The sequence below is a fragment of the Magnolia sinica genome, chromosome 3, assembly GCF_029962835.1.
Source record: "Magnolia sinica isolate HGM2019 chromosome 3, MsV1, whole genome shotgun sequence".
Lineage (NCBI taxonomy): Eukaryota > Viridiplantae > Streptophyta > Magnoliopsida > Magnoliales > Magnoliaceae > Magnolia > Magnolia sinica.
The window spans coordinates 122,935,151-123,007,239 of record NC_080575.1 but is presented as its reverse complement, the minus strand read 5'-3'; the positions used below and the strand labels follow the sequence as shown (position 1 = coordinate 123,007,239).

At 39.9% G+C, this 72,089-nt stretch overlaps 2 protein-coding genes and 1 long non-coding RNA gene across 3 annotated transcripts; 1 reads left to right on the top strand and 2 right to left on the bottom strand.

Moving 5' to 3' along the window:
• Positions 1 to 22,229: 22,229 nt before the first annotated feature.
• LOC131239146 (DNA-directed RNA polymerase V subunit 1-like) lies at positions 22,230 to 23,878 on the top strand (the record flags this gene model as incomplete). The annotated part of the gene is given in 5 exon segments (XM_058236704.1): positions 22,230 to 22,423; positions 22,425 to 22,606; positions 22,609 to 23,234; positions 23,313 to 23,730; positions 23,733 to 23,878. Coding segments are annotated over 5 exon segments (1,566 nt in total), but the record flags the coding sequence as incomplete, so codon positions are not given.
• Positions 23,879 to 29,285: 5,407 nt separating this feature from the next.
• LOC131241085 (uncharacterized) lies at positions 29,286 to 30,273 on the bottom strand. Its single transcript, XR_009168949.1, has 3 exons — positions 30,121 to 30,273; positions 29,955 to 30,026; positions 29,286 to 29,441 (listed from the first exon to the last, which is right to left on the bottom strand). It is a non-coding gene; the product is annotated as an uncharacterized LOC131241085 (long non-coding RNA).
• A 17,555-nt stretch (positions 30,274 to 47,828) lies between these two features.
• On the bottom strand, positions 47,829 to 52,381 carry LOC131241083 (glutamate receptor 2.7-like). Its single transcript, XM_058239723.1, has 4 exons — positions 52,056 to 52,381; positions 50,907 to 51,213; positions 49,524 to 49,918; positions 47,829 to 48,250 (listed from the first exon to the last, which is right to left on the bottom strand). Exons 1-4 carry the CDS (start codon positions 52,341 to 52,343, stop codon positions 47,858 to 47,860), a joined length of 1,383 nt encoding a protein of 460 aa, XP_058095706.1. The 5' UTR covers positions 52,344 to 52,381; the 3' UTR covers positions 47,829 to 47,857.
• Positions 52,382 to 72,089: the final 19,708 nt, after the last annotated feature.

Below are 72,089 nucleotides of genomic sequence, written 5' to 3'. Positions count from 1 at the left end.
TTTATCGCCACATGCTATTTCTTCAGTGGTTTGTTCATGTTCATCAAAGCCATGGTCTTCTTCTGCGGCCTCATCTTTAGTGCCCCCTTATAGTCAAGTGTGCTGCGGGACGTTGAGGACAAGTGTTTAATAAGTGGCCTGGTTGGCCACAACGGTAATAATTATTTGACCTTAGCCGAGCATAAAGATTTGGAATCCTACTTGGACCCGCTGTTGTGGGTGCTGCACGTTGAGGTTTGAATGAGCCCCTCCCCGTATTACGGTTTGCGGTTGTAGGAGGTTGAAGACGTTCTCCTACTGGATCTGTTCATTGTGCCAGCACTGGATCCTGCATGGGACCCGTCATGGGGGGTCGAGTTGAAGGATATGGACGAGCAGGAGCTCTTACAAGTTGTGTTTCTGCCCTACCCACCAATTGAACTGCTTCATCCACGGTCCCGACTAGGTATATCTGAACTCGGTCCTGAATTGTCGGTCATAACCCACCTATAAATCGTGCCACCTTCTATGACTTAGAGTCTGATAGATCGTTTCGTGTAGCCAACCGTTGAAATTCTTCAGTATAATCTATGACGGTTCAATTTCTTTGTCTGTAATTTTGATATTGCTGGAATAATATCTGCTCATAATCACTGGGGAGAAATCGTGATCGAAGAAGACGTCTCATCTGTGACCATGATGAGATGAGTGCCTTGTTCTGGTGGGCTCTTGAGAGTTGTAATTGTTCCCACCATACAGAAGTACCAGATTTTAATTTAAACGCTACCAATTTTACCTTTTTATGATCTGACACGTCCATATAATCAAAATATCTCTCTACTTCAGCTAGCCAATCGAGAAAATCTTCTATACATAATAAACCGTTAAAAGTAGGAAGTTCAGCCTTACCTCGATAGTCTCTTTCAGCACGATCTAGATGATCACTTCCATGGATTGGTTATCGAGCAAAACCCTCATTAAGGTCTTCGTCGTTAGAACTTGAATCATCTGGTGTAACGCTACGGTTTGCCACTGGTAGTGCTTTACGAAAATCAGGGTTGTGTCATACAGCAACCATGGGTGGTGGAGCAACCAAAGGTGGTGGAGCACCGCTTAGGGCTCGGGGCAGAAGTAGCGCATCTGCAAGATGGTCGAGAGTTGCCTGCAGCCCTTGCATGGTCAACTGACTCTCCCGATGGAAAGCTTCCATTCTTTTTGAAAGATAACAAATCCCTGGATCACCGTCGAAAGGATTTTGATTCATACATTCGTTGTTTGTCATCGGCCCAAGAGGAATCCTCGCTTTGATACCAATTGACGTAGGGATGAACGTGATGAGGATAACTACTCCGAATCCACGGAGCTTCTCTAGACTCTTCACAGAGACTTCTCGAATCCATGAGAAAAGAAAGCAGAAAATAGAAATAAATTTGAAGAAATTCGAAATTGATTAATTGATGATCAAAAACGAGTTCACGACCCTTTAAATAGGGGTACCAAGCAATGGAAAAGAAATCAGAATCAAACTACAACTAAAACTCCTAGAATCCGCGACTTACTATAAATAGTAAACTTACTATTTATAGACGGTCGTGATGTCTACTAGTGCGCAAGGTTTTCGGTCAAAAATAGTAAGTGTCCTATTTGGCTTCACCAAACTGTTCCCCTAATTATTCTAAGCTCTTTTCACGTTGGACGCAACTCCTAAAGCCCGACGGATGAAGAGTTATAATCAAATTAAAACTTACTATTTATAGTAAAAATGAAATTAAAGCAGAGAAATGACCGTCGATCTAGGGGTTTTTCGCAATTCCGGGCTGCATAACCTGGCTTAACGGAATTGGTTGGCTAAAGTAGCTCGTTCTACCCCAAAATCATATATTTTACGTCAGGTAACTCATTCCGGATTGCGAGATACGCCTGATCTAAGGTCCGACGGTCCGGATCACTTCTGTCGTCCACCGGGCCTTTTCTAATCCATCTTGGCCATGAAATTGTTTGCAACCCGCTCTACATCATCAACCGAGTGGTTGAGCAGAATGTGATCGAGTCAACAAATAAGCCTAAAGTGGTTACTGGGACAGATGATAAGAAAGTTTCCTGAAGATATTAGTGCTAAGCGGTTACAAGACAAATGGCAAATGAAGAAACAAATGAAGTCAAGTATTGGTGCTAAGCAGTTACATTAATTGTTAAAATATCAGAAGCATCCAAAAGTTAGTATTATTGAATGGTTATAATAACTGTCAGAACATGAAAAGAATACAAAATGCCTGAATCAAAGTTATAAATAAAGAAGTACAACAAAAAAAAAAAAAATCGCCTTATACCAACCCAACCAAATTAAATTTATCTTTCAATTATCTCATTGATTTATATTTCATAGTGAAATTTTTTACTTTCCTTATTAAGCAATTTATATTCCATAATGCAAACTTTACATTCCAAGCTTGCCATTTTATATTACGTAGTGTAATCCGTAACAATAACCACGTAACTGATAATCTCTAGCTATAATTTGAGTTTAAGCTCTCGCGTTGGACTCAGTTCATCTATCGGAAATGTGTTTTTCAGTTGTTCTTTAAGACTGACTGTAAGGATCTCTTTCCCATTTCATCTTGTTTGTATTGAAAAGTCATTTTATACGGAATGCAAAAGTGTAACCCATCATTAGATGACGAACCCCACCATCTGAATATCGCCTGATACGATTTTACACATTGAGCGAGTGACTGAATATGTGACCGATCTCTATGAATTTAAGTCATACACTACATCTCTAATACCTATCTTGGCGCTTAAGGTCATTGTTGTTCGGTTTGAATTAAAGTTGCAATTGCGATTCTGGCACACTTATGCACCTAATGCAGAAAACAACACCAAGAGTGTGTATCTCACCACAAAGTGGTCAGACCCGATCCGGTATGGCATCATTGACCACCTAAACAATTCAACTCAACTCGGATGAGTCCCGATTCGACTTGAGAGAAACAAGTCCGTCGACTCGCCTAGACTTTTTACGGTGGCCAGTAATCCAAATCTATGATCTGATGATGGGTACCACTGTTGATGGGGGTGCACCAAAAATCTCCAAACTTAGATGATCCTAACCCTTCCATCCGTGTCCTTGGAATAAATGGCCGAGAGCGAATACAACAATCCTCCGGGAAAAGGCTAGCTATTAGATGGCTAGAAACTTTTTATTGGCAAGGTTTATGCATTCGCTGTAATCGTGGGGCCCAACATGTGAATAGTCTAGATTGGCTGTGTCCTACTCGTTCGTACCAAGGGGGCCATCAAGATTACTCATCATCATGACCCTACAATATGCCTTTATGCTCTACTTAACGGATATAGATTTGTAACCGAGGTTTGCTGATTCCACACACGTGTGAGACCCGTACACATCCACACATGGGCGATGTGTCATCATGTGACATGTTTACGAGATTTTAGCTTTCCATCAGGTGAACTACACTGTCTAAATGTTATGGGATTCAATAAGGTCATTTCACACCTCAGGCCGTCTTAAACGAGACAAAGCTAAGGAACAGCTAGAAACGAATTTTAACCGTATGATGTGGCCCACCAGACGAGTGAAATTGTCTGAGCTTTAAGCAGAAGAACTAATCACTATTTTCAACCGTACGGATTAAAGCTCAGATCTCAAACACGTATGTGTAGGTATATATGTACGTGTGGAATTAGCAAACATGTTTGTAACCTTGGGAAATGACCTAGTGGACCCTCGGCATTGGCATCTCCTATCTAGACTGTCCATTGGGTGCAGTCCACTCTTCATAAGTCTGGCTTAGAAAAATCATACATATAGATGATCCAGACCATCCATTTAGTGGCATGCAAACAATGGATGGACCCGGAAACAATAGGTCGAGTCACGCATGTTAGTTAACTTTTCTAGAGGTGTTCTAAGTTCATATGCGAGTATTAGGTAATTCATGTACATGCTACCGCACTTCGGAATGGCAGACAGGGATGAGATTCATCCAAGTCGTCCACCACATGGGCCAAGCGTATAGATCTTCTGCCTAGATGATCAGAACTCAGACAGGCCTACTTTTCAGGTGAGACACCATATTAGAAATAGGCCGACAACTTGGAAACACTTGTTCAATGATTTTTCATCTGTCAATTTCTTTTGTAAATTGTGGCCTACTAAACAATCCAACCTGCTTGATTCTTGGGCGTGGATTGGCTACTACAAACTGTACCAATTTCTCTGTTGGGGCCCATTAGCAGCACCTATTGGTGCTGTCCATGGTGCTGCATGTGGACCCTCTAATTTCCGTGGTATCACCAAACGGCTGATATGGGCCTAAGAGCACTGTCAAAAACACCGAGGCCCAAAAGACTCAACCACGTGGCCAAAACCAAAACACCTGAAAATGTTCCCTCCCATTGCAGCTTGAAACAAATGATAAAATAGGTGACCATCGAGACCATGGCCAAGCTTGTGCCAATCATGAATTGGAATACTTGCCTTTTTAGTCTTCATCATTTTTATTTTTATTTTAATGTATCAATTATAGTTAATTAATGTTTATATAGGGTCTGAATATGATTGAAATGGATTTGGTTAGAAGAGTGCTTCACTGAGATTTAGCACAAGTTTAATATAAAATACATATTAAGGCCTAAATTTTCAAAATCTTCATAGGCTTATAATAATGTCATGGCTGGTGGATATATAAGTTAAGATGTCTTAATCCATAGATTACCATGCATAGTGTAACTTTGGATGTATGGTCTCTTTTTTGATACAATGTCCCAACACATGTATAGGTGTGTACATGTGCATATAATGACTCCTCACATATGCATATGTGTAAGTGCAGACATGCTTACACATTGATTGGATCTATAAAGTAAAGTAAAATTTCACTATCTAATATGAGTTACATTTCTCATGCTTGTTAAGCATATTGACAAACTTGAGAGAAATTTAGTTGAGACTACCAATAAATATGTACAAGTCATTAGAAATTTTGGTCGTATAAGAGAGAGAGAGAGAGAGAGAGAGAGAGAGAGAGAGAGAGAGTTACACAAAAGAATATACATTAAAGGGAGAAAATCCAACGGTCAGGCGGGTGGGTATGTGTAAAAAAGGATGAACCTTAGGGCGTGTTTGGGCGATTGCTTTAGGGTTGAATACGAGAGGGGTAGTATTGTAAAATCTGCCTCGATTCCATCCCATGTACGTTTGGAAAACTCTTCATCCCTCCCATCTTTCACTTCTGAAATCGTCTGTCAGAGGAGAGGGATTCACGCGGGATTCGGGCGATCCCGCGTTGGGAAACGGACGGTCTTCGAACAACTTCTCGAGCCCATCCCGCAGTGATAGCGCATCCAGAGTACGGCCACAGTAGGATGTGAAGTTTCCGCCAAATGAAAATGAAAATAGAGGCGGGTAGTGGCGGAAATGGCGGGAATCCTGATTGATTTATACCCCTACAGCCAATGGTTGGATGTGGATAGGGAGAAGTGGGCTCCTTGTTTTGAAATGAGGATCAGTGAGAAAATAGGTAAGCCCCTTCATGAGGACCACTGATTTGGGGTTTCTTTCAGAAAAACTCTTCCTCTAATTCTCTGTTACGAATTGGATTTGGCCAGAAGTTCGTCATTGTTCGCTCCTTTATTGCAGGCGGGCTACATCTCCGCCTACTTGGAGCTCTTTGCCTAGAGCGAAGGATATTGTGTTGTATTTTGTTTTAAAATAATATTAAAATTTAATCTTTCAAATTTTCGGTGGTTTCCATCCACATTTAAATTTTGGTGTTTTTGAGGTGTGGGTTTTGTCCCACATTAGATTTGACAAAGAAAATTCTCTTGTTTATAAGATAGGCTTTTTACCTTGGGCTTGAGCCCCATTCAGGGGGCATGTGAATTTGGTCCTGTGGGGGGGTTATGTCAATAGCTCTAATATATGCCATTAACCACATACACGCACACGCGCTGAGCCTTGCTGAGCCGAGCTGAGCGGAGTTCGTGTGTGTGTGCATGAGCGTGTGCGCATGCGCATGCGCGACGCGACGCGACGGGCTGGGTTGGGATGGGTTAGGCGTGGGCGCGGGTGCGGTGTGAGGGTACTCACATGGGTGTGTGTGTGTGTGTATGGGTACTTGCGAGACTTTATTTGAGAGAGTGTACTCGCACTTATGTCTTTTCGTTTTAAACTAGAGAGGTGTGTCCATTCTGGTTGATCGTATCTGTTGTGATTAAACCCAACGGACCTAACCCTTTATAAAAGGTACTTATGCACCACTTCGGAGTTTATATAAAGACTTTTAATTTATGTTTACAAATACGAAAAACTCTTCTCTTTTATAAAACTCTCTCTGATATTTTAGTTTAAGAATTTTACTGAGTTTATCGCTGAGTCAACTTAGCACTTTCGGGTTAAACTGCCAGTGGTTCGAGCCCGCGTACAGTAAATGCACCGCTGAGACCGGGTCATAGTCGTTGTATCCTGGAGGTTGATTGCTCTAAAAACTTGTTGCACTTGGGACACTGTCCAAGAGGAGCAAATTCAATTTCAAGCCGAGTAACTCAGTCACGCCTTAACTCAATTTAATAAGTCCTCTTTTTCAAAAATTTTATTTTATTTTTTGGTTCTTGATTTTAATAGTTTATTTAATTCAATCAAATATTCCAACAATCTTGAAATCAAATTGTTGAATTACATGACTATGGCTATAGTAACAGTAAATGCTTCTGCTGAGTTAACCAAAATCGAACTGTTCGCTAGACAATGCTTTAAACGATGAAAACAGAAACTGATGTTCGCATTGACCACCCTTAAAGTTTCATACATACTATCTGAATCATTTACTATAGATCCAGCAAATCAAATCGAAGTAGTAGATGAAAATAATTGTAAAAACTATATTTTAAACTCTTTGTCCAATGAACTATATGACGTGTATGCTTCTTATGAATTTGCTAAAGACATATGGACTGCTTTAGAAAGGAAGTACATATTGGAAGATGCAGGTGCTAAGAAATATCAATTGCTAATTTTTTTCATTATGAAATGACAGACGATAAACCCGTCACAAATTAGATTCACGATTTTCAAAGTCTAGCTCACGAACTATCAATAAAGGGAATTAAGTTGGATGAAGTGTCTCTGTCAGGAGCGCTAATAGAAAAGCTATCGCCCTCCTGAAAATTAAGAATATAAGAATATAATGAAATATAAAAAGAACGGTGTTTCTTTGAAAACCACTATCGTACATATACAAATAGAAAGGGCCAATAGAATTAGACACCAAAAAGAAAATGGAAATGAGATAGATTCAAAGGCGAATCTTGTGGAATCAAGTTGGGTAAATAATAAGAAAAAGGGTAACTGTCATAACTGTGACAAACTTAGACATTACCCAAATGAATGTAGGCTCAAAAAGAAGAATGTAAACAATCAATTTAAGAAAAAGAGAAATTGCTATAACTGTGGAAAGCCAGAACATCACATTAAAACCTGTCGGCTTAAGAAAAACAAAGATAAGCCGCAGGCTAATCTTACAGAAACAGGCAATAAGTCTGACATGATAGTAGATGTGGTGTCAAAAGTTTTTCTTGTAAATAACTTGGAGTGGGTACTAGAAACTGGTGTAACTAGGAGCGTGTGCAAGGATCGTAGCATGTTTACCTCCTATCAAGTACCAGGAGATGATGAACAGGTGTTCATGGGTAATGCTAGAACATCTCCAGATGTAGGGAAAGGGAAAGTACTTCTAAAACTCACTTCTGGAAAGACTCTGTTGTTAAATAATGTCCTACATGTGCCTGACATTAGAAGAAACTTGGTCTCTGGTTCGCTCCTTAATAAGACTGGTGTTAAGTTAGTATTTGATTCAGATAAGCTTGTAATGACTATGAATGAAACTTTTATTGGTAAGGGATACTGTAGTGATGGTTTATTTATTGTAAACGTATTTAATGATAATAACAAGAAGACATTCAGTTTTGTTTATATCGTTAAACCTTTTTATCTATGGCATAGTAAATTAGGTCATGTGAATGTAGTATTTTTGAAGAAAACGAAAAGATTAGGTTTATTACCTAATATATCTAATGAAAAATTCGATAAATATGAAACATGTGTAAAATCAAAATTCATTAGAAAACCCTTTAAACGAATAGAAAGATCATCTATTCTATTAGAATTAATATATAGTGACTTAAGTGATTTTACAGATCACATGTCTAGAGGTGGAAAAAGATATTACATAACTTTTGTAGATGATTACTCTACATTCACTAGAGTCTATCTGTTAAGAAACAAAGATGAAGCTTTAGATGCTTTTTCTAAATACAAAATTGAAATTGAAAATCAGTTAAATATAAAAATTAAAAGACTTAGAACAGATAGAAGATGTGAATATAAATCTTCACAATTTAGAGAATTATGTGAAAAAAGTGGAGTAGTTCACGAAATTACAACTCCTTATACACCAGAACAGAATAGAATTGCAGAGCATAAGAATAGAACTCTAAAAGAGATGATGAATGCCATGTTAAACAGTTTAGGCTTACCCTTAAATATGTGGGGAGAGGCAATTCTATCTGCTTGTTATATCATAAATAGAATTCCTTCTAAATCTTCTGAACAAACACCTTATGAACTTTGGAAGAATTATATTCCTAGTTATAAATATATTAAAGTGTGGGGGTGTTTTGTTAAAGTAAGATTACCTGAAACTAAGAAAAGAAAATTAGGTCCTAAAACGACCAACTGTGTATTTATAGGTTACGCACAAAACAGTGCAGCCTACAGGTTTATAGTTTTAAAAACTAAGGATAATATTTTAGATTATAATACAATTATAGAAGTCAGGGATGCATAGTTCTTTGAGAACGTATTTCCTATGAAATCTAAATCTATAGGAATAGAGGAAGTCAATAAATCAGATATCGTGTCTACTAGTAAAAATACTTACGAGAAAGTAATAGAATAAATACAACCAAGAAAAAATACCAGGATTAGAAGAGAAACTAACATAGGAGATGGTCTTTTCTCCTTCTTAGTAGAAGACGATCCTACAACTTATACAGAAGCAATTAACTCTCAGAATGTAACCATTTGGAAGGAAGGAATAAATGATAAGTTGAAATCTATTATATCTAATAACACTTGGGAACTTGTACACCAACCACCTGGAAACAAACCAATAGGCTGTAAATGGGTATTTAGAAAGAAACTAAAATCAGATAAAACTATTGATAAGTTTAGGCTAGATTGGTAACGAAAAGCTTTAAACAAAAGGAAGAAATAAATTACTTTGATATATATTCCACTGTAACTAGGATTACAACTATTAGGGTCTTAATAGCGATAACCTCCATATATAAACTGGTGGTACACCAGATGGACATTAAGACGACTTTCCTAAATAAAGACTTAGAAAAAGAAATATATATGAAGTAATCTAAGGGTTATAAGATATCAAGTAAAGAAAATAAAGTATGTAGAGTAATTAAATCATTATATGGTTTAAAACAGGCTCCTAAACAATGGCATGAAAATTTTGATAGTGTTTTAAAATCAAATAGTTATCATATAAATGATGTAGATAAATGTGTATATGGTAAAATTTCTGGAAATGATTATATTATTATATGCCTTTATATTGATGATATGCTTATTTTTGAAACTAATATTAATTAAATTAGTTAATGCAACTAAGAAATTCTTATCATCTAAGTTTGACATGAAAGACTTATGAGAGACTAGTATAATCTTAGGTATTGAAGTAATAAGGAAAGATGGTGTTATTATATTATCACAATTTCATTACATTGAGAAAATATTGAGAAAGTTTAACCATTTTGACTGTTTATCTGTCGGTACTCCTTATGATTATAGTGTGACTCTCATGAAGAATACAGAAAATAATGTGTCTTAATTGGAGTATTTCAGAATAATTGATAGCCTCATGTATCTAACAACTGCAGTAGACTAGACATAACTTTTGCAGTAGGAAGGCTAAGTAGATATACACATAACCCCATAAAAGAACATTGGAATGACCTATGGTTTACATTATAATAGTTATCCTGCTGTATTAGAAGGATATAATGATGCTAACTGGATCAGTGATTCAGATGAGACAAAATCTACTAGTGAATATGTCTTCACTTTGGATAGAGGAGTAGTCTCTTAGAAGTCTACCAAACAGACATGTATCGCTTGGTCGACTATGGAATCTGAGTTTATTGCATTAGAAAAGGCTGGATCAGAAGCCGAGTGACTTAGAAATCTCTTAACTGATATACCATTATGGCTAAAGCCTGTATCGGCCGTATCTATTCATTGTGACTGTCAAGTAGCTATAGCGAAAGCAAAGAGTAAAATATATAATGAAAAGAGGAAACATATTAGACTCAGACGCAACATAGTGAAACACATGTTGCGTGATGAAGTCATATTTATCGACTTTGTGAGGTCAAAAAAGAATCTAGCAGATCCTCTGACCAAAGGACTATCTAAAAGGTTAGTCAGTGATACTTCGAAGAGAATGGGGCTGAGCCTAATATATGAGCTGCCAGTGTCGGCAACCCAACCTATACAAGTAGAGATCCCATGAGATAGGTTCAATGGATAAACAATAAGATACGAGGTAGACGATTGCACTGAGTTATATGAACCCCTTCTATGGTGTACAGTGTGAGCAGCAACGTAGAATGATGAGTTTTTAGAACTCTTAATGAATCCATATCCATATATTTGGTGGTGTATATAGTTGCTGCATACACTTGATGGAATTCACCTATGTGGGTGTAGAGGTGGAGGCCGTTTTCTACGAGAATGTAGGCAAATTCTCTAGAGTACTTATGAAATCCAGGTAATGGTGTATGGCTGAAACGCACCGAACCGCAGAATCACTTGTAGAGGAAGAGTTGTGTGAGTGACATGTACTTGCAATCTACATTAAAAGGATTCAGGTTCAAGACTATGGTGTCACCTGATTCTTGTAGACCTGTCTTGCTTACTCTAATGTAGGTTCAAGTTGATGGTGAAACTGGCACCATTGCACAACTATTACGCTTTAATCCAAAAGAATTTTATTTTGAAACATGTGAGGGATTGTTGTATTTTGTTTTAAAATAATATTAAATTTTGATTTTTCAAATTTTCGGTGGATTCCCTCCACATTTAAATTTTGGTGTTTTTGAGGTGTGGGTTTTGTCCCACATCAGATTTGACAAAGAAAATTCTCTTGTTTATAAGATAGGCTTTTTGTCTTGGGCTTGAGCCCCATTTAGGGAGCATGTGAATTTGGTCCTGGGGGGGTCTATATCAAAACTCTAATTTATGCCATTGACCACACACACCGAGTCTGTATGTGTGTGTGCGTGTGCATGTGCGACGCGACGCGATGCAACGGGTTGGGCTGGGCTAGGATGGGCATGGGCGCGGGTGCGGTGTGTGTGTGTGTGTGGGTACTTGCGTGACTTTATTTACGAGAGTGTACTCGTACTTGCGCCTTTTCGTTTTAAACCAGAGAGTTGTGTCCGTTCCGGATGGTTGCATCTGTTGGGTTTAAACCCAACGGACCTAACCCTTTATAAAGGGTGCTTATGCACCACTTCGGAGTCTATATAAAGACTTCCGATTTATGTTTGCAAAAACGAAAAACCCTTCTCTTTTATAAAATTCTCTCTGATATTCTGGTTTAAGAATTTTACTGAGTTCATCGTCTAGTCACCTCAGCACTTTCGGGTTAAACTGCAAGTGGTTCGAGCCCGTGTAAAGTGAGTGCAACACTGGGACCGGGTCATAGTCATTGTATCCTAGAGGTTGATTGCTCTGGAAACCTGTTGCACTTGGGACGATGTCCAAGGGGAGCAAATTCGATTTCAAGCCAAGTGACTCAATCACGCCTCGACTCAATTCAATAAGTCCTCTTTCTCAAAAATTTTATTTTATTTTATTGTTCTTAATTTTAATAGTCTATTTAATTCAACCAAATATTCCAACATATTGATCGTCCCATGTTAAAACAGATTTCCCGTAAGTTTATGAAAAATGGGGCTTTTCATGTTTTATTTTTTATTTTATTTATGTTTTTTTACAATAGATTGGATGGACCTTATTCTGAAACGGGGTGGAAAGAAGAGGTAACCATGTTGCATAGGACACCTGATTGGGAGATTTTTCATGAAATTTATTTCTCATTGTCTCTTTTATTATATGGATTTGGGTTGGAGATAGAAAGGTAATTTCTTTCAAGATTTAGGGGTCTTTTTTCATGTCTTTTCTGCTGTATTGTGTTTGTTGAAATGCATCCTAGATGTTTGAATCTGCCAATGATTGAAGGCAAGTGTAAGCTCCTACCGAGTAAGGCATCACTCTGTGATGCACCACTATTGATCATAACAAGATTAGATATTTATTTAGTTACAAATAAAAGTGATGGAATTTCAAAAATAAGATGATGTTCAGAAAAAATCAGACATGGAAAAAAGAATTACTGTGATCAAGATTTCTTTATGAAATCCTTTGGGATGTCTCCCAAAAAATAAAAATAAAAATATCCATTAGGACGAACTGTCTGTCATTTATGAATTTATGTCACTTGGGCTGTGTTTGGTTGGTTAATTGAATTGAATTAGCGATCATTCAGCTACCTGGAGTCTTAAAAGGTGGAGAGAAAGTGTCTCCAGGAAACATATTCTAGGAGAGAGAGATTATGTCTATTCCATTCTAAGGAATTTAGAAAGAGAGAGAGTCAATACCCTCTAGAAAAGTTCCATTTTCTACAGGAATCTGATTGCCAGCTTTTGAGAATGAATCATAACATGATTCTTTACATGAAACCAATTCCTGAAGGAATCTATTTGCAACTGTTTCCCAGCACCCAAACATGAAAAATAGGCCTTACTCAATTATTTCCATTTCCATCGGGCTACCTTTCAGGTAGCCCAAGGACCTGTTGTGAATAGATTACAACGACGTTTCTCTAATATACATAATGAGGAAGCACCACGCTCAATTTGTCATGCCTTTCTTTCTAGTCTAACTTGAGATGTAATTGCAATTTGGAGATCTAATCTCTCCATTCTTATGATTATCAACCCAATATATTGTAAGTGATTGTTTTGGAATACTTCTTGGTCAGCAATCTTAACTAAGATCCCGTTCCACTCCCATCTTTACTGAAATTTCACTACATATACATTGTTTTACTCTGACCAATTTTAAATCCTAGGAGGTTGGTGTTTCTCAACATGATGTATAGCATGGAAAATCATTTGGTACAAGATAGGGCCGTTGATTGAGTGAAAAGGAGAAGATCCTCTAGTCACAGCTCAACAGCACATGCTCTCCAATGAAGTATTAGGGATGGGAAAGGTACCCAAACCTGGTGAGTGAAATTGGGAGAAGGAAGAACTAGGGAGAACCCCGACTTCCTCAATCAAATTCACAACCTTTTTGGCTAATATATAGGTGCTCCATTGATCGCAGTATCTCTGGTGCAACCACAAAAAGACATCCAGAGTAGCCCATTAAAGGCGTAGATTATAAAACACCCCTCCATAAATCTAGCTTTGTGTTTATGCCCTTCCTCGTCTTGTCAATCAAAACTATGTCACTAGCAACAAGATACACCATGGGATCTCCCATAAGTACATGTTGATGAAATTATACTTATACCATTTCCACTTTTTTAAACTTCAAATCAATGGTGCATCCAAACATACCTTGCGAAAAGAAAGAAAGAAAAATCATAATTGATTCTTCCTTCCATCAATAAAAGAAAAAAAAAAAAACAATTTTTCTTATTTAATTCTTCCTGTTCTACAGATTTCCATTTGTTTCTCTCCGTGGCCTTATTGTGGTACTTGTTCACTAAAAGTTTGATAAAAATCAGTGGTTAATACCTGCAAAGAATAAGCCCTTGACTTTGCCCCATACTTTGTTTTTACTGGTTCCTTTTTCTTCCAATCTGCTACAAATCTTAGCCATTATTCATAAGATTTTTTTCTTTCTTTTTTGTGGTATTTATTCTTGCTGAAATTGTTTATTGGAAATCATTGTGTACAACGATTACCACGGGTCCACCATATTGTTTTAAAAGAGAACTGATCACGTACAATCGAAAGTATGCTAGCTATCATACAACCATATATTATATCTTTCCTACCAATAAATATATCACCATGACCGGTAGATCTATATCATTTTATTTATTATTATTATTATTTTTTTTTTTTGCAGACTTCTTTCCAAGATGCAAGAAAATGAGATAATAATTCGACATTCATTTCGTACTGCTTTTGCAGACAGCATTTCATTTTCCTGGTTCAAGATCCGTGAGGTGGCTTCATCAATCTGATTTATCACCATGACATAAACATTATGGTCATCTGGTAAGGGAGAGTGACACAATGTGAAAGAAGTTCAGGAATTTTCTTTGAAATATTCAGGAGTTGATATGATTTGAGCATGTAACTAATTCCTTAAGTCTAGCATAAGTATCGGTGGTAGCATCAATGCCTTTTGTGGTAATATATCAACTGATGTTAGACAGATATTAACTTCTGTTTCTAGGGTGTGATCCACTCAATGTAGCTAATGGCCGATGGTCGGTGCTCTGTAGACCCCACCTAATGTTGGTCGTTCATCCATGCCATCCATCACCTTTTTGTGCATCATTTCTTGGTATGAGACCACAATTTATATGTATCAAAATCTCAAGTGGACCACGTTACAAGAAATAGTTTTGAATATCTGTCGGCCATTAAAAATCGATTGGGGGCCATAATAGAGGATTGTCATAAGATTTTATTTTTTCCCTTCTTAGAGGGCCTTTTTGACATGTTGATTAGCCACCTCACTACTGTTCTGGGCCTCGCAACAATGTATGTGTTTTATCCATGCCAGCCATCCATTTTGGATCATTATTCTAGGACGTGATCCTAGAAATGAGGTAGATATAAATATCAGGTGGATCACACCATAAGAAAATAGTCTTTACTGAATGCCCACTGTTAAAAACTTTCTAGAGCTCACTTTTATGTTTATTTGTCATCCAATCTGTTAATCATGTCACAAAGACCTGGATGAAGGGAAAACACAAATATCAACTTTATCTAAAAAAGTAACTGTGACCCCAAGAAGTTTTTAATGGTGTGTGTTCAATCACCACAGTTTCCAGTGGTGTAGTCCACTTGAGATTTTTGATCTGCCTCATTTTTTGCTTAGGTCCTAAGATGTGCTACAAAATAGATGGACAGTGTGGATAAAACTCATACATCATGGTGGGCCCATAGACTAGGCAATCCCGCAGTGTCCCACTCATTAGCCACCTTTCTAAATCGTCTGTTAATGACCAAAGGTCCACTTCGAGCATACTTTTGTAGTCCACCTGATGAGCGGATCGGGCTGTCATTTGGCCCAATCACATACATGGTGCATGTATCCAAGGCGGACATCAGGTAGGCCCCACCTTGGATGTGACTATGTCCAAAAACCAAGCCCATCCAACAATCCCCGATGATGTATTTGAGTACTGACTATGGATAGTTGATCAAGCTATTTTTAGTTTTACCATATGTTATATCCCATGGGCAATCCAAACAACCCCACTCCGTGATATCCCATGGGATGAAAGGAATCCCATGAAATCCAAACATAACGAGGACCTGGGATAGAGGTGAATACTTCTATCCCAAGACAATCCATTGTCTGTCATAAATGTTGTTGTTGGCGTAATTCCATCCCATGTAATCCACCCTAACGCAAATGCCCAAACAAGCCCTTATGAAATGGACTATGTTGTCGTTGCAACCTAAGTAGGTATATACAAGGAGGAACATCGTGAAATGCAGACGCACATCTGCAAACACCAGATAGCTAGAAGCAGCCCAATGTGCGAAGTTTGCTCACATGTAGAAATGATGTCATCCCTTGCCGTCCGGGGATCCACACTAGTATTTTGAACGTGGGTTGTTCGTTATCCATTTTTATCTGTTCTTCTTTTTTATTTTTATTTTCACTTATGTGGCCATCTTGTAAGTGATTGGCCTTATATTAGATGAATGGCTCAAATCTTTCACATCTGTACCACATTTTCACTGACGGGATGCTTCTATTTGGAAGTTGCATATGCATGCCTGCAAGTAGCATTCCTCGAGTACAGTTGAAACAAAACAGTAGGTGAAGAAGAAATAAAGAGAGAGAGAGAGAAAGAGAGAGAGAGAGAGAGAGAGAGAGAGAGAAATTGTCATAGAAATTCTGTATTTCAATGTGTATTGTATTGGAGGAAGAACACCCTCTTTATAGTATGACTACAACCTATTGATAGTAAATATGCATAGTTATAAGAAAGATCCTAGGTGCTAAATATAGGATATTACATAGCTCGAGAGAATATTACATAGCTGGAGATTTACAATCTAATATAACAAGATCACACAAAGTATGGTAACAAGATCACACAATATTCTAACATCCCCCCTCAAACTCGAGATGATGAAGTCAACTTGAGTTTGGAAACAAGATCACGAAGTCGACCAGGAGGATAAGACTTCGTGAAAATATCAGCAAGTTGATCCTCGGAGGAGATGGATCGAAGATGTAGTGTACCCTGCTGGATGTGGTGCCGAATAAAGTGACAATTAATCTCGATATGCTTGGTCCGCTCATGAAAAACATCATTGTGAGCAATGTGAATGGCGCTCCGATTATCACAATAAAAAGGGGAACTAGTCGACTGAGAAATACCCATGTCTGTCAAAAGCCATCGTAACCACAAAAGTTCAGCTATAGTATCAGCAAGTGCACGGTATTTAGCCTCAGTACTGGATCAAGCAACAACAGTCTGTTTCTTGCTACACCAAGAAATGAGAGAAGTACCAAGTAAGAAACAATAACTCGTAGTGGAGCAATGATCGGTAGGATTACCGGCCTAGTCAGCATCAGAATAAGAGTAGAGCTCCAGAGATGAGTGTGATGAAAAGTGAAGACCATGAAACAAAGTCCCCTTGACATAGCGCAAGATACAAAAAATGACAACATAGTGAGTAGAGCGTGGTGCACTCATAAACTGGCTAACCAAGTGAACAGCGTAGGAAATGTCTGGGCGAGTAACTGTGAGGTAGATGAGACTACCGACCAATTGCCTATATAGAGTAGCATCTGGAAGAGATTCACCGTTACTAGTGAGAAACTTAACATTATATTCAAGAGGAGAAGTGCACGTTTTGCTGTCAGTCAAGCCTGGTTTGGAAAGTAAGTCAGAAGCATACGTAGCCTGAGATAGATAATAACCATTTGAACTGGAAGTCACCTCAAGACCAAGGAAGTAGTTAAGTTGCCCTAAGTCCTTCATCTCAAAATTCTAACTCAGAAAGTGTTGAAGATCTCGAATATCAGAGAGATCATTCCTTGTAATGATCATGTCATCAACGTAAAGAAGGATAATAATAGTACCAACACCAGTAATCCGTAGAAACAGTGCAGAGTCATATGCACTAGGGACAAAGTCCTGTTGAGCAACAACAAAACTAAATTTGGCAAACCGGGCTCGAGGGGCCTGTTTGAGACCATAAAGAGCACGACGAAGATGACAGACTTTATGAGGAGGATGATCATGGCCAGGTGGAGGATGCATATAGACTTCCTCAATAAGATCGTCATTCATGAAGGCATTTTTGACATCCATCTGAAAAAGTTTCCAATGACGCACAGCAGCTACTGCAAGTAAAGATTTAATAGAGGTAAGTCAAGCAACAGGAGCAAAAGTCTCCTCATAGTCAATACCATACTCCTGAGAGAAACCCTTCGCAACAAGGTGAGCTTTGTATTATTCCACTAATCTATCTGTCCGAGTCTTGATTTTGTAAACCCACTTACAACCAACTACAGGCTTTCCGGAAGGCAAATCCATCAGGTCTCAAGTATGAGTTTTGGTAAGAGCATCTAGTTCATCAGACATAGCTTTTTGCCAAAGAAGATCACTACCAGCCTGACGATAAGTATGTGGTTCGTGAAGAGTGGCAAGGGCATAAAAACAATAATAGTCTTGAAGATGAGAAGGAGGGGCTCTTACTCTAGTGGAGTAGTGACGAAGTGCAGGTACCTGGACAGACTCAGAGGCAGTTGATGTAGCAGGAGGATCAGCAGACGTGTCAGTTAGATCAGGAGCAGCCGTAGAATGAACGTTTGAGGAGCTTAGCATCTTTGTAAAGGGGTGAGGTACTAAAGCAATAAATGGATCAGTAAAAATAAGAGCATAACTGGAAGATGACTGTGGAAAAGGAGAAAGACTCGTAAACATCTTATGCTCTCAAAACTCCACATGACGAGAAATACGAAGACGTTTAGCTATGGGATCATAGCAACGATAACCTTTCCGAGTGAGACCATAACCAAGAAGGCAACAGAGTCTGGATCATGGTTCTAGTTTAGTGTGTTCATGTGTACGAAGAGTGACAAAACAGACACAACCAAAAACTCGAAGCAAGGAATAGTTAGGGACTGTACCATGGAGAAGCTCAAAAGGAGTTTTATTGTGGATGGTAGGTGAGGGAACACGATTGATAGTGTAGACAGCAGTGAGAGCAGCTTCACCCCAAAATCGTTCCAAAAGAGAAGCAGAGATGAGAAGTGCTCTTACCGTATCTAGAATATGACGATGTTTACGTTCTGCTCGACCATTCTGTTGAGAAGTATATGGACAAGAATGATGAGAGACTGTTCCATTTTGTTGTAAAAGGGTAAGAAAAGATTTATCTTTATATTCCATAGCATTATCTGAACGAAAGTTTTAATGGTATAAGAAAATTGAATATGTACTATTTTGTGAAAATTATGGTACGGTAAACGTTTGTGAGTTCAGACCGATGTCGTAAAAGATAAATTCAAGTATAACAATTGTAATCATCTACAAAGATAACAAAATACCGAGATCCCCCCTCAGTCGGAATCGGGGCGGGACCCCAAATATAAGAATAGACTAAGTCAAAAGGTGTAGAAGAAAAAGATTCACTTTTATTAAAGGACAAATGTGTCTGTTTTCCAAGATGACATGAAACACAATCAAATAACTGAAAATTAACTGATCTTAGATGACCTTGAGAGGTGAAGAACTAGACACGTGGAAGCGAGGCATGACCCAATCGGGCATGCCATAAACTGGAAGTGACGGTGACAGCAGCCATGGAAGTGGTTGTTGAAGAAGGAAGCTGCAGATATGAGAGCTTGAAAAAGACATCCAACTTTACGGCCTGTCCCAAGTAGTTGACCCGTTTATGAATCCTGTACATCAACACCCTTGTTAGAGAATTTCAGTTCAAGACCTAACTCACATAGTTGTCCAATGAAAAGAAGGTTTAAAGATAACTTAGGAACAAGGTAAGTATCACCAACAGATAAATTAGAGGTAGAAATAGACCATATATGACTAACAGACATATAGGAACCATTGGCAGTATATATGACAGGATTGGGAGAGATAGTTGTTTTATGGGAGAAGATGGTAGAATCAGATGTCATCTGATTACAACAGGCAGAGTCTATAAACCACTGGGATTTACCTGGGGTGACGGACATGGCAGTTAAGGATTGGGACAAAACCTAGTGAATTAAGTCCTTCACATCAGTTGCAATAAGAGAAGTGGACTGAGGTGGAGTCTCAAGTATAGGAGGATCAGATGAAGCAATCGCAGCAGTTTGTTGGGAAGCTCTTTTTTACTTAGAATACTGGAACTTGCGGCATTCATCGATGGTATGACCAGTTCGTTTACACCACTTGTAAAAAACCAGGCTTGGAGGTGGTTTGAGAGGAAGAACGTCCAACAGAAGACTGAGAAGCACCATGAGAAGCGATGGCCATAATTGTAAGCCCCATATTCTAGACCGTACCGTTCCATAGGCTTCCGCGGTCTTCCCGGTCGAATTCCTGCAACCTTCGACCCTTAATCGGTATTTGCACGCGACCCATGATTCTCATGCCATCAGCCCGAGTCGACTTAACTCAGGACTTATACCTTAGCGACCGTGTCGTCGCCGCGGTTCCGATGCCGCCACTACAAGAAATCTCACTTTTAGCGATGAAAATTTTCGTCGCTAAAAGTCAAATTTTCGTAGCTAAAAACTTTTAGCGACGAAAGTTTTCGTCGCTAAATTCGTCGCTAAAAGACCGATGTCGAAGCGTTTTATCAGCGAAGAATTCGAATCGTCGCTAAATGCAAGCTTTTTAGCGACGAAAATTTTCGTCGCTAAAAAAACTGTACAAGACTTTTAGCAGCGAAAATTTTCGCTGCTAAAAATAAATTACAAAACTTTTAGCTACAAAAATTTTCGCTGCTAAAAATAAATTACAAAACTTTTAGCGACGAAAATTGTCGTCGCTAAAAAAACTGTACAAGACTTTTAGCAGCGAAAATTTTCGCTACTAAAAAAATCGTTCCATTTTTAGCGACGAAAATTTTCGTCGCGAAAAAACTGTACAAGACTTTTAGCAGCGAAAGTTTTCGCTACTAAAAAAATTATTCTACTTTTAGCGATGAAAATTTCGTCGCTAAAAAATTGTACAAGACTTTTAGCAGTGAAAAGTTTGGCAGCTAAAAATAAATTACAAAACTTTTAGCTACAAAAATTTTCGTCGCTAAAAGTCTCTTTTTAAAAAATTATTCTAGCTCAAAATTCCACACAAAATTCCTGATATACACCTGTTAACAATATATTTCATCATATTCATCCTGATATACACCTGTTATATAATATATTTCATCATATTCACATTCACATCCATCTAAACCCAAACAAGAAAATCCATCCAAACATAAAAGTACATTCATCCAAACACAAACAATCTTATCCGCATCACACTTATTCACGCATAAATACATATAAGTTTAACATAATAAACAAATATACAAAAAATCATCGTCTTCTTCCTATTTCGACAACTTCCTTACCACCTACTTTCTAGTCAAGTTCCATAGCCATGCACACTTGTTTCCTTGTCCTTGCATCTTAACATCATCGCCATCTTTCTCTTTTATCTACACCACCCAACATTTGGAAGGATCATACATGTATTCACTGAAGAAGATATGCTCAAAGACTGCAGGGTCATCCAGAGATGGAAGATCATACTTCTTTCTAGCTTCACACTTCCCTTCTATCATCTCCACTGGCACACTGAGTGTTTCTGTACTGTAATACACCTGCCAATTGAACTGAAAATCATGTGACATCATTTCTACTAGTCATTGGAAACAGGCATATGATTTGTGACTCCATAACATGTCTGTGGGTTCTCTATGAACTCTAATCACAGAGTGATACCCAAAAACCTGACACACTTAGATACCCAAAAACCTGACACACTTGGTGGTCAAACTACAACTCAATGCCAACATGGACTGGCACATCAGCCACTTTTGTTGTAACAGGAATTGTTTGATAACCATGATGAAGAAGAATACTTTCCAACAAAGAGCTACCAGTTAACAGCCAAGAAACTCACCTCCATCGTGACGTGGCAAGCCAAAAGTTGATAAGGCATGTACTTATAGCCACTGCAAAAAGAAAAAATGAAAAACTGAGTTGTGGCTTTTGGGTTTTCTCAATGACATCATATCTTTTATTCAAGTCACAATACAAAATAAAATTCAAATCTTTCAAGGCCTGATTGAGTTTCATCGACTTAATGCAAAGATAATCTACAAGCTCAAAACAGAGCTAATCACAGGTTCACCAGGCTAGAAATAATCCATTGATCTAAATGCATCTTTTACGCTGCATTTTGAAACACACCTGAGTTGGATTGCAATTGTTTAGTTCAATTAGGTGGCAATGATTGAACTGTATCGACGGTTAGTGTTATTCATAATGGAGTACAAATTGCAATTACATTCCTTTCTAGTTGAACTTGGAGTAATGATCACACGATACAAATACTATGATAGTTTCAAATTGGTCATTTCAGCTTCACTGAAATGATTATTGCATTTCTAGATGATAGCTTCACTGAAAAATGGTCTTTGTGAAAGCTCAGGAGCATTGGACTATTAGATCTCCTTCAGCCTTCTGTGTCCAATGCACCTCACAACTTTCTGTAACCAGCTGTGGTCCTTCATTATGGTGTAGAGAACACACAAAATAGTCACTTAAATACATCCAAACAAATCATAGTAGCACTTATCTAACATTCAAAATTTTCAAAACTGAATTGGAAAAAAGAGAATCAAAGTAAACTAAATCAGATTTGAAAGTTGGTCAAATCATAAATAGGCGGATTATGGACGGAGACATTGTTTTCATTAATAGGCCACCTAGTACTCATAAACATTCATTACAAGCATTTTCTGTCCATGTGCATGACGACCATACTGTTAAGATCAATCCCCTTATTTGTGCTCCCCTAGGTGCAGATTTTGATGGGGATTGTGTTCATATATTTTATCCAGTCTCTAGCAGCAAAGGCAGAAGTTTTGGAGCTGTTTAGTGTTGAAAAGCAAATCCGTAGTTCTCATAGTGGTAGTCTGAATTTACAACTGGTGCATGATTCTTTATTGTCACTTAAACTCATGTTTAGGACTTTTTTCTTGAACAAAGCGACTGCGCAACAGTTGGCTATGTGTGTTTCACCAGTTTACTGGAACCTGCTTTGCTTAAGGCTCACCATACAGGTCCTCTGTGGACTGTTTTGCAAATGGTACAGAGTGTTTTACCTGCATTTTTTGACTGCTTTGGGGAGAGGCATTTTATCAGTAAAAGTGAAATGGTGAGGATTGATTTCAATAGAGATTTACTGCAGTCATCATTCACAGAGATTGTTACTTCTGTTCTTGACAAGAAGGGAACAGAAGAGGTTGTTAAGTTCTTTAATATGTTGCAGCCATTGCTGAAGGACATTCTCTTTTTAGAAGGATATAGTGTTGGCCTGAATGATTTTGACATTCCCAAGGCTGTTACTGAAGATATAAAGAAGAAGATTCAGGACATATCACCTTTGCTGCTTCACTTGAGATCAAATTACAATGAACTTGTAGAGTTGTTAGTGGAAAGCTACCTGAAAACTATAAAACTGCCAATCGTGACTCGTATTCTAAAGTTATCTGCTTTGGGTAATTTGATAGATTCTAAAAATGATTCAGCTATCAGTAAGGTTGTTCAACAACTTGGCTTTTTGGGGCTTCAACTTTATGACCGAGGGAAGTTTTATTCAAGGCGTTTGGTTGAGGATATGAGTTTCCACTTCCAAAATAAGTATTCTGTTAATGGTGATATGAGTTTCCACTTCCAAAATAAGTATTCTGTTAATGGTGATATGAGTTTCCACTTCCAAAATAAGTATTCTATTAATGGTGTTGACTATCCTTCTAAGGCATTTGGGTTAGTTAAGAGCTCCTTTTTTCAAGGTCTGACCCCCTATGAAGAGTTGGTCCATTCCATATCATCCAGGGAAGTGTTGATCCGTTCTTCTAGAGGACTTACTGAACCAGGAACTTTGTTTAAAAATCTAATGGCCACACTTAGAGATGTCGTTATCTGTTATGATGGGACAGTGAGAAACCTCTGCAACAATTCTATAATTGAATTTGAGTATGGACAGGTGGACAAAAATAGTCCTGGCAGGTCTCTTGCTGGTGAACCAGTCGGTGTATTAGCTGCTACTGCAGTATCAAATCCTGCATATAAAGCAGTTCTTGATTCTTCTCAGAGCAACAACTCTTCATGGGAATCGATGAAGGAAATACTTTTGTGCAAAGTAACTTCAAGAATGATATTATAGATCGGAGAGTTATTCTATATTTGAATGAGTGCTTCTATGGGAAAATGCATTGCAAGGAGAATGCAACATATTTAGTTCAGAATCGTTTGAAAAAAGTCGCTTTAAAGGCATCGACAAATACCTGAAAGTTCAGAAGCGGATACAGGCCTTGTTGGCCACATTCACCTTGATAAGATGCGCTTGAAAGTACTCGAGCGGAGCATGGATGAGATCCTGCACTCTTGTCAAGAGGTTATAAATTGCTTTGGGAGAAAGAAGCACACTCTTTCACCTTTTTTTAAGAAGATTTATTTGTCTTCCTGCGAATATTGCACACTTCAGCAATAATGTGATGAGAAGTGGTCTCAGCTGCCATGCCTGTAGTTCTTCTACAAACAGCAGGAACATTCATATCAAACAGCACTGAGTAGATTGTCTCTTTCAGTTGTCTTCTAGATGCCTTAGCAGATTCAGTATCTGAAGAAAATGAAAAAATAATAATAATAATAAATTGATGGACTGTCTTCTAGATGCCTTAGCAGATTCAGTTGTCTTCAGTCCATTACTATTGCCCCTATCAAGGAGAGATGATACCATTACCAGTTAAAGTTCTGATTCCCACTGGGACACTATGCTAACTACACTTTGGGCATAACTTCCTCAATTGGGTCGGGACCACATTCTCCTTTTTTTTTTTCTTTTTTTTTCTTTTTTTGCACATAAATAACTAACTTTGCATATGCATTCCATGTTAGCACTAATGCCATTAAGATCTTTTTCAATCAAGTGCAGATTTGAGAACTTGATTATGCTCTCGTACCAATAGAAGACTTTATTTATGTCAGATCTCTCCAAATTAGTAGCACTCCACACTTGCTTTGAAACAACATTTATAATTATAGAGATGATATCCTGTCAGCTGAACGAAGCAAATGGAGCACAACAACCATAGCAGCAAAAAAAAAAAAAAAACAAAAGTCCATGTACCCTGAGAGTATCCAATTCAGGCCCTCCTAAGGCATCATAGTAGTGATCTATTGGTAAAACATCAATTTCAGCAGTCTGTGTACTGTTAACCTCTGCTTCTCATTTTTTTGGAATTGTATAATCATACAGCAATGGAAATAATGTGAAATTAGATGATATTTTTTTTGGAATTGTACCTTCTGATCACGCATAGGCTGCAGATGAAACACAGTCCAGAACTTCTTACCTGCATCAGTTCAAACAACTTAGAAGCACTTTACAGAAGAAATGGTAAAGAAAAAAAAATCAAAGAAGACCAATGATTTCAATGTCCATCTTATGCATTTGAACCAAAATCCCATTCTTTCAAGCATAGAGAGGGAGAGAAGAAATTTAAAATTGACATCTTATTATATTAGAGCAAACACAAAACGTAAGTTCATAATATAATGGATATAGACTAGAAACAGTGCACTAAAATGTTTTTGGGATCAATATCCATAAAGGTCATTGAACAAGAATTTGTTCAACCTAGCAATCATTGGTAAACGCAAAAAATTGTCCTACTGTTCAGCCTACCCTCAATAGATCATTTCACGGATATGAGCACTATCTCATCTTTCACAACAGAGGAATCCTGATCATCAGATATGGGCACTATCTCATTTTTCATTTCAGCATAAGCTACCATGCGATACTTGGAATTTCTCCATCATTACAATTTTCACTGCCCATAAATTTAAAAAGAAAAAAAAAGTCATCTGTCAGGTCTTGAGCAAGGGGAGTCAAGTGTTAGTTTTGCACCATTTATAAAATGGTGGTGAGACTTTAGACATACACATGGCATGCTTGTATGGCAATCCAGACCATCCAAATCTATGGATGGAGCACAAGTGCATAATAAAAAATCTTCACTGAGAAGATAACATTAACCATTAGATTTGTCCTTCCAAATTTGGACCATTTACTTTTATTTTTAACCATCTATCCATCTGATATCCTTTAATTGGATGGTTAGGATTGCTTGATCAGTGTGATTTAGAAATGTCTGATTTTAGAAATGCTCCATCAACAATGAGATCGACAATCTGGATGGTGTGTATAGCTGTAAATCAATCTGTTATGTAAGGTGGATGAGTCACTGCCAGTTTTTAAATGGTGCCAAAATAATAATAATAATAATAAAACAAATAGCTGCAATAGCTCTATTGAATTTACCATTTTATCCTAGAAAGTGAATTGTCTATCAGTGGAAGGAGAGTAATAAATATGAATTCCCAAATCAGGTGGAGAAGGAAAATGAAAAAAAAAAAAAGTTGGGAGAGAAAAGTACAGAAAGAGAAGAGGGGAGTCTAACAACATAGAAAATCTGCTACACAAGAAAGAAATGCATCCACAACAGTCCTTGAAAATTCTGATTCAAGCTAAATTGTTGGATGTAGCTCGATGAGGCTGTTACCTGGCTCTGGTTTCTGAACTCCTCTGTTTCTCATTGCCTCTCTCACTCTTGTCACTTTGTTCCATTGGCTAGCACTTGCAAACATGTTCGCTAGAAGAACATAATCCCCACTTTGAAAGAAGCGAATCCAACCGTCTGCAGATCAAACTATGTATGAAAAAGTTGGACAAAGCAAAAACTTTCGAGGAAAGAAATCAGAAAAGAAAACAAATAGAAGAGAACTGATGTAGTGTACAAACCTCAACTGTTTGAGAGCTAATGTTGACTTTTCACATCTATATAAAGGGTGGGAAAATTTTCAAGGAAATTGTCGATGATGGTGCTTAGAAATTTCTCATGTAGGTGTTCTATTAGGCGTTAATTGTTTGACTTCTTTGGTTAGTCAGAAAGAACCCAGGCAGGTTCATTGCAACTCTCCACCATACAGTCGATTGCAACCTGTAAGATGATATAAGTTCATATCCACCTCAATACAACAAAAATGGCCTTGTGGCTAGAAATGAACAATCAACCAAACCATATACAAGAATTCCAGGACATAACAGTGCATTCATATATATTTACAGATTTTAATGCATGGATTGTGACATCTTTGGAAGAATAATAGATAATGAAGCTGTTAAAGCTGAGGTCTTTGCATGGAGAAAGCACAATGATAGATAATGAACCTGTAACAGAAATGTTTTTTGTGGCACATTTTGCAGATGAGCATTAGCACATCCAACTATTAATATTTTTCTAGATGCACCAAACAGCTCAAATCCAGTGAATGTGCACCAGCTGATGCATACTCAATTTCATTCTCATTCTGGAATACATCTAAACATGCGTTAAAATACAATACATAAATGCAGGGGAGAGTAATGGGATATTAACATTCAATACACAAATGCAAGTGAGTAATGGTGCATTTTACTAGATTACAAGCAAAATGTCAAAATCTGCTTATAGTACTTATAGTTAGTTCAGATCCAAAATCTTCTTTTGTGGAAACAAATTCTATCCATGATACAAGACCACAACAATTTGCAGCAAAGATTGAAATTCCTCTAGAATAAACAGATATCATGGAACCATGATAAAATCTCAACAGCAAAAAAAAGAGGGGCAGTTTCAGTACTAACAATGACCTTTGTTCTGTCAACATTGGATCCCATGCCCCTTTGACCACACACAGGGACACGTAAGCTCATGTATATTATTTCTTTTGATCAATAGTAAGCTCACATAAATCAATTCAACCAAATTGGCTAAGAAGGAAACAACAGTAAGCCTTCCAATGCGCAAAATTACCCAACGCCAAATGGCATGAAAATACTCCTAGAGAGTAGAAAAATATTTTTTTTCATTTTCAGCAACATTAAGCCTTCCAAAAAACCACTCAATACTAAATGGCAAGTAACCATCAAACATCCAAATTTACAGAAACTAGTGGATACAGAGCTGGTTCAGCCACTTATGCAATTAGAGAAGGTTCAAAAATGGCCAGATTTCCACATCAAGCATCAGTTGCATACATATGATACAGAAGGACAAAAGCATCACCTTCAACATGACTGTCAAACAAGTTTCCTCACCAAAAATTCAAATCACAAACCATCATGGCATGTGTCCAATTTTGGTTTAATTTTCATTTTTCTCTTTAATTTTGGTTCTTTCTGTTTTCTGGTTTTAGTGTTTTGATTATTGGATAAGGAGGTGTGGGTCATAAATCCTTTCACAATTGAATGCATCAATTACATGTGCAAGAATGCACCAATTACAATAAGAAGTGTGTGAGTAGGATTCTAATTACTACCATCCCTACATGTATGCAAGATCCAATTTATCTAGTGGTTGCCACCGTGTATGTGCTGCGGCTAGAAAAATCAGGTTGGTTCTTTTTTTGAGATGAGCCACGTATGTATGGTAAGAATGGAAACCAAGTCAACTGGCAATCCAGATTTGATGCCCATGTATGGCCCAACTGGGAACCAGACATACCTGATGAAAGGCCTGGATTTACATTGAATATAAATGCTGCCAGACATAAGAAGAGATCTCTGCAAAGACATGTCCATAAGATAGATGGTCACCAAGGATATCTAATAGGCCTGTTGAACATATATAACAAGCATTTCATTTTGGTTACATCTCACCTTGGGTGTGGGCAACACTGTCATACCAATGTAAGAAGCATTAATTAGATTCAAGTGTTCATGTAGAAATAAGCTTTCTTACTTGTTCATAGATGCTTCTATCCTTAGTGTTGGCATTCACCAGCTATCGTTGCTTCTCATTTAAGGCATTCTAAGTGTCCGGTTCCTGTATGATGATGATATATCAACACTTGAACAACTTGGTGAGTTAGTTCAATATTAGATACATATTAGAGAAACAGGAACAGATACTGATTGTAACTTTGCAACAGAAAATGATGGTTAACATTAAGTAGATAAACCAGATGCAATTGATAACTATTATAGTTTCATTCATACAACCTAGATCACACATTGATCCTAATATCCAAGCTCCATTCGAAATAAAATCTTTGAAACAATCAGTGTAATGACAGAAAGAATAAACAGAATTTATAATAGAAGCAAAGGAAATAAGAACTACCAAAGGATAGAGCAAAATTCCTGCATATGAATAGAGAGGAACATCCATGAAAGAGAAAAACTAAGGACATAGCACTCCGGGAAAAGGAAAACAAACAAAGTGTGGAAAATTATTGTTCTTACAAGTTTCCTACTGAGCATTGGGTTATATCAGGCCTGGTAAAATTGTTGTAAGATAAGTCCGTGCAAGACAGCATCATGCAATGCTATGTTTATGCCTTTTCAGGAGTGGAAAAAATAATAACCCAGCAGGAATCTGAAAGGCCTAAAGTAATCTCACAAGAGAGTTTAACAAAACATTAATATGCATGGAAAAAGAAGCCATCAAATATACAGATCCTGTTGCCAGTGAAATGTAATTTGAGATTTACTGAGTAATATAAGTAATGGTTGCTACCTCGGACCCAAGAGGGTATGACCCCAGTCAGCATGTTGCTAGTAAGAAACCTACATTAAAAACAATATATATCATGAGATGGATTTCTAATTTGCGACAAAAATATCACTAAAGCATTATTGAGGGTCCAAAAATTACAGAAGGATTGTCCATTTTCCTGAAGTATCTAGCAAGAGAATCAGTGAAATTTTGGTAATGAATGTCTATTTTCTTACATATAATCTAGCGCTGAGAGTCTTGAAAAGCTGCTTGGAATTTCTCCTGTCAAATTGTTAAAGGTAAGTTATCTACAAGAGAAAATTATCATTAGAAAAAAACTGGGGAAGATTCTCTCTGAAATGAATTTGTAAGTTACATGTATTCAATGCGTGTTCTCATCCATAGCAGGCCATGAGATTGAAGACTGTAGTATATTGTAAAGAACATGGAATGCACAAAAGGATTTTCCTTGTCCAGTAGCATGATGGATTAGCCAGTACACAGCAAAATAAACATAGAAATGAAAGTGAAAGGCCAAATCACCATGAATTTGTCGTCGAATCACTTCAGTTTTGTACTTCCCTTCCTAATTTAACTTCTTTCAAACCATGAAACAGTTGGCTAGACAGTGGTCGTGATTTGCATGTCAACTCATGGAGCTGAATCTTCAACTTTCATTTTATGTTTTCATCACTTAATTTAGAGTTGACCATCCAAACTTAAGAATATTGTGCATCTAACAATGCCTAGTCAGCACTCAATGGCATGGGAAAAGAAATATATAAAGGCCATGTATAAAAGATTTGTCCAAAGTAACTTACAAGGATTTCAGATTTGTCATTGTCCCAATATATTGTGGGATTATGTCAGAAATCAAGCAATTTCTTAGTACCCTGCAGTATATGAGCAAGACAGACACTTCATGAACAAAAGAAGTAATGAACAATGATATATTTATGCCATCAGGGGTATATCCATTCAACTCACAATTTCTGCATTTTGGTCATATCCCCCAATGCAGGGAAAGGCATGCTCGATCCATTCAAATCAGATATCCTCCTGAAAATCAAAATATATTGGATTCAATAAAGTAATTCATTTCATACCACTTCCAAGGCTGGGTATGAATCCAAGAAAATTCCAAGTAATAAAGCAGCAAGAAAAGAACATGGAATGTGCCCTCACATCTAGGTCTGTGTGACTAATCAACAGGCTGGATGGCAAATGAACATTACAGTGGGCCTTAGGAAGTTTTTAATGGTCAGCGTTCAATCGCTACTGTCTCCTGTGGTGTGGTCTACCTTTGGTGTGGCCTACCTCGACATGATGGAGGGAGAAAGAGAGAGAGGAAGAGAGAAACGGAGAGAGAGGGAGAGGGTGCGAGAGAGACAGACAGAGAGAGAGAGAGAGGAGAGGGTGCGAATCGCATACCTTCCGATGCGAAATCTGAGAAACTAAAACCTCTGAAACGAACACCCAATGGAAATGGAATCTCACCCGAAATGGAGATCGAGTTTTGGGGTTTCTTGAATCCGAAAATGAGAGCAAGAGAGGGAGAAAATGAGAGCTAGAATCGGGTTTTAGGGTTTCGGTAATCCGAAAATGAGAGGGAGAGGGGGGGAAGATATGAGAGCGAGACCGGAACAATGAATTTGGGGTTTAGGTTTACGCATAGTGTGTGTTTTACACCGTTTGGCCAGTGATGCTGGTCGGTGCTCTGTGGGCCCCACTATGATATACGTGTTATATCCACACCGTCCATCCAATTTGAGATATCATGTTAAGTCATCGGCCAAAGAATGAGGGAGATAAAAATCTTTAGTGGACCCCAGCTCCGAAAACAGCGGGGAGAGTGATCCCACCATTGAAACTATCATAATGCCCATCCATTATCTTTTGGGCCCACCGAGATGTGGTTCACAAATCCAGCCCATAAATTATGTGTGTGCCACTTGGATGAGGGGTCATACCAAGTTTCAGACGCATCTAACTTTCAGGTGGGGCCCACCAAGTTCTTTTATATGTTTTAGGCATGTCTTGACATGATTTTAGATGGTATGGCCCACTGGAGTTCCGTATACGGAAGATTTTTGGGATATACCATAATTTAAAGGGGACCCATCAAATTCACGGCGTTGATGTTTTACACACATCATGGTGGGGCCCACACAGCTTGACCTCATGGGGAGTTCCCATGACCTCCACCGTGAATAACCTTTTCCATATATATTTTATATAATATATATATACACACACATAATATTTTTTAAAATATAAAAATCTATGTATATTGTAATTAAAATCAATGGCTTTTGATGCCACGAGTTGTCTATTGAAATTAAATTCAATGGTTCGTGACCACTTAAAAATGATAATTAAGTAAAATGAGTTAAGCTCATTTTTAATTGGCACACAAACGGGCTCCTAAGAGTCCAATTTCTCAATTAGTGGATAACATGGAATTTCTTATTGTGCTAAAATTTTGTATATATAGGCCTAATAGTTTGTTGATCTAGACCATTGGACTTACTCCCCATCATGGATGGATCATACCGAATTTCTCAATTAGTTGATTTGAGCATTTTGGATGATTCAACCTTTGATATGGACTTTCCATTCATTCCATACAATAATGGGCAATGCTCTTGAAAAAATCACAATGATTGGATCATGCGAAGAAATGCCTAATATATTAGGCAATGATTAACAAAATAGTTAGTAAAAATTTACAAGTTAAATTAACTAAGTAGAAAAAATTAATAATTATTGATTTTCATAGCTATATGTGGATACTTCAAAACCATTTTCATTTATATGATTGAAATAAGAAAATACCAACATAACTTCTTGTATTTTTTTTTTGTAAGTTTAAAATAAATAAATAAAACAACATTACCCACGAAGATTCCAATCTCCTCATATTGTTTGAGATAGGAGTTTTGGATCACGCGCGTGTGGGGATGCCGTTGACACGATTGTAAGAGCACATGATGTTGCTAACGTATCCTTACTTCACACACATCTCGAATGGATGGAGGAACATTTTCACCATGTCTTGCTCAATCACCTTAAAAAAAATATTTAAAAGATATATTTATGGGGAAGATCCAGGACATTAATCAGGGATACCACATTATAAACTTGCCCGGGCCAAGTCTGCTCATCAATGGGCCACATTGAATTATGGTCACACAAATGTAGTTTTGGGACAACGCAACCATTAGCTTGATCCAAAACCGTTGTGTGCCCACCCCAAGAAACAGTGTTGATGGAACATCCACTGGTGTGTGCCCCAAGAAACAGTGTTGATGGAACATCCACCACGATTCGGGATATCCTTTAACGTCCTAAAAGATCCCACTTAAGATCTTTAGAGAATAATATCGAATCCCGACGATCTTGAGAACCACTCATCTCACGGACATCCCAGATTACAGCCAAGATATCAAGCAAGAGTCTTCTTGAAATTGTATTCTGATTCTCTTATAAATATATAGGTACCTCCCACTATCCAAGGTACGTTCACTGAGAAACCCTAAATACTTGACTAATATTTCTTTTTTGAAGATCCTACCATACTCTATAAAACCTCGATACTGACTTAGGCATCGAAGAGCCCCCTGTATTGGCCAGGGTTTGCTGGAAATCAGCACCAACACATTTCATGTACTCCCATCCAAACACAACTAGTAAGTCATTTATTCCCAATTCATTTACCTCCATTTTCATTTTCCATTTAACTTCATTTATAGGCTACCGTATGTGCCCTATATTTGATTTGCAACCAAGTACTTTTATCTTTTCAATTTTTTGATGCAAGTAGACTCCTCGAACTTCTTCTCTGTGTGGAGCCATCAAGGAGCATATAAGTAGGTATACTGTGTAACTGAGTTGTTGCAGGGCCATTGCAATGGCATTGTAAAATCCATATCACACATGTTTGCTGGTTAATGTTATGATGTGAGACGAAAAATCTCGAGTAAGATATAACACTAGGAAATGTACAATCACCTACCATTGCAACCAATTACATACATCTGGACGGGCCCCATGGTAAGGGCCATCACTACCCAATTCGAGTCTCAGATCAAGCTGATGTTTGTGTTTAATCTATGCTATCCATCTATTTTTAAAGATCATCTTATGACATGAGACAAAAAATGAGGCACGTACCAATTTGAAATGGACCACGTTACAAGAAATAGTGTTAAATGAGCGTCAGCCATTTAAAACATTCTGGGGCCCATAAAAGTTTTGAATCAAGATGATTTTTGTTTTTCCCCTTCATCTAGGCCCATATGACCTAATAAACAAATTAGATGCCAAATAAACAGTACAGTGGGCCTTATGAGGATTTTAATGATGGATATCCAATCACTATTGTTTTCATATGGTGTGGTCCACTTGATATTTATATACCTCTCAGTTTTGAGTCCCACCTATGTTTTATATCCACACCTTCCATCCATTTGGAGAGATCATTTTAGGGCAATATCCATAGTTAAATCCAGAGTTCCAGTGGACCCTAACACAGAAAACAGTGGGGACAGTGACACCCACCATTAAAAACTTCTAAAGGCCACGAAAGTTTTAGATCAAGCTGATATTTGTGTTTTACCTTATTTCATGTCTTTTTTAACTTTTGAACAGGTTAGATTTCAAATAAAAATTATGGTGGGCCTTAGGATAGTTTCAATGGTGGGAATCACTCTCTCCAGTGTTTTCTGTGGTGAGGTCCACTACATGTTTTTATCTGCCTCATTCTTTGGGTCACGCTCTAAAATAATATCTCAAAATGGATGGACGGTGTAGATACAACACATACATCATAGTGGGCCCCACAGAAATTGGTGACGTCACTTCAGTAGCCAACTCGCTACTCAACCTGTATCTAATCCGCGTCCGGCGTCCAGCGTCCAGCAAGAACCTCTCCCCCCCTATCTCTCTCACCCTAATCCTCTCCCTTTCTCTCTCTCTCTCTAACTAATCGGCGTTCCCCTCTCCTCTCTCTCTCGCCCTAATCCTCTCTCTCTCTCTCGCCCTAATCCTCTCTCTCTCTCTCTCTCTCTCTCAATCTGTCAATAGCTAAACCCTTCCCACGCACGCCCTCGCTCTCTCTCTCTCTGAAGCTCGGTTGACAGGGATTTGTCGAACGTGAGGTCTCTCTCTCTCTCTCTCTCTCTCTCTCAATGCCGATTTAGTAATTTGGGGATTTAGTAATATATGGATTTTTGATTTGATGAGGACCCTCATTTTGGGATTTGGGCATTTTAGGGCTTACAGATTTGAATGTGGACCCCGAATTGGGGTTTTTCTGATTTTACAAATTAGGGATTTGAGGATTTTGGGGATCTGAGGATCCAACCAGAATTAGGGATTTCTGATTTTACAAATTATGTGGTGTAGTCTTCTTGAGCATATGTGATTTGAATAGTGGTTGCAATTTCTTCAATCTTAGATCCATTTCGTGATGTTTCTCTTCAGATTTGCATATGTGATTTGAATAGTGGTTGGAATTTCTTTCATTTTTAGTTTGTTTTTACTTGAATTTTGTTGAGATGGTTAGCATTGGATTCTCAATTGAATAAACTTCCCTGGATTTGTTGATTTCATTGGGTTTTCACTTTTGATTCATGGAGCCCACACCCGGACCTTTGCTTTGAATATGGACTACTCCTTTCATCAATTTCTTACTGAATTTAATCCCTTAAATGTTTTACTGTGTTGTTCGTATTTGACCCTTAATTCTTGATATCATCTGGAGTGTTTTTATAACTAGAAAACTATAAGTATGGAATGATTTTTGTATTGAATAAAATTTTCTCACTTGTTAGATACATAGATTTTAATTGTTGGTGCATATTTTTGTACTACTCTACCCAACCAATGTTTTTACATTCTTGTTGGAATAATTCCTTGTTGTCTATCATTTATCTTTCAATGATTCATTCGCCAAATTTGGTGGATTACTCTTATTTTATGGTGCAGATATTGAACTGGATTAATTCTGCTGTTAACTATCAGTGCTAGTTTCAAGATAATTGGTAGAAAGTGCCCTTTGATTTTGAATTTTACATTGTTGTTTATAACTGTCATCATGAGGGCTTTTCAAGGACTCGGACAATGTTTGTATCTATTATCTTTATATGCCAAGTTGAATCTCCTGTCATCAGCAAGTAATCATGCAAGAACATTATGTCCTCAATGCATGATGAAATCAATTTCCATCAGCATACCTGAGACTCGAGGTTTGCTAACCCCTCATGTATCCTCCACTGGTCCACATGCACCTCTATTTGGGGCTCCACATGCCAACCTGGCAAATGTTATCTATGTATCACGTGTGAACCAGTGTAGATCATCTAGCCAGAAACTCAAGCTATTCAACTGTTAGGTCAGCTGCACAGGAATAGGCAGATTTGGTGGCCTTGAAAACGACTGTCCAATGTTTTTGTTCATTTGTGGCTGGCCTGAGTGGTTTTCTGGACTGGCTTTTGGCTGGATAATCTACACCATTTTCCACCTGATACGTGGCCTGGATGTCATATGCACGTGCCCAGTTAGCATGCATAGCCACATGTGGAGGTGCCTGTGGGGCTAGAACCTCGAAGTAGAGAGCAAACATCTCTTTATCTATTGAAACTTAATGTTTTACTGCTATGAATTTGTTCCGCTTCATTTTATGGGTTTTGTATTTGGAATGTGCTGAGATAATGTTACTGGATTAATTATAATCTGGGTATTTTTCATTTTCTGTTGTTTTTATGGGTCTTTTGTTGTTTTTTATGGGTACATATGGTCCATTTAATCAACGCCACTGGATGATTGTTTCGGATTTTATACACATTTACCACATTTAGAAATGGTGACTTTGATACAAAAAAAGAAAATAAAAAAAAAAAGAAAGAAAGAAAAGAGAAGAAAAGAAAAGAAAGGTAACTAGTAAACTTCTTATTGTGTTCTAGGTTTTATCTTTCTCCAGCAGTTGTTTCATGAGAAACCCTTGTTTGGATTCTCATGTTGATGGCCAGAAAAATCAGATATGGATAATTTCTGATCTGGGTGTTTCATTTCGAAACTTTTCCATGGGGTACTCTTGAAAGTGTGCATGGGGGTGTAAGAGTGCTTGTGTTCTCACATTTCAAAAAAGAAAAGAAAAAAGGAGCCATTAATCAGTTTAGCTTGTTTTTGGCTCAGCCTCTGAGAACATTAATATGTGATTTTGGATTTCTACTCTTACACTATTAGTAGAAAATCCAAAAACAGTTAAATGATATTCATGTGGATTTGAAAGAACTCTTTTGTTTTTTCCTAATACAACACAAAACATCCCCATTTTGTGATTTTTGGAAATCTACTAAGAGTAGAAATTCCAAAATCACAAATTAGTATAGCCACAAGTGCAGCTTTTCACTCAATTTTAAATGATGAAAATGTGTCCTACTATTATAATGAGGACAGAGCCCACAAAATGTAGTTATGTTTCTTTTGACTCCAACTGAGTGTAAGGTGGTTTCAACATGGAGATCATTTGAATGCACAATTCAATTGAACTGTGTTTGGCTCAGCCCATTAGAAGAATAATTTATTTTGTTCGGATTTAAATACAGGCTTATGGACAAAAAAAAAGCTCTCAATTTAAATACAGGCTTATGGATCATTTTGATGGCATGAGAATGTTCAGATTTGCTTACATTGCAGTTTTAGAAAGAAAAAACTTACCAACAGAATGTGGTTTAATTGGCATGCCAACAATTTATTTTGTTCAAGGAGGAGGTTATTCCAACAGAGTATTATTGTTTAAGAATGAGGCTCTCCCGTCCTGTCCAGCAGAGGCAAAGGAACTTTATTAAACCATTTTGGTTTGTACTTGAAAAGCAAGCTGCTTTTATTCTTGTCATGGATGATTTGTTTGGATGCACATAGTTGATTGCAAGAATATGATGTTATTAAAAAAATCTCGTCTCTTGATTGAGCTGAATATTTACATTCATTTCTTGTGTGTGTGGAAAGCATTTGATATATGGGTGTTCAGTTGAACATAATTGCAATAATTCGATCTGTTAGGTCATCCATGTAATCGAAAATTACAGTGAGTCTACGACTCTAAATTGCAATAATTGCATTCTTCGGTCATAGCATTCACTTCTAATTCCATCCTTCGTCGCCTTGCCATTCATCTATCTCAACATCCTTGTTTAGCTACACTCATTATATACACATTTTGTTGTCTAACATTCTGTTCTATAAAAGCATGGCTGATCTGACAGCTGTCCTATTATTATTAGTTGAAGGATGAACTTTATTAGAAGGCACTCAGATCAACGACTCATGCTCAAATCTCCCTGATTACCTAACAAGCAACTATACACATTGAACTTCTACCAATTGGAGGGTAGTGGCTTCAAATTCAATATTTTATTTTTATGTTTTTTTTATTTTTTGGGAGCAGAGTGCATATCTTGATTGTCCCCCCTCCTATTTTTAAACTAAACAAATCTTTGATCATAAGTTTGATAATTGCTGTGTTTAGTGTCTTAGATGTACTCTCTCTCTCTGATGATGTGTTGTCACCATGTGTGCAGGCTTTGTGGGGGGCTTTTCTGTTGCTAGTCAAGGAGTAGCTCTTGGTGTTTGTCCCATGCTTGCTACAGGTTCATAAAATGCCTTTCTTACATGTTTTCTTCTACTTGCGGATGTGGTAATGTCTTCTGAATTCTACCCTACTCAGTGTAAGTATGAAATTCCATAGAATTTAATGGTATCGGTGTTTGTTTACTTTTTAATTGTCATTTCTATAAAATATTGCACTTTCTTAGCAACTCACTGCAGTTCTGCACTACTTCTTTCTTCACAGGGCACTTGAACTTGTATTAGGAGTAAAGAAAATTCAACAACTGCAAAGGAACCATTATTCAATGGGAAAACTGAATTGGACCAGCTCGACAAGGTAATCTCTAGTCCATCAAATTTTTTGTTCATCTCTAATCTTTGCCACATTGGCTCTATATGTTCATCAAAATTTTTTAATTGAATTGCAGACATAAATGTGTTGCCTTTAGTTTCATATGTTTATCTCATAAACTGGAAAAATTAGAAGAGAGATTCTTCTACGTGTAATGAACTTGAGGAAATGCACCAGCCAGTAGACAGACCAGGTAATGGAGGATTGATGTCTGGTAGGCAGCTGGTTATGATTATTATGATATTACTACTGCTGTGTTATATATGAGATGGAATTAGCTGGCTTGTGGCTGTTATATATAAGGAGGATAAGCATTTGCTTGGCCCAATAAACTGTACATGTGGGGCCCACCTTTTTTCAGATTTGGAGCAGTTTGGAACACAGCAAAGGTAGAACCAGGATCTATTGTTGCTGTTTTCGGCCTTGGGACTGTTGGCCTTGCAGTAAGTTGCCTAAAGATTTCTTTTGTATTTTGTCCCTGACCTGAGAAGTAACACTGCTTGATTTTTGCACAAGAACATCCAATCAATCTGGTTCATCTAATGAAATTATGAAAAGCTGGGATCTCATACACATCTTCCATATTGGCATGTGTGGCTACATGTGGATGGGCACAGCTCCACACACGTGCAGGCTTAGTAATCATCTGTTTCAGGTTAACTTAATATGGTATTGATTTGTTTGGTCCTTGTATATGATAGTTGCCTCTACAGCATGTGTAACTCTTAACTGCAGTAGTGTAATTTATGTCAGTAAGGAACTCTTCAAGGAGCCATTACGTCTGGATTTGTTTGCAGCCAATCCATGCTTTGAAACCCATATCAACTGAGAATAGTAATTTCACATCCCAAGCTTAAATTTGGATTGCGTCAGTAATATTTCTATAACTTTACTAGTTCTCATTTTGTTAGATATGACCCAACCAAATCTAATTGAAAGTTCCTTGCCATCCAATCTTTGGCCATCTTTTTCCTAGACAATTGATATTTATATTCTTTTCTTATCCGTCTTTTGTAGGACATTGACAGGCAGGTTAAAAGCTTCGTTCTGTAAGGCTTTTCACACATCTTCCATCTATGGCAGAGATCATGAAAGTAAAGTTTGTATCTCACAACTGTTGGCCCCACTTGTAAGTTGTAATGTGTATCCCGACACTAAAACCCTATGCACTTGTAAGTTCTTTTTTTAAAGGTGCAGCTTGTCTGCTACATGTGCTCTTGCACGTGTTAGCGTGATGGACATGCTGCGTTTCCACAAGTTCACCATAGATGAGTGTCTGTCCTATTGCACTGCAAGATGCCATGTTTATTATGTCCCATTGTTGGAACTATTGGATTTGATATGTTGGATTTGCCAAATCATATTAGCAAGGTTCATGGATGCCTTCTTAAGGTTGACCTTTGGGATTGTATTTGCTAATTTCTTTATATATTTACCTTTCTAATTTTCAGGAACCTGTGCATTCTTAATGTGTATCCTGACCTTTGGGATTCCTTGCTTGTAACTATCTATCACTATGGATGATTCATCCTCTATTCATTAGCTGTCATTCTGAAATGTTTTTCATGCAATTTGTGTTATTCTGTTGGGAGATTTTAGCATTGAAACTTTGAGGATTTTCTATAGGGGAGCAGTTTACGGAGATAGTGAGCAGTCCATATTTTAGTATCTCAATTCACCTTATACTGTTTTTTTTTTCCTTCAGTTCCAAATCTCTTTTCTTCATGATCTCTAGTAGTAAATAACTATTGCATTCCTTCTTTCAGGTTAACAAACCAAATCTTCCACTTGCATCGCGATTTTCAGGCTTTTTGGAAACAACAGCTTGTCTGATACATGACTGCCATCCCAAAAAAGCTATAAACTTCTTAATGTGTATGTTCATATGACTCATTTGTACTGAACTTATAGCTTTAATGTGTATTTGGATGCAATATTGAGTTGAATTCCAATCTCTAACTTTGATACCAATTAATTTCTTTTTGCTATTTTGTTTTGTAGGCATTAGGAAGGGATGAATGGGAGTTAGATGGTTGGATTATTTTTATTTATTTATTTGTCTTGTTTTGTAGGCTTTAGGAAGGGATGAATGAGAGTTTTGATGGCCCACTCTGCAAGGTACTCTACATGTATGCTTGTAGCATATGTGCAACGTAGCAAAGACATTCTTGCATGCTTTTTCAATGTTATTTTTTTGAAATCTTCTTGACTTGGCATATGATTGGATCATCTGAATATTAGCAAATCCATCTTGAAACTAAGTTGCCACTCTCACTTGAGAATTTTACATTTTTTGCTCTTAGAAACTTAGAAAAAAAATCCAAAAGAAAACAAAAGTGAGTGTATCCAAAGACTAGTGCAGCCACAATGAAGTATGAAATTTTTATTTCAATGTGTTATGGTAGAAAGGGTTGGGGCTTAACTTGAACCAGGGAATTAGAATCTGGAAGCAAGCAACAAGTTGTATTGATTTTCATAACACTTACTAATCTTAAAAGGCACGTGCTATCATTTATTTCACATATGGCATCTCTCATTGCTGATTTCTATTGGCATTATCTGATCTGAGCCCAACACCGACGCATGCTAATTACAGTTTATTTTTTGGTTTTAGGTGCTTCTTTTCACTGGATGATATTCCTGGCAAGCACTCTGTGGATATAGGGTAAACATTTCTCAACTCATTTGATTGCACCAGTAATTTAGCAGTCGTTCATTTTTCCCATATCCAATTGGATATCCTTCTTTCTAGGACTCATCCATAAAGAAGGCTTACTGAATCTAGTTCCTTGTTATGTTCATTTCAGTTTACTGCAGGATCTAGAAATTCAGAACATTCTATCTGACCCCATCTTGTGTGCAATATCAAACTGCAGGTTTTTGCCCACAGAAGATAACCTGAGGAGAAGGGAAATGGACAGAGAAGTGCAAGCTATCAGTAGCTTTTGACCACTTTTCTAGTCGTGTAGCAAAAGCTAACGATTTAGCGGCGTCCAGCACAACTGTCAGTAAAGGTCCTGGCCGTCGGTAAATCCTTTACCGACTGAGGCTTTACCGGCTGTTAGCTAACCGCAGGCAAAGTATTTGCCGGCGGTTTTCTTGGTCTTTGCCGGAGGTTTTGACCGTCAGTAAAGGCCAGTTTTCTTGTAGTGACCTGTCTTGGCTTTGATACACATACTCATGGGCAGTATAGGTGCATGCTGGATGACTTAGATTAGTTGGACTTGGATGGTTAGTCATATTTACTTGTGTCTGTGCTTGTTGCTTGATTCAATTTGTTTTGTTTTCCAAGTTAGTGAACTTTATTTTCTGAATAGAAGTTATAAGTTGTTGAGTATCTTAGGTTTTATGATTTTACTTGTATATTCTTGTATTGATTGCTCAAGCATGACGATAAGTTGTTGAGAAATTTTTTATAGTATATATGTTTGGGTTTAGATGGATGTGAATGTGAATATGATGAAATATATTATATAACAGGTTATATCAGGAAGAATATGATGAATTATAATCTAACAGGTTCAGGAAATTTGAGATGGAATATTTTTTACCTCCGAAATATTTCGTAGGTAAAAGTGTTTTTAGCGACGCATATTTTCATTGCCATAAGTCATATCCAGGTTTTTAGCTACGAACATTTTCGTAGCTAAAAGTAATCTAATTAGATTTACAAAGCCATTAGCGACGAAATATTCGTCGCTAAAAGTATGATATAAGTTTTTTAGCTACGAACATTATTGTAGCTAAAAGTAATCCATTCCAACTTTTGAAAATAAGTTTGCAGCCTTTAGCAACGAAAATAATCGTCGCTAAAAGTATCATCCAGGAGTTTTAGCTACGAAAATAGTCGTAGCTAAAAGTAATCCATTCCACTAAATAAGTTTGCAGCCTTTAGCGACGAAGATAATCGTCGCTACAAGTCTCATCCAGGCGTTTTAGCTACGAAAATGTTCGTAGCTAAAAGTAATCCAAACCGGTATTGTATTCAGTCTTTGGCGACGAAAATTTTCGTAGCTAAAAGCATTCCTGTAAAATTCGTTTGTTACCTTTGGTGACGAAAATATTCGTCGCTAAAAGTCTCATCCAGGATTTTTAGCTACGAAAATGTTCGTAGCTAAAAGTAATCCATTCCCATTTATTGAAAATAAGTTTGCAGCCTTTAGTGACGAAAATAATTGTCGCTACAAGTCTCATCCAGGAGTTTTAGCTACGAAAATGTTCCGTAGCTAAAAGTAATCCATATGCAGTCTTTGGCGATGAAAATTTTCATCGCCAAAAGTAGTATCCCTGATTTTTAGCTACGACAGTTTTCGTAGCTAAAAGCATTCTTTGGCGACGAAAATATTCGTTGCGAAAAGTCTCATCCAGTGTTTTTAGCTACGAAAATTTTTGTAGCTAAAAGTAATCCATTCGAAATTTTGAAAAAATTGTTTATACCCTTTAGCGACGAAAAGTTTCGTCGCTAAAAGTGACAATCACAATTTATTGCCGCGAAAATTTTCGTCGCTAAAAGTATCGTCGCTAAAAGTAAACTTTTAGCGACGAAAATTGTTTTCGTCGCTAAAAGTGACTTTTGGCAACGAAAATTTATTTCGTCGCTAAAGGTTTCGTCGCTAAAAACCCTCTTTCTTGTAGTGCGCGACTCGCGCGTCGAGGCGATACCTTGGTCGGGAGATGTGGGCCAGCGTTCGGTGCGAGAAAAAAGCCGCGCGTGCGAATTCTGAGGAAATCTCTACAAGGTGTCACATCAATCAATCAACTCATCAATCCCATCATGTCAAGTACACATCACCTTTCACCCATTCCCAAGCAAGCCCCAAAAGTCAAAAAAAAATCTTACAAACCCATGCTTTCTTACAACTTTTGCCCAAAAAGTCAAAAAGCCTCTTACACTCCCATCCCTCTCTCCCATCTATCACTCCATCACCCATCTCTCTCTCCCTTACAAGTCTCTCTCCCTCATTCATTCTCAAACTACTCTCCCAAGCAAGAGAAACACCATACGTATGACCTCTCCAAGCTTCCCAAGCTACATGTGTGGCCCACCTTTCCATCCTTAGATCTCTCATTTCAACCATTCAAACCTTATCTCCTCTGTTGGAATCGAAGCCAAGGAGACCGGCAAGCCAAGGGAGCAAAGAAGATCTAGTGGTGGGTGATATTAGATTATGTTTTTTTTTTTATATATTTAAGGGTCCATCTATGTGGGACCCACCTTGATGTAGGCATTGTATCAAAGAGGGGCCCATAGTGGCGGGGCCCCTCCATCTTTGCCGGTGTCCTTCTCCTTCTTTCTCTCTCTCTTTCTATGGTTGTGGCTCATCTAATATGTATGTTTATCATCCATGCCATTTTCGGTGGACCCCATCCATGTGGGACACACCATGATGTTTATGTGTCATCCCAACCATCCATTGGGGGCCCACCTTGAGGTGGCTAATAATGGGAGTGGCTGCCAGTGAAATGTGAACTGACGTGGGCCCACCCAGCCCCTTAGATCAGGTGGCCGACCAAGTGAAAGATACCTTGTTTCAGCACCCTGTGGAGGTGGCTAACATGGAGTGTGCACTGACAGTGGGTGTGCACTGACAGTGGGTGTGTACGGGCATGGGGTCCACGGGACCCATCCACACCGTCCACCCTTTTTGACGGGGCCCACCATGGTGTGCGTGCTCCCTTCAAACCGTCCGCCACCCAGGACGGTGGGGCCCACATTCGTGTGGGGCCCTCCTTACACACCCAGATTCATAGCTCAAATGGCAGACTGAGTGGAGATACCTCATTGCAACACTGAGGTCATGGCACGATTCCCCAGCAGGGGTGGCCTGCGCGTGGGACCCACCTAAGTCTTAGATGCGGCTGGAGCTTAGTCTGACCGTCCATTCAAGTGGGACGCCCACGATGGGTGGGCTAGATTTGTGGACCCCAGCTCGGTGGGCCTAATAAATGTATATGAATGTTTTAACGGGGGGTGGCCCTCTCAACTGTTGTATCTGGTATGGCCCACACATGTCACGGATTGGCTTGATTTTTGAGACCTATGCCCACGCTGGAATGGTGCATCTGCCTGATGGGTTAGATGTTTGGCAAACATCACGGTGGGCCCTAGCTCACGTGGCAGACGGAGTGAAAGATGCCTCGTCTCCACACGTGAGGTCTTGGTATCAATCCCTATGGTGTTGGCTAACGTGGAGTGTGGGGTCATGGGTGTGTGCTGGCTGTGGGGTCCATGGGAGCCATCCACGCCGTTCATCCACTTGGAGTAGGCCACACCATCACATAAGTGGGACCCACCCCACGTGTGGGGGCAGCACCGTGATGTATGCAACTGTCTAGGCCATCCACAGCCTGGACTTTTGCCATATGATATATATATTATATTATATATGATATATTTTATTATATAATATAATATATGTATTATATATTAAATATGGTATTGTGGTGGGCCCTACGTGGCACCCACCTCTATTTGTGACAGAGATGAAAAAGACAAAAAAAAATGATGCAGCTTTGCTGCTCATAAAGTAGCACTTGGCTCTCTCTCTCTCTCTGTCACTCTCTCTCTCTCAATTTCGGCAGCAAGATATGTGGGTCCCACCCTTTTTCCATCCACACTGTCCACCTATGGGACCCACCATGATGCATGTGTTGTGTGCAAGCCGTCCAACCATTTGAAGTATCATTCTACGGCGTGAGCAAGGAGTGGGTCAGATCTAAAGTTCAAGTGGGACCCACTGTTTAAATAGTAGATCGTAATATCCACCGTTCAAACTTCTAAAGGCCATGGTAGTTCTAATTAAGCTAATATTATTTTCACTTCTTTTACCTCTATGTTAACTTGTGAATAAGACAGACCTCAAAAATATATGAGGGTGGGCCCAATTTAATGACCTGAGGCCCATTTGACTTGGCCTATTTGATTTGGCCCAAATGATTCGGCCCATTTGATCGGCCCATATGTTTAGGCCCATCTTGATGTAGTTATGGCCCATCCGTTGGGGCCCACCTTAATATATATGAAGCCATGTTAGGAGGCCCATTTGATGTAACTAAGGCCTATGGGCTGAGGCCCAATAGGATGTATACTAGTCCATTACAATGTGCAACCCTACCATGGTTTGAGTAATGATGTTTATGGCGGCCATGTCTTAGGAGCAATGTTGGTTTGACGTCCACATTGCAAGTTTAAATGTTGGTTAAACGTCCACATTACGACTCTCCTTAGGGCCCATTGTTTGGCCCGTACTTGTTATGTGCAGGCCGTCTAGGCCATCTGCGTTGTAAGGATAGTGCATTACGTTATAACATGTGTAGTATAGCTCCATAACTCATGATCATATGCATCATATGTATGCTTGATATGAGGAGTGACTGATCATAGCATATGCCTTCGGGTAGATTGTTTAGGGGCTCCCGTACAGGGGGTGTTGCCCTACATGAGCGCATGATACGCGCAGGATTGCTGCATGACTGAATAGTGTGATTCATGCATTCGCATTGTGTGATATGGTTACTGTACGCCCTAGCGACATCAGGGTCGTACCCTCCACAGACGTATCGTGGTTGGCAGGATTGGATACCGGAAATACTGTTCTACATGGGGTGCGATATATATCCCTGGGTGAAAGTCCCTAAACCCTTATGGTACTAAGATGTTGCTCCAACGTCTAGACCGAGTGGATGCATGAACGCTGAGTGCCGATTACCAGACGGTTGCGCTTTCCACTGTGTCGTGGTCGGTTGGAAGGGGGTGCGGCCTTACCCGCCCGAAAGTAGTGGCAATGCTAGGCTGAGTCTGACCAGCTCGAGGAATGGGTCCGCTATTGATGAGCCGAGCCCGATATTGGCAAGCAGATAGTGAGGTCTTTTCCACTCACCTTATTGCGCACGATGGGGCGACAATCTGGCTTGGAGTGTACTAGACCCCGGTGATATCCCAGATTTTGAGCTGTATTGATGTGGACTTAGATGAGGATTTGTATGCTTGAGTTGTATTTCGCATTGCATGGCCTTGGTATGGCCGACATCATTCTTTGCACCGAATGGCCTTGGTACAGCTAATGGTATTCTTGGCATTCATCAGCATGTTCCGCATTACTCTGATACTGCATAACCGCATTACCACCTTGAGCATACACTTTCACCACCCTCTAAGCTTTCTATAAGCTTATGCACGACCGTTGCGTGCAGGTGACGTTGGATCGCAGCAGCGCTGAGGCTTGGACGCGTGGCAGATCATTTTGGAGCTTTTGGTCTATCTTCATTGTATTTCCCTTTATGCTCATTGTACTTGTAAAGTTTTTGATCATAGTGAAAATGTGATGGAGTTTTTTGTTGTTGTTGTGGGTTATGCCTTTGGTTATGCTTATTACGAATCAAACTGATGTTGAAAATCCTCCTTATAGCATCCCAGGATCGGAACCTGGCGAATGGGCACTGGGAACCGAGAATGGGGTTCTACGGAGGCTGTCGGCACCGGATTTGGCGATCGAAAATTTTGTGAGCCCGGTTTCCGAGTTTGGGGCGTGACAATAATCATGTCAGAAGATTGCATCTGCAAGTGGAACGTCGAGTTTCTTCAGAGTTGAGTTTAGCAACCACAGCATCCAATGTTGGAAGTGGCTGACGGTGAAGAAGAGAAGCTTGAGTAGATTCAAAATCATCTTGAAGAGCCATCATAAAGTGCATAAACTTTCGTCGATCAAGTCAAGTGGCAAACGTTTGAATGTCTTTAGAACATTCCAACTTAGGGTTTGCAGCAGATAATTGTTCCCAAAGATGATTAGTTTGATAATAAAAATCAGCAATAGACTGACCTCAGTCTTGATGCATCTGATAGAGTTTAGCTTCTAGTCGAAACTCACTGCACCTTTTTGCCAGAAAGTCCCAAGTAACTTTAGCATTCCCAAGTCGTGGAAGAAGACTATTGATGGATGGAATGAAAGTGTTGATGAACCAAGACAGAATTTTGTAGTGAATATTGTCCCACTCTTCCAGACGAGATGCAAAGGCATCGTCTTTCTCACTGTCTCCCGACGTAGGTTGAGGGACTGCTCCAGTTACATAATGCCATAGCTGACGTCCTTTTAAAAAGACTTCCATATTCCGAGCCCACAGACTATAATTGGATCCATCCAATATAAGATCAATATGACGGACAATTGAATTAAGACTTGAGGCAGATAGAGACATATTGAAGATGGCGAAAAATAACTCCAAACTATATATATATATATATATATATATATATATATATATATATATATATATATATATAATATAGGCCACAAGAGTGTGGCTCTGATACCAAGAAGAAATAAAGAGAAAGAGAGATTGTTGTAGAAATTTTGTATTTCAATATGCATTGTAATGGAGGAAGAACACCCTCTTTATAGTATGATTACAACCTATTGATAGTAAATATGTATAGTTGTAAGAAAGATCCTATGTGCTAAATATACGATATTACATAGCTAGAGAGAATATTACATAACTGGAGATTTACAATATAATATAATAAGATCACACAAAGTATGGTAACAAGATCACACAATATTCTAACAGGTGAAATGATAATCAGTGCAAACGGTCTAGTGCCTAGAGAGTGTTCCACCTTCTGAGATCACGCAAGACCAGCACGTTGTGGTTTGAGCCAGGATCACGCAATATAATATAATAAGATCACACAAAGTATGGTAACAAGATCACACAATATTCTAACAGGTGAAATGATAATCAGTGCAAACGGTCTAGTGCCTAGAGAGTGTTCCACCTTCTAAGATCACGCAAGACCAGCACGTGGTGGTTTGGGCCAGGATCATCATTGTCGTGGATCTTGTTAGGTCTGAAGATCAGCCAAACTCTTTGGCCCACCAATTGGATCCAAGGGAAATACTTGTACCGCCAATTGTCGCGTAGTCGGCCCACAAGGAATAGAAGGAGAGCTGAAGTAGACATGCCGCCTGTGATAAAGAAGAGCCCCCAAAAGCCATCCGGGCTCAACCTGCCATCATTCTCATCGTTGCTGGGCTCCATGGTTGAACGCTTGTGAGTCAGTAATCTCTCCATCTTGCGCAACGTCCCATTTTCCCGCAGTCTTAGAATCTCGTCAGAGACTTTCTCGACGATATCTGAACCTTTTGGGAATACCTGAAGCGATAGTCAATGAGCACAGGGTTCGGAAATCTGCAATTGTGCAGTCAACCAGGTATGCATGGCATGCATCAACCTTGTTTATCAAATGCCTATCTCTTATCAGTTTGACCGAATTAGAGGTGAAATCTAAGATTAGTGTTCACTTTTGCACGTTTTTTTGTTCGTTAGAAGTTGTGTGAGTCGGTTCGGCTCAGTTTGGTCCAACCAATGGTTCCACGGTTCAACCGACAAAACACTTAACTTTTGAGTAAGTATGGATTTTGTTTCTAATTAATTTCATACAGAGAGCTTGACACAAATTCAAGTTTTTTGAAAGGGAAAATTAGGGTTTTTATTTATAAATTATTACATGTTTTGTATTTTTTTTTTTTTTTTTTACAGTGGATTGATCCTAGTTTTGTGATGTGGTTTTTTTTAACAAAGATATTTTTTCATATAATTCATGTGTTTTGTATATTTGCTTAGATTTTTCTTTCTTTCTTTATTTCTAGTTTGATTTAATCTGAGGTTGCTTCCATGCCCAATAAGCCACCATTTAAACCATCCAAATCCTCAACCCAACCCATCATGCATTGAACCAAAATCCAAAACATAGATTGATCTGTCTTGTGTCCAAAATGAACGGTGAGAATGAGAAATGGACTGAGTTGCACATTCCCGTTAAAACCGTCGACCAACTTCAGGTGCGAAGCACCCAATCAATCCGAATTCACTGCCCACGAATTCGATGGTTTTGGAACGAGGTGCAGATGCGCCAGGTGTTTGGATGCTGGGTCCTTACTCTTACCCGGGTGGTAGACTCCTTGGAGTTTCAACACCAGGTCAAGGGTTCGAGTACCCATGGTGGTGAAATCCCACGGCGTGCGTGTGTGGGGTGTGTGTGCGTTGGCGTGAGTGTGTGGGGGTGTGTGTGTGCGTGAGTTAAAAAAAACAAAAAACAAAAAAGTGTTTGGATGCTGAATAGTCATCTCTGCTGGAGTATGAATGTTTTCCTCGTAAGATAAGACGGGGCCCATTGTGGCATATGTACGCGAGTCCAGGCCGTTCATCAGGAGCGGTTAAGCATGCCCTGGTCCACATATCGAGCAGACCACACCTGCATGATGACCGTGGACCGGTCAAAAGAATCAAGAGCCCATATCCAAAACACGCGTGTTGCCCTTCTAATATCTGGACAATGGCACGATCCCGGTGCTCCCAACCGATGAATAGCCCAGATCTCGCACATGTGTGCCACGAAAGATCCATGAGGGAGCAGTAGACTTACAAAGGCAAATCCTCCAATTTCGTAGGTGGGCCCAGTGACAGTATAACCCTTGGGATTCTCATCAAGGAAGAGTTGAATGTATGGGATTTCAAGGAAGGCAGCCTTGATTGTTCCAATTGAAAGTGCCTGTGCGTACTGATCAAACGCGTACGTCTCAACGCACGTGGCCTCAAATTCCACCACGTCTTCCAAGTACCTTGACATGAACGACCCAGCGTCGCACCCCACCTTACTTTTGTTCTTTAACAACGACTCGACATCCACCACACTCGGTCTAAGTCGCCGTACAGTCAGCATCGAGGTGAGGCTAGCCGTGTAGCTCTGAGTCAAGACCAGTGCCACGAACAGCCACACCACCATAGCCATTCGAGATAGATTGCTACGCAGCCTTTCCCCTGGAACAAGAGGACGAGATCAGTTTTTTACCCGGATTACATAGTGGGCCCACAAAAAACATGGTGGAAATTAAACCCAGCAGAGTAGAATCACTGAGTTTGAGGTAACTTGAGCTAACTTGTCTAAGTGCACTTTGACTGCGAACAGGCCGGTGAGAGCAAACAGAAATTGTCTGTTTGTTGCAATCTATGCACTTTGTTTGTGAACAGGTGGGAGAGATCAAATGCAAAATTTCTGTTTGTTGCAGTCTAATTGGGCCACATCATCAAAAATTACATTTAATGCAGCAGTGCTGACAACATTGGTGATTACTTTGACCAATTATGCGCCAGGAAAGTAGAAATTTCCTATTTGTAGCAATCAGAGGATTCAGATTCCTGACCAGGTTGGGAAAACTTGATGACTCAAATGAGTCTTGACCTGACTCGGCTCGAGTTTTGAAATTAATATATCCGGACATGGTATGGCAAATAAAATATCCCAAACTAGAAACGAAATCTGATCGAGTCGAGTTTTGAGTCGAGTCAGTGAGTGTTGAAACTATTGACCGATTCCAAGTGTCTCACTTCCATGCGTGAGCCAGTACACTTCCGAAGTGCACTAACGCGAGTTCTATTCGCATTTCTCATCAAGAGCCCCTTTTGTCTAAAACCCTCGTACTCATTGCAGGCGGGCTGGGCCCACCTAGAATTCACCAGTAGCCTTGATCGGGCTGTCTGAAATGTGGTCCGCCCGCGTGAGATGAGCAGATTCGTTTGATTTGGACATTGTAAACGGGCTGGTTCAGCCCAGGCCACTCACACCCAGATACTTTGTGCGGGAGTTGAGATTAGTCTATAGGCCCAGAGATGGACCGTAATGTGGGGTTCACTCCTGTCTCCATCAAAGGCCCAAAATGCATGCTTTCAGCCTAGACCATTTTGATCAACGTCTAGCTCTGGTGGCCTGCACCCCTGCTGAATATGTAATCACCTTGTGCGTACTTACCGTGAATGGGGAAGAGGGTGGTGAAGGAAAGCCAGATCAAGTTTCCAAATTTCTCTGAAAAGGAGCTCTCTTTTTCATTGTTAGCAGTCTCTATAACCCACACGATTATGCCGTTGTACAAGAAAATGAACCCTGTTAAGGCCCACAATGTCATCGTGAAGGGCTTTACGAAGATCCAAGCTTTTCCATGTTCTTGCTTCTCAAGCACCACCATTCTCGCTCCTGTTTCTGTGTAAGGTCGGGAGAATTCTACGTACTCACATCGTTTGGCCACTATCGATATATCGCCTACAACTGCATCGAATTTCTTAACAAAAAAAGGAAAAAAAAAAAAAAAACACACACACACAATATAAGTCTTGGTACCTTCTTAAAGGAGGGAATTAGTATGATACTTTCTTGATCAGTGCAAAATAATTGAAGTATAATACAACACATGAGCAGCTGGATTGGGAATTATGTTTATTTGTTGATCTATTTAGGGTGCGTTTGGATGCATTATTTATTTGAATTGCAAATATTTGTCTCATGAAACGGAAACAACTAAAATAAGGATCCGGGCTCTGAATCTCTATTGGAATTCTAAGCAAGATTAGTCATGGATTGGGCCGGAAAGAGGCCACAGGCCTAAACTGAGCATAAAATCAAAGTTTGAATAGGACCAACCGAGCAGTTCAGGTCTTCAACTTTGCTACGCTCTACAATCCCCACACTAAAGAGGAAAACAGGAATTGTAAGTTAAAAGAGTGAAATATATTATAATAGAAGCAAACTGGAAGAAATAAATAAATAAATAAAATACATGGTTGCAATCTATAGTTCCATCCAAAGAGCCTGTATTGGGTTCAAACCCATGTCACAGTAGTAGGCGAGGGCATTTCAAGATTGAAGTAATGGGTTTGAGTAGACGAGGGCATTTCAAGATTGAAGTCATGGGTTTGAGTATCAAAGTGCGTAAAATAAAAATATATAAAAATAAATGAACATAAAATAAAGCAATCTTGCCTCTTTGTCTCAGTTAGAAAAATTGTCTAAGACATTATACACGCATAACACATTGGTGTGAAATGGCATATGATACACGGGCTGCGCTTGATCATTTCTTATAAAATAAAGGTTAATTGGGAGAGATTAGTCAAATGAACTGACCCCGTGATAAACTTGCATGATCAAAGAGTCGTAGGGGCCATGGAAAGGAATGAACACGTAGTCTATGTTGTTGTGTAGATTCTTCCAGACCAGTCGGAAGACATCGATAGCGTGGCCACTGAAACATGTTTGGTTCGAAGTCCAGTTGCATTTTACAAGCACGTACTTGGGATATGAATAATTCGCTGGAACGCCGATTTTGAGAGTTTTTCCGGTAGTTGGTGTGGCCCACCATCCCAATGCACCAAGCAATAGGAGGAGATGGAGAGGAGGAAGAGCCCAAGCCATTACTGAGAGGGGAGGGGGAGACTGCCACCTTGCTCTATGCCTTTCTACTAAGTACGTCACAAAAGTTTATATTGGACGTTCGTTCGACAAATCGGGTTTCTGGGAAATGGCGCAGATTGCCCGAGTAACACGTTATGGGAGAATGGACGCGGTTTGACTAGGACCGGCTAGCTAAATGGTGTCAAAGCTCTGTGAGCCCCACCATGACGTATGAGTTATATCCATGCTGTCCGTCCATTTTTTCAGATCATTTTAGGGCATTACCCGGCCCATAAAATGAGGCAGATCCAAATCTCAGGTGGACCACACCATGGGAACAGTGATTATTGAATGTCCACCATTAAATAAAAAAAAAACTTTCTAAGGCCAGCTGTAATGTCTATTCACCATACAACCTGTTGATAAGGTAACACAGACAGACTTGGATGAAGGGTAAACACAAATATCAGCTTGATCCAACATTTCTGTTGCCCCAAAAGGTTTTGAATGGTAAGCATCCAATGGCCAGTGTTTCGTGTGGTGGGTTGCACGAACCTACCTTATTTTTGGGTTGATGTCCTAGAGCTTTCGATGCCAGCTGCTGGCTGATGTTGGGTAACTAGCCAAACTGCCTCCATTTCCTTTGGGGGCACCTTGATGTATTTATTGTATATCAATGCCGTTCATCAGCTTTTCCAGCACATTTCAAGCATGATTCCAGAAGCAGATCCAAATCCCGCGTAGATAAGAGAAAACAGTGGACAACACATTGGGATTGCTACGATGAAACATACCCCGAGCAATTAATCGAAAGCTTTTTTCTCAAAGGAAAGCATGTCAGCGATCAAGGGTTAAACTACTCAATTAAGGGAGATCTTTTCCATGCCCATTATCAATCGAACGACTTACATACGATGACGAAGTTCTTGCCTGTATGCATGCATCGGAAGAATACGTTCTGCTGCATGGTGCAACCGCCTGACTGTGGGCCATCGAGCACGCGTCCTAGGTTTGAGTATATGAGGTCGAGATGAGGACATCGGTAGGTCATCCAAACCGTCAATAAGCTTAGCATTATAATGGATTGGCCTTGCTCCAGAAAATCACACTTAATGTATCGTCATCACAAGCAATTTCTCACATTAAATCCGGACCTTAAAAAATTTTTTGTTTTCCGGTACTGACCAATTGAATGGTCAGTAACATCCATTACGTTTCAGCTTTGGATAATTGTCCATTCATTTTACCGTCTATCAGCTAGGCGACTCCATTGAGCAGTTTGTGGCTGCTTGTGGGTTCCATCTAACAACGGATGTGATGTTAATAAGTTGCAGCATATGTAATGCGAGGGCATTTTCACAATAGGATTGAAAAGGATGGCCTATGGAATGCAAAGGTACACTTGACGGGGCGGCCCATGTAAGGCGGGTTCTACTTGTGTCAGGTAGGTGTGGGGCGTGTGAGGCATGTGACTGTATGAGGCGAACTCATGTAATAGGGGCATATGAGGAGTTTTGCCAAAGACCTAAATCATGGGATGGAGGACCTGAGCTATGAGATAAAGGGATTGATTCGCCGTGTTTTATTAATTTGAACTTTTACAGTAATTGATTAGTTGTCTTACCAAGGCGATTAATGCCCGATTCAACAGAAGAGCAAAACATATATATTATTTAGGGTTGATTTTGAATTATTTATTATTTATATGCATTTTCATTATTCCAGTATAGAGCTTTGCACATTCAGACGGGCACACATGTAAATATGAAACACTTGTATATGCGAGATCAGACCTTTCCATGAGTTAGGGAATAAGAGCCAGATCAGCTGCTTAAGAACTCAGACAATGTCACTCTCAGGTGGGCCACAAATTAAATTCTTGGTTAAAAATTCTAGCTATTCATTTGTATTGTTATTGTATGGCACATTGCGGTGCGAAATGACCTCTTTTCTTATGCCAGAGAATCTAAACAGCCTATTACATCTGATTAAAAGATCAAATCTCACACGTGTCACATACGCCTGCATGTGGATGTGCAAGGCTCCCAAACGCGTGTGGAATTGTAATAGGGACTCACGATCAGCTGCATATCACTCCATTGGGTCCACACGAAGAGATGGTAAATGATTCAAAGAGTCTATGTTCCAGAGGTCCGTCCCAAGCAGGTCGAAGTAAACGGTCCTTGAACGATGATTCCGACCATTGAAATGTAAAGCTGAAAGTGAACCGTTGAAAAGAATATTTGATGGCTAATATTCACCTCCTCAAAACCAATGGCAAGGATAGTTCTTTCAGCATGATTGGCTTTTTATTTATCTTTATTATTTTTTATTTCATAGCTTGGATCGATCCAACTCTTATGCACAATTCTTTGACTACTTAACATAAGGGCGGTGGTGGGCGTGAAAGCAAACTTAGATAAAACCAAACAAGTAAATGAGAATGAGAAAATCCAAGCAAACACAAAAAACACATTAATTTTTACAAGAAAAATTCATTTAGAAATATAAATCATAACGTATATAAAGTTATGATCAATTCACTATGATCAGAACAAAAGATGAATAACTTATAATAGAAACTCTACCGTTTCCTTTAAAACTCTTTCCGTATTTATGCTAAGCTCCTATCACTTAACCCTAATTAGAAAGAAGTATATATATATATATATATACTTCGGTATAAAATTAGAAACAAAAACCGCACTTACTCAGAATTTACTTGCATTCCATCAGTTGGACTAACATGATCGACTCACAGCCATTTAGTCGAGCTGAAGATGTGTAAAAGTGGATGGCTTGCAATACAAGATTTCATCACTAATTGGGTCAAACCGATGGAAAACTGTTCAAACCGAATTATGACTTTCTCTGTACTAGACTAAAGGCACCCGATCAACGGGCAGAAGATGGACAGTTCTGATTATCTGACCATCAGTGTATGGCTGGCCATCTTGAGTCGCAAAACAAAATGCAACAGTGGGGAGCCGTCCAATGCATGTAAACTCTGAGGCCCTTTCCAATATAGAAATTCTGTGAAAAATCCGAGCCGTTAAACAGGTGGTCCTACGCCACTTATGTTACACAGTTCAAAAATTAAGATTGTGTGAGATTGGACGTTTGAAAAGATGAATGGCATATAGGCGTTTAAGGTGGACAGCATTTCAAGCACTTGGATCACCACAGGAAGAAGCCATTCTTAATATGTGCTGGCCCAAAAAGAAAGCGGGTCCACTCATCCGCTGGAGATGGATCCTACACGTGCGTGTCACCTTGGCTCGTGTGCAAATACGTTAGATTTGCTTTCTTGAGTACTACTGTACAGAGATCGTACCCTTCAACGGCACGTATGATGATCTTGTCAGGTTTATCTCAAGATGATGACTCCCATCTCCAAACACCGGATGATTTACCTTTTCCTTCCGATCTTGACTCTAGAAACCGAGGATTAATTTCCAACTCATCTAACACGGATGCTACTCGGACGAGTTGACTCTGACTCAGTTGAGTCTGATCCGGTTCAGCACCACGAGTCCAGATTGAAAATAAGCCCAACCGATAGGCATCAACCCCTACTCGACCCGGGTCGTGACTCCATTCAGGACTAAACGAGTCAATCAGAGTCACGGAGTCCTCAATCCATTACAGAAAACCATTGGGAAAGTTTGATATATGTGAATCTCATCACTGACCATAATGCATGGTAATGGGAAGTGGGCCTTACCTGATCAATCCCCATAAAAGAAAATAAAAATAAAGTGGCCATTTTAAATTACCACTGTCTATAAACGAACTGATCAATAGTATTACTATTGAATACAATATACCTAGATCAAACGATCCAGACCGTCCATCATTATAGCCCCACTTTGGATGAGCAATAGGTGAAAAAATGTTCCGAGAAAACACTAAGAAAGTCCTTTGATTGGACGCCTACATCTTCTAACCAGTGCAATTTTTATGTAATGGCATCCAGGGTCAGGGTCGTTCGACAATAAAAGGATCCAGTCTAGATCGATGGTCGCATATGCCACGTGTACGATAGCTATGGCCGAGTAAGTTCTCATGACTCGTGCTGTCTTTTGATAAAGTCAAGAGAAGACTTGGGTTTCATCAATAATAAACAAGTCAAGAGTCATTGGTGAGAGATGTCTCTTTCAGCAGCTGAAGATTCAGAACCTCGAAGAATCAGATTCTTGGGTTATTAATTTCATCGAAGGAAAAGTATGGATGGTATGGAAGACTCTTGACTCAAGCATCGGTGACACTGATGCTCACCAACCGATCTCGATATGTTGACTTCACACAGCCATAGGTTTGACGTGAAGGCAGAGAACTCTCAGAAGGCATGGATGTTCATGAACCCCTTCACCGAGGCAATGTGGTCCGTAACCAGCGCGGGGGCTCCTCATGTAGTTCTTGGAACATCTAAGGGACCAGGACTTTCGGTCCGGTAGTAGAGCCAACTCCGGACCATGCCTTGGTTCACCTTCTCCACTCTCTTCTTTGCACACGCTACGTATGCATAGCACGCCTTTCAAATTAGCCATTACAATTGGGGAAGCAGAGCATGTTCAACCAACATGGTGCTGCCGTAACTTTGGGGCCCACCTTGACGAATATGTAGCATATCCATACCGTTTATCCACTTTTCCAGCTCGGCATGATCCCAAAATTGAAGTCTCAGGTAGACTACACTACAGGAAACAGTGGTGATTGCACATCCAGCATTAATAAACTTCCTAGGCCCCACAGTAAGGTCTATTTTCCATCCAAGTTGTTGATAATGTCAAAAAAACATGGATGAAGAGAAGAAACAAATATCATCTTGATCCAAAACTTTCGTGCCCCACAAGGAATTTTCAATGGTCAATCACAACTTTTGCATGTAGTGTAGTCTACTTGAGATTTGGATCTGCTTCATTTTTGGTCTCATTCCCTAAAATGATATGTAAAAATGGATGGACAGCGTGGATATATTACACATACATCAAGTTCTGACCAACGGTCAGGGCCGCACTGTGTTGTGTGAGGCCAGACCAACGTGTGGACAGTGTGACGCCCACCAACTCACTTCTAGATGGACGATGCACCTTCTCTTGATTGTCTCCATGTGGTGGTCCCTCTGTGTGGTCCATACCCAATCAGGACCGCTATTTTGATGTAGAGAGCACGTGCAACAAAAAGATGTCGATCCCACCGTAATGTTGGTCACCACTCCGGGCATCATGTGAGCCCACTCACGTAAGACATGAGCCCAAAATAAGGCCGATGAGACGCCCAAGTGGGCCACAACAGAGGGAAAAGTGGTGATGGGGATGCCTGCCATTCAAAACCATTTTGTAGCCTATTGAAGTTTTGGATTAGGCTGTTCTTGTTTTTTTCGGATTTTTTTTTTTTTTTTCCTTACTCCTGATGGGATACCTTATTAATTGTTTCGATTACTTATAAACATCATGTGGGCCTCAGGAATTGTTCAATGCTGGGTGTCTCCATCCCTGCTTTTCCCTGTGGTTTAGCCCACTTGAGTTTTGGATCGGCGTGATTGCCGGGCTCATGTCCTAACATGAGCGAGCATTAATGATGGATGGTGCAGATTTCATACGAACATCAAGGTGGGCTCCATGGAGCTTTTTGTTGCATGGCTTCCTGAAACAGAAATTTACGTCCTACCAATCAGGATCAGAAGATCTTTAATCATTGGTCTGGCCCCAAGAACTGCGAGGGGCGGCACACGACAAGGAAATATGTTTTTGGATCTTAAATGTCGATGACGTGGGCCCATTTTTAGAACTTTGCCACCTGATAAATGCACCAATCAAATATTCCCAAACCGTTTGATAAATGGATCATTAACATTTTATATGTTGGTCATTGCCACTGCATTGATTATTAGTTTTTCTGTCAGTGCAATTTTTGGGCCATGGCCAAACCAAGGCAGAGCCCATGAGATGGACGGTCTGTCTCACTGTACTTAAAATTCTTCAACCCATGACTCTCTACATTTCCTTACCAGGAGAGGCTCCGGAGCAACTTCTCTCTAGTGTTCTTCGTGGTATGACTGTTCGTCGTGCTATTCTCAACGTTGAGCTACACAGACCCGATGGCTTGCACCAATGGTGACTGAGATAATAGTGTCTGAAGCAGGCCAAATCGCTAGTCAGAATGGTGACTTGTTCACCATGAAATACTTGAAGAAGGTGCTGCATTTCGACACAAGAAACATCAAGATGATCACAAACAAAGAAGAATATCCGGAGACCTTCAGCAGCAGAAAGATCACAACAGCTTTCCTTGAGATCCCATACATCCGAGTCTTCCTCACTAAATTCTGCAATGACTTTGCTGATGCTGGGCCAAATTGCAGATTCGGAGGAAACTGGCTTTTAAGCCGTCACTAAGAACACACCCATGTGAGAAATGGCAAAGGCTAAATCGACACCACAGCGTACCTGCAGGATCAGAGTAGTTCATCAAGTGGCCCCCATGTGGATTCCTGTGGCTCCTCTCAGATTGTGGGCCACACTTGTGTGTTTGATATGGACTGTTATTCAATTTAACTGTCCACAATTTTGCACATGTATGGTGTAGCAAGCATGATGAAGCACCATCTTGGTTATGGGACTAGGGCTCTTAAATGGTGGGACCTGCCTAAGCAGCATTTTGGTGGTTGGAGCCTCATCTGGTCAGAAGTAGGCCATAAATACCTGGTGTGACTTCTTCTTGGGCCATTACTAACCATCTGATCACATATCATTCGGCTGTGCCCTTTGGCTCTAGATTCCATTAATGAGGAGCTGAAATTATGTTTGGATGTTACAAAAATCGAAAAACGAATTCCCATGAACATCGAATTTTTAAATTATTTTTTACTTTTATGATTCAGAGGCTGAGCCTCGACAGCTTCTGGGGTCTCTTTAAAGATACCAGTGAAATGTGGACGACCATATTTCTACCATTTCTCATTCACCTGCTAAGGAAATTCCGAGATGACAACAAAGGAAATGCATCACCGATAGACGAGAGCATGAGGAAATGGGCAGTAACTATGGTGAAGTACTGGGATAAGGGGCACAGCTTCAACTACCTGACAAGGCTTCGACTAATGAATGGTCTTCTGTGAGCTTGGTGTTTGTATGTATTCGGCTATTCCACTTGCTTCTATAAATAATTTTCATCAATAAAACATAAATTCAAATAATGCTGTGATTTAAAAGATCCTACCCTCTAATTCGTGGACACTGGTTTGTGGAAATAGCACCGTTGGATTTTTTTTTTCATTTTCAACCGTCTAGTAACTGTCCCCCAATCAGATACACTGATAATGGAATAAGTTTAATGTTTAGTTCACGATACACCTATACTATACAGAGGGTAATGTTTCTCCTTTCAATGCCTGTCAGTCGTTTATCCATGGCTTGGACTTGTCTACAACACCGAGCTCAACAGAGCCCGCCATATTATGCTTGTGACATCCACTCCGTCCATCAACTGTGTCCCTGAATGTTAGGCCCAGGGACTAAAACTCAGCCCAATCCACAACTCAGGCAGGCCACAACACTAGGAGAAACGGGTGGGCTGGGCGAGCCCACCCATGAAATTCCATGCAACCCATTTATCTGGTGCACCTCACCAGGGTGAAAAGACATTTCAAAAATCAGGTTGATCCAAAATTAGGTTGACTCTGGTACACCCCAAAGTCAACTCTTTCCATCACCCATCACTCACTCATCCCTCTCTCTCTCTCTTTACATCACATCTCTCATCTCTCTCATCTGTCTTATCTCTATCATTTTCTCCCAAGCTGACGCAGAGGAGGACGTGAGGTCGAGCACCGTCTTCCTCAAGAGGATAACTATTCCGAATCACGGAACTTCTCTGGACTCCTCACAGAGACTTCTCGAATCCACGAGGAAAGAAAGCAGAAAATAGAAATAAATTCTAATAAATTCGAAATTGATTGATGAATTGTTAAAAACGAGTTCACAACCCTTTAAATAAGGGTATCAAGCAATGGGAAAGAAATCATAATCAAACTACAACTCAAACTCCTAGAATCCGTGACTTACTATAAATAGTAAACTTACTATTTATAGACGTCGTGATGTCTACTAGTGCACAAGGTTTTCGGCCAAAAATAGTAAGTGTCCTATTTGGCTTCACCAAACCGTTCGCCTAATTATTCTAAGCTCTTTTCACGTTGGGCGCCTAAAGCCCAACGGATGAAGAGTTATAATCAAACTAAAACTTACTATTTATAGTAAAAACGAAATTAAAACAGGGAAACGACCGTCAATCAAGGGGTTTTTGGCAATTCCGGGCTGCGCAACCCGGCGTAGCTGGATAGGTTGGCTAAAGTAGCTCGTTCTACCCCAAAATCATATATTTTACGTCAGCTAACTCATTCCGGATTGCGAGATACGCCCGATCTAAGGTCTGATGGTCCGGATCACTTCTGTCGTCGACCGGGCCTTTTCTGATCCATCTTGGCCATGAAACTGTCCGCGACCCGCTCTACATCACAAGCAACTCACGTCCCAACCTCCATGAGAGAGAGCTTGGTGTAGCCCACCTTCCTACCTTTCATCTCCACCATCCAAGTCCAATCTCAACCGTTAAAGTCTATCCATTAGAGCTCTAAATCGCATCGGTGGAAGGAAGAGTCTAAGATCTAACTGTGGGTGCTTCTGTAGGGTTAGATTTATATGTTTTGCTTGGATTTGATGATTTGATGACCCACTTGTAGTGGGATCCATCTTGATGTACGCATTGTATGGAGGGGCCCATAGTGACGGGGTCCCTCCACCATCCGACGTCTCTCTCTCTCTCTCTCTCTCTCATTCTCTCCTTCTCTCTCCTTCTTGTGATGCCGTGTGGCCCACTTGATTATGTTTTTCATCCAGCCGTCCAGCTGGTACGGTGGAGCTTACCCGATGTGTATTTTGCATCCACACCGTCCATTGTTGGACGGTGCTGTGAGGAACACCAAGATGTATGGGTTTTATCCTGACCGTCCAACCTCCTGGACGTGGTCATGGGCCACCATTGATGCACGTCTTTCATCCGTCCATCCATCTGGTGGGACACACCCTACACATGGGGCCTATTTTGATGTGGGACGGCAGATAGGGCCGGTGTACCTACAGTAGCTAAATAGCTGCTGTATTGACGTCATTATGGATGGTGGGCCCCATCATGTTGTATGTATTATATCCCTACCGTCCATTTAAACGGACCCCACCATGATTCATGTGATACCAAGTAAGGTGACCACGTGTGTGGACCCCACCACGATGCATTTGCTATATCTAACCGTCCATCCAAACGTCCAGCGTCTGGACACTGGACGCTAGACTGGGTCTTATATTATAATAATAATAATAATAATATAATATTATATCTTATAAATATATATATATATATATATGCTTATACATATATGTCTGTGGTGGCCCCACGTGGGACCCACTTGAGATGTGTACTATATATAATATATAATATAATTTATATCTATATGTATTTCTGGTGGGCCACGTGTGTGGGACCCACCTTGATATATGTACTCCTCATCGTCCTTCTGGACGTGAGGATGATCCAAATCTCTGGTGGATCACCTGCTATGGAGTGCACCGTGATGTATGGGTCTTATCCACACCGTCCAGACCTTGGACAGTGGGACCCACCATGATGCATGTGCTGTATCAATACCGTCCAACCATTTTGAGAGATCGTCTTATGACATGAGAAAAAGAATGAGTCAGATCTGAAGTACCAGCGGACCCCACCATTGAAAATAGTAGGGATGGTGACATCCACCATTCAAAACTTCTTAAGGGCCACGGTAGTTCCAATCAAGCTGATATTTTTGTTTTCACTTTATCTATCTTTGTGTTAACTAATGAATAGGTTGGATCTCAAAATACATCACGACGGGTCCTATAAATGTTTTAACGATGGGTGTGACTACTATATCTTACGGTTTTCTGTGGTAGGCCTTGTGGGATTTTAACCGTGGAAATCATTATCACTACTATTATTTGTGGTATGCTCCAGATGATCTTTTGATATGATTTATTTGTCTGGATAATGCTCTAAAATGATCTCTATAAATGGATGAATGGAGTAGCTGGAGTGGCCCATTTGATATGGCCTATTTGATATATTTTGGGCCCATTTGGAAGGGCTCGATGTGATGTACTTGGGGCACATTTGATAAGGCCCGATGTGATGTATTAAGGCCCATTGGTGTGGCCCATTGATGCGGCCCACTTGTTGTATATTAAGGCCCCTTGGTGCAGCCCATTGATGCGGCCACATGATGAATATGAGGCCCATATGAGCGGGCCATTGTGATGTATTTTTAGCCCATTCGTTAAGGTTCATTGTGATGTATATTAGGCCTTTGTGTGAGGTTGTGGGCCCACTATATTCTTGGCTCTATATGGGCCACTCATTGGGAGCAACGATGGTTAAATGTCTACATTGATGGGCAGTGATGGTTAGATGTCCACATTGTGAATTTTTCTTAGGCCTGGTTAACCCCATTCTCATCATTCTCTAGTGGGTTAACCCAAACGAATGGGCCCAATTGATATTGATTAGTCCATCATCGGTCGTCCATCTATGGACCCTGCCTTACGTTGAGATCGATTACCGATTCTGATTGTTGAGGCCGAGTATTGAGGCCGATTTCGATTTGTCGAGGCCGAGTATCGAGGCCGATTTTGATTTGTTGAGGCCGATTCCGATTTGTTGAGGCCGATTGTATAGGCCGATTCTGATTGTCAAGGCCGAGTATTGAGATTCCCATTTGTCAAGGTTGATTATATAGGCCGATTTCGATTGTCGAGGCCGAGTGTCGAGGCCGATTGTATAGGCCGATTTCGATTGTCGAGGCCGAGTATCGAGGCCGATTTCAATTTGTTGAGGCCGATTGTATAGGCCGATTCTGATTGTCGAGGCCGATTCTGATTGTCGAGGTCGAGTATCGAGGCCGATTCCGATTGTCGAGGCCGATTTCGATTGTCGAGGCCAAGTATCGAGACCGATTCTGATTTGTCGAGTCCAATTGTATAGACCGATTTCGATTGTCGAGGCCGAGTATCGAGACTGATTCCCATTTGTTGAGGCCGATTGTATAGGTTGATTTCGATTGTCGAGGCCGAGTATCGAGGCCGATTCCGATTATTAAGGCCGATTCTATAGGCCAATTTTGAATGTTGAGAGCGAGTATTGAGGCCGATTCTGATTTGTCGAGGCCGATTGTATAGGCCTATTCCGATTGTTGAGGCCGATTTCAATTGTCGAGACCGATTTCAATTGTCGAGACCTATATGATATATATGTGACCCGTAGTTGAGGCCCATTGTGATGTGTGTTTGGCCTGTGTAATGTATATGCAACCCGTGTTTAAGGCCTAATGTGATGAATATGAGGTCTATGTGATGAGGCCCATTGTGATGCATTTAAGGGCCAAACGATGGAGTCCACTGTGATGTATAATAGGCCCATGTGAGAGGTCCATCGTGATGTGTATTGTGCTCTTGAGTGGGGCCCATGGTGTTGTATATTAGGTCCTTATGTGAGGCCATAGGTCCACTATATGTTAGGCTCTATGTGGCCCATTCCTTGGGGGCAATATTAATTAAATGTTCACATTATCGAGGCCGATAATTGATGTCAGTTATTGATACCGATTATGAGTATGTGATAGCATAGCATCATGATACATGTCCATACGCATCATCTGTATGTTTGTTATGAGATATGATTGACCATTGCATATGTCATAGTGCCGGTTGTTATGAGACTCCCTGATAGGTAGAGATTGTCTCATATGAGTGCACAGTATGCACAAGATTAATGCATGATTGGACTACATGACTCATGCATCTTGCATTGTGTGATTGTGATTACTGTACACCCTAGCGACATCAGGGCTCTGACCTCCACAGGCATGTCGTGGATGGCTAAATGGGACACCAAAAATATTTGGTTTGAGCATCTGGGTACTTTGGATATCCATGGGTGAAAGTCCTTAAAACTCCGAGGCTAGGAGACACCCCAATGTCGAGACTAAGTGGATACATGAGTGCCCGAGTGCCAAATACCAGGAGGCCATGTCTCCCACTGTGTCGTAGTCGATTGGGAGGGGGTGTGGCCTTACCTGCCTAAGAGTAGTGGGCATAGCTAGGCTGAGTTTGACCAGCTCGTAAATAGGTCCACTATTGATGTGTCGGGTAGATATTGGCTGACTACTGGCTAGGCGGATAGTGAGGTCTCTTCCACTTGCATGGTCACGCGTCAGTGGACGGCGATTTGCATGTAGAGTATACTAGACCCCGGTGATGATCCCAAAGATGAACAGTACTGATGTGTGGACTTATTGAGCAGGAATTGCATACTCATTTATTCATTCATTCATTCACTATCCACTCGGGCTGGTGGTGCGTAATTATTTGTTAAATTTGCCTTCGCATTGGTTAGAATTTCGGTTGGGGCGCGCGACTAACCTGATATTAGGAGTTTACCACATTGAGTCTGACTATCCAAATTAGGTACGAGACTGGTTTGGATAAAAGTCCCTTGTGATGAACCCCATAACCTCCGATACTACGTACTATCATTCCGATTTCATACCCCAGCATGGTCATTTCATTCGCACCGCATATTACATTACATTCGTGGCATATGACATTTTGGATTACTGTGTTTCTGCATTTATATGGTCTAGGTACGGCTGACGTCATTCGTGAACTCAATAGGAATTGTATATTGCATTGCATCATCGACATCTGATATTTGACTCCTTATGATTCCTCATTTGTATAGCTGATTTGTATTGCATATTTTGATATTGATTGACTCATGGACTTGTTAGTATTTCCACTTACTCTGATATCGTATGATTCATGATCTTAACAATATTTTCGATATTGTATGATTATGACATTGTATTGAATACCTGGCACTTATCTTGTGCACACACTTACACCACCCTATAAGCTTTCTATAAGCTTATACACAATAGATGCGTGCAGGTGATGTTAGGTTGCAGTAGCGTGGAGCTTCGAGCATGGAGCTGACTTCTGGAGATTTGATTTTGACATATGTATTTCCCTTTCAGCATTATATTCAAATGTTTATATTAGTGGATATGTGATGATGATGTTGCTTTTATGATTTAGGTAAACTTGTGGTTATGCTTCTTATGAGATAAATGTATGTTAAAAAAATTCTCCTTGTAAGATCCCAGGATCGAAACCTAGCATATGGGCACTGGGAGCCAAGAATGGGGTACTATGGAGGCTGTCGGCATCGGATTTGGTGATCGAGATTCCTGTGAATCCGATTTTTGGGTTTGAGACATGACAGAAGATGGTATCAGAGCACAACTTGGGAATACCTAAAGATAACATCACATATCTGTTGATAGCTAACCTACACTGTATGATTGTTGAGAACTTAGAATGGTTAGGTCCCCGAGTTCGAATAACTTAGAGATTTTTTGATATAGCTCCTTACCATTAATATTATGAGGCTACATAATTTCTGATCTGGGATCCAAGGATTAGTATGGTTCACCATTCTGTTAAGAACATATCTTGGGAGGGCGAGATTGAGAGTAGAGAGAGCGTTATCTTCATCCTTTTACGAATTAATTGAGCCTTGACATATATATTTAATGATGTTTCCTCTTCCCTTGTATGTTCAATAAATTTCGAGGATGAAATTTTTATTAGGTGGGGAGAGTTATAAGGCCCGTATCCTAGATGTACCATTCTGTAGGCCTCCACAGTCCTCCTAGTCGAATTTCGATGACCCGCGATCTGTTATCGGTATTTACGAGCGATCCTGAGTCGTGTCCCATATATCAGAGTCGGCTCAACCCGAAACTTATACCCTAGCGACCACACCATCGCCGCAGTTCCGATGTCGCGTCTCGAGCGCCAAGGTGATACCTGAGCTAGGAGATGTGGGCCCATGTTTAGTTCGAGAAAAAACGTCGCACATTACAAATACCGAAGGAATCTTTACGACACATCACCTCAATCCATCAATCAAGTATACATCACACCCCATCACTCACCCATCCCCAAGTACAACCACCCTCCCCAAAGTCAATTCTCTCCATCACCCATCACTCACTCGCCCATCCCCCTCTCTCTTTACATCACATCTCTCATCTCTCTCATCTCTCTTATCTCTCTTATTTTCTCCTAAGCAACTCACGTCCCAACCTCCATGAGAGAGAGCTTGGTGTGGCCCACCTTCCTACCTTTCATCTCCACCATCCAAGTTCAATCTCAACCGTTGAAGTCTATCCATTGGAGCTTTAGATCGTATCGATGGAAGGAAGAGTCCGAGATCTAACTGTGGGTGCTTCCGTAGGGTTAGATTTATATGTTTTGCTTAGATTTGATGATTTGATGACCCACTTGTAGTGGGATCCATCTTGATGTACTCCTTGTTTGGAGGGGACCATAGTGGCGGGGTCCCTCCACCATCCGACGTCTCTCTCTCTCTCTCTCTCTCTCTCTCTCTCTCCTTCTCTCTCCTTCTTGTGATGCCGTGTGGCCCACCTGATTTATGTTTTTCATCCAGCCGTCCAGCTGGTACGGTGGAGCCCACCTGATGTGTATTTTGCATCCACACCGTCCATTGTTGGACGATGCTGTGAGGGACACCAAGATGTGTGGGTTTTATCCTGACCGTCCAACCTCTTGAATGTGGTTATGGGCCACCATTGATGCATGTCTTTCATCTGTCCATCCATTTGGTGGGACACACCCTACACGTGGGGCCTATTTTGATGTGGGAAGGTAGATAGGGCCGGTGTACCTACAGCAGCTAAATAGTTGTTGTATTGACGTCATTATGGATGGTGGGCCCCATCATGCTGTATGTATTATATCCCTACTGTCCATTTATACGGACCCCACCATGATTCATGTGATACCAAGTGAGGTGGCCACGTGTGTGAACCCCACCACGATGCATTTGCTATATCTAACCGTCCATCCAAACATCCAGCGTCTGGACACTAGACGCTGGACTGGGTCTTATATAATAATAATAATAATAATAATAATATATCTTATATATATATATATATATATATGCTTATACATATATGTTTGTGGTGGCCCCACGTGGGACCCACCTTAGATGTGTACTATATATAATATATAATATAATTTATATCTATATGTATTTCTGGTGGGCCACGTGTGTGGGACCCCCCTTGATATATGTACTCCTCACCGTCCTTCTGGACGTGAGGATGATCCAAATCTCCGGTGGACCACCTGCTGTGGAGTGCACCATGATGTATGGGTCTTATCCACACCATCCAGACCTTGGACAGTGGGACCCACCATGATGCATGTGTTGTATCAATACCGTCCAACCATTTTGAGAGATCTTCTTATGGCATGAGATAAAGAATGAGTCAGATCTGAAGTACTAGCGGACCCCACCATTGAAAATAGTAGGGACAGTGACATCCACCGTTCAAAACTTCTTAAGGGCCACAGTAGTTCCAATCAAGTTGATATTTTTGTTTTCACTTCATTTATCTTTATGTTAACTAATGAATAGGTTGGATCTGAAAATGCATCACGGCGGGTCCTATAAATGTTTTAACGATGGGTGTGGCTGCTCTCACAGTTTTCTGTGGTGGGCCCTATAGAATTTTAACAGTGGAAATCATTATCACCACTATTATTTGTGGTATGGTCCAAATGATCTTTTAATATGATTTATTTGTCTGGATAATGCTCTAAAATGATCTCTATAGATGGATGAATGGAGTAGCTGGAGTAGCCCATTTGGAAGGGCCCGATGTGATGTACTTGGGGCACATTTGATAAGCCCTGATATGATGTACTGAGGTCTATTAGTGCGCCCCATTGATGCGGCCCACTTGTTGTATATTGAGGCCCCTTGGTGCGGCCCATTGATGCGCCCACATGATGTATATGAGGCCCATATGAGCGGCCCGTTGTGATGTATTTTCAGCCCATTCGTTAAGGTCCATTGCGATGTATATTAGGCCTTTGTGTGAGGCCGTGGGCCCACTATATGTTTGGCTCCATATGGGCCACTCCTTGGGAGCAATGATGATTAAATGTTTACATTAATGGGCAGTGATGGTTAAATGTCCACATTGTGACTTTTCCTTTGGCCTGGTTAGGCCTATTCTCATAATTTTCTTGTGGGTTAACCCAAACGAATGGGCCCCATTGATATTGATTAGTCAATCATCGGTCGTCCATCTATGGACCCTGCCTTGCGTCGAGATCGATTATCGATTCCGATTGTCGAGACCGAGTATCAAGGCCGATTCCGATTGTCAAGGCTGATTCTGATTTGTCGATGCCAATTGCTATTATCAAGGCTGAGTATCAAGGTCGATTCCGATTTCTTGAGCCCGATTCTGATTGTCAAGGCCGAGTATTGAGGCCGATTTCGATTTGTCGAGGCAGATTGTATAGGCCAATTCCGATTGTTGAGGCCGAGTATCGAAGTCGATTCCGATTTGTCGAGGTTGATTCCGATTGTTGAGGCCGAGTATCAAGGCCGATTCTGATTTGTTGAGGCTGATTCCGATTGTCGAGGCCGAGTATCGAGGCCGATTCTGATTTGTCGATGCTGATTCTAATTGTCGAGACCGAGTATCGAGGCCGATTCCGATTGTTGAGACCGATTATATAGGCCGATTTTGATTGTCGAGGATGAGTATTAAGGCTGATTTCGATTTGTCGAGGCCGATTATATAAGCCTATTCCGATTATTGAGGCCGATTTCGATTGTCGAGGCCGATTTCAATTGTCAAGACTTATATGATGTATATGCTACCTGTAGTTGAGGCCCATTGTGATGTGTGTTCGGCCTGTGTAATGTATATGCAGCCCGTGTTTAAGGCCTAATGTGATGAATATGAGGTTTATGTGATGAGGTCCATTGTGATGCATTTAAGGGCCAGACGATGGAGTCCACTGTGATGTATATTAGGCCCATGTGAGAGGCCCATCGTGATGTGTATTAAGCTCCTGAGTGGGGCCCATGGTATTGTATATTAGGTCTTTATGTGAGGCCATGGGTCCACTATATGTTAGGCTCTATGTGGGCCATTCCTTAAGGGCAATATTGGTTAAATGTCCACATTGTCGAGGCCGATTGTTGATCCCGATTATTGATACTGATTATGAGTATGTGACAACATAGCATCATGATACATGCCCATACGCATTATCTACATGTTTGTTATGAGATATGATTGACTATTGCATATATCATAGTGCCGATTGTTATGAGACTCCCTGATAGGCGAAGATTGTCTCACATGAGTACACGGTATGTGCAAGATTTATGCATGATTGGATTACATGACTCATACATCTTGCATTGTGTAATTGAGATAATTGTACACCCTAGCGACATCAGGGCTATGACCTCCAAAGGCATGTCGTGGATGGCTAGATGGGACACTGAAAATGTTTGGTTTGAGCATCTGGACACTTTGGATGTCCGTGAGTGAAAGTCCCTAAACCTCCGAGGCCAAGAGACGCCCCAACATCTAGACCAAGTGGATACATGAGCGCCCGAGTGCCGAATACTAGGAGGTCGTGTTTTCCACGGTGTTGTGATTGGTTGGGAGGGAGTGTGGCCTTACCTACCCGAGAGTAGGGGGCATAGCTAGGATGAGTTTGACTAGCTCGTGAATGGGTCCGATATCGATGTACCGGGTAGATATTGGCTGACTACTGGCTAAGCGGATAGTGAGGTCTCTTCCACTTGCATGATCGAGCGTCAGTGAGTGGTGATTTGCATGTAGAGTGTACTAGACCCCGATGATGATCCCAGAGATAAACAGTACTGATGTGTGGACTTATTGAGTAGGAGTTACATACTCATTCATTCATTCATTCACTATCCACTCGGGCCAGGATTTCGGTTGGGGCTCGCGACTAACCTGAGATCAGGAGTTTACCATATTGAGTCTGACTATCCAAATTAGGTATGAGACTGGTTTGGATAGAAGTCCCTTGTGATGGACCCCATAGTCTGCGATACTACGTACTATCATCCTGATTTCACACTCCAACATGGTCATTCCATTCGCACCGCATATTGTATTACATTCGTGGCATATGACATTTTGGATTACTGTGTTTCTGCATTTATATAGTCTAGGTATGGCTAACACTATTTATGAACTCATCAGGAATTGTATATTACATTGCATCATCGGCATCTGATATTTGGCTTCTTATGACTCCTCATTTGCATAGCTGATCTGTATTGTATATTTTGATATTGATTGACTCATGGACTTATTAGTATTTTCGCTTACTCTGATATTGTATGATTCATGATCTTACCAGTATTTTCGATATTGTATGATTATGGCATTGTATTGAATACTTGGCACTTACCTTGTGCACACACTTACACCACCCTCTAAGCTTTCTATAAGCTTATGCACGATAGATGCATGCAGGTGATGTTAGGTTGCAGTAGCGTAGAGCTTGGAGCATGTGGCTGACTTCTGGAGCTTTGATTTTGATATATGTATTTTTCTTTCAGCATTGTATTCAAATGTTTATATTAGTGAATATGTGATATGTTGCTTTTGTGATTTGGGTAAACTTGTGGTTATGCTTTTTACGAGATAAATGTATGTTAAAAAAATTCTCCCTGTAGGATATCAGGATCGGAACCTGGCAAATGGGTGCTAAGAGCCGAGAATGGGGTACTACGGAGGCTGTCGACACCGGATTCGGCAATCGGAATTCTTGTGAATCCAATTTCTGGGTTTGGGGCATGACAGCACACGGTCTGACTCCTCATACAGCTCTAACCCAACAAGTTGATTAAAAGAAGTACAGTCTTTATATTCTAGTCTACGGTTTAAATGGTACTAATGTCTAGTAAAACGGATGGATGGTGCAGACATAATCTACTTTGAGAATTAGTGATCTAGAAATCATTAGTGATCGAAACGATCCTCAACCATGATAATCAATGTTGATGATAGGATCCATCATCAACAATGATTATTAACGATAATAATCGGATCCATCATTAATGGTCATGATCATTGGTGAAGAGAGAATTCTCTTTATATCTAAGCACTTCATTTTATTTTTATTTTTTTGATGATAATGTTTATATGTGTGACATAATTAGGCTTGATGTGATTAGATCTAAGCCATTTTTCATTGGAAAATAGAAAACTTAGTGTTAAATGCTCCCTATAAATAAAGGTTGTGTATAACCTGACTGGGAGTTAATTTTCCTCCACCAAATGATGCATGCAACCTATAATGGAAGGTTACATATTATATAAATATATTCTTATAAAAGCATCAAATTTATCTTAAAAAGATAACTTGATTGATCTATACCGCCCATTCGGGTATGTGGACTTTTAAATCTCATTAAGATATGTTGGCTACTTTTATACTTTGAAAATTTGAATAACATGTAGAAATATTGATGATTAGTGTCAATACATTAGATCATAACTAAGTAGTGATATTTGATACAATGTAGAGATGGCCACCAAAGCATTAATCGCTGAACAACTCAAAGGTCAACAATTCGACAGAAACAACTACGAAGACTGGTCCCGCTCGGTGCAAAACCTTCTAGACGAGAACGACATATCACATACACTCGATAAAATTCAAGAGGAACCTATATTGGTTGAGAAGGTAAATTTAGGAGAACATAGGGCTGCAATGAACCGTTACAATAAGT

What these genes read in the sequence shown, in the direction of transcription:
- LOC131241083 (XM_058239723.1), bottom strand. Translation starts at nt 52,343, where the DNA reads ATGGCTTGGGCTCTTCCTCCTCTCCATCTCCTCCTATTGCTTGGTGCA. An exon ending in TCATGCAAGTTTATCACGGG is followed by an intron (nt 51,214 to 52,055) that starts GTCAGTTCATTT and finishes TTTTTTGTTAAG; the next exon opens with AAATTCGATGCAGTTGTAGG. An exon ending in AAATTGGAGGATTTGCCTTT is followed by an intron (nt 48,251 to 49,523) that starts GTAAGTCTACTG and finishes CTATCGCTTCAG; the next exon opens with GTATTCCCAAAAGGTTCAGA.